At 58.6% G+C, this 60,948-nt stretch overlaps 3 protein-coding genes across 3 annotated transcripts; 2 read left to right on the top strand and 1 right to left on the bottom strand.

Annotated features, from left to right (window-relative positions):
• Positions 1-5,318: 5,318 nt before the first annotated feature.
• On the bottom strand, positions 5,319-13,390 carry GZMK (granzyme K). Its single transcript, XM_059691886.1, has 5 exons — positions 12,624-13,390; positions 11,386-11,533; positions 8,159-8,309; positions 7,195-7,464; positions 5,319-5,708 (listed from the first exon to the last, which is right to left on the bottom strand). Exons 1-5 carry the CDS (start codon positions 12,676-12,678, stop codon positions 5,547-5,549), a joined length of 786 nt encoding a protein of 261 aa, XP_059547869.1. The 5' UTR covers positions 12,679-13,390; the 3' UTR covers positions 5,319-5,546.
• Positions 13,391-25,135: 11,745 nt separating this feature from the next.
• Positions 25,136-31,714, top strand: ESM1 (endothelial cell specific molecule 1). Its single transcript, XM_059691885.1, has 3 exons — positions 25,136-25,831; positions 28,220-28,369; positions 31,327-31,714. The coding sequence occupies exons 1-3, from the start codon at positions 25,249-25,251 to the stop codon at positions 31,425-31,427; spliced, it is 834 nt and encodes a 277-aa protein (XP_059547868.1). The 5' UTR covers positions 25,136-25,248; the 3' UTR covers positions 31,428-31,714.
• A 16,241-nt stretch (positions 31,715-47,955) lies between these two features.
• Positions 47,956-48,984, top strand: LOC132233876 (melanoma-associated antigen B2-like). Its single transcript, XM_059695099.1, has one exon. It carries the CDS (start codon positions 48,004-48,006, stop codon positions 48,982-48,984), a length of 981 nt encoding a protein of 326 aa, XP_059551082.1. The 5' UTR covers positions 47,956-48,003.
• The last annotated feature ends 11,964 nt before the right edge of the window (positions 48,985-60,948 follow it).

Below are 60,948 nucleotides of genomic sequence, written 5' to 3'. Positions count from 1 at the left end.
GGCGGGGGGCGGGGGAGGGAGAGGGAGGGGAAGCGAGGAGACAGGTTGGCCATGAGCGGAGCATTGTGGAGCCAGTGATGGTGCGTGGAGACGCCCTGTAGCATGTTCTCTGTGTGTGCAGACATTGGACATTCCACGGTAAGAGCGTCATTGCAGAGGCGGCGGTCTGTGCGATACAGGCTCCCTCTGGACTCACTGGCGCTCGGTCCCGTTCCCTTAGACACCAACAAATATTATTACAGGAGGAAAGCGGCTCCGCTGAGAAGCTTTTTCCATCGGCTCCCATCATGTCAGAAAAATGGGGCTGCCAAACCCGTGAAACTGAGCCCGGAGTGGGGGCCGCGAGCGGCTGCCGACTTGCTCTCTGGGCTCTGCTGCTCCCCTTTGGTCGCTGACACTGGTCCCGGCAGCGACTGTGGCTGTGGTCGGGCGTGACGCGGCGTTTGACCGGAGGCGCGCCCCCCGGGGCTGCGTTCCTGGCTCAGAAATGAACAGAAGAGCTGCCTCCCAGCGTAGCCCACGCCTCCGGCCCGGGTCTCTCGGGCCATCAGGACCCACGGCTCGTCCGGTCCAGATCCCTGCGGCAGATGAAGACCCGGACGTCCACAGGCAGAGGGGCCTGGGCCCGGGCACGGCCCCTGGGAGAGGTGGGCTCAGGGCACGGCCCCGGGAGAGGTGGGCTCGGGGCACGGCCCTGGGAGAGGTGGGCGCGGAGCCCGTTCTTCACCAGTTTCCAGATTCAGAACCCCCCCTCCCCCCCATCTGGTGGAGGGGTCGTTGGCTTTGGTCCCATGTGCAGCAGTGACCAGCACACGTGGGGCTAGCGTGCAGTAAGTGCGGCAGCGTACATTCTAGTGAGATTTCTGCGAGTGCGCCATCTCTATCTAAAACGTTTTTGAAGTATATTTTTCCTAATTAAGATTCAGACAGTTCATCTGAGGCCTAATGCTTTAAACAACCTGGATGTCAAGGTCAGAGAGCTGGAAGGAAAACGCAGGCCCGTGTAATAGAGTGTGGGCCCGTGTAATAGGGCGCAGACCCGTGTAATAGAGTGTGGGCCCGTGTAATAGAGTGTGGGCCCGTGTAATAGGGCTCAGACCCGTGTAATAGAGCTCAGACCCGTGTAATAGGGCTCAGACCCATGTAATAGAGCCCAGGCCTGTGTAATAGAACCTGGGCCTGTGTAATAGAACCCGGGCCTGTGTAATAGAGCACAGCCCAGCATGTGCAGCCCGCAGCCTGAGCAGGCAGTGTGGCATTTTTGGGTGCCGTCCCTGCTCAGCAAGGCAGGGTGGAGCCTTTCAGTTTAAATGCTGTTTTGCTGGGTCCTTTTTCCTTTTTTTAATGATTAAGAGAATGATAGCTGCAGGGAGACCCATTTTGGGTGAGGATATCCTAGAACTCCCATGTCAAGTTGGGGTTCCCAATTTCTTCTGGCCCCTGGTCCCCAAAGCTGCTAAAAGGGCAGATGAAGGCTCGCTCTCGATGCATGGGTCGGGCTGCGCCATCTCTCGCTGGGAGAAGTGGGCCGTTTCCTCCGAGGGGTCGGCCGCCCACGTTGCCCGTCTCGGTGTCTCTGTGGAGGGGGTCGTGGTGACAGCCAAGCCCTCCCAGGGGCGCACGTGGGCAGCCACGTGGACACGCTGCGCTCCAGCGATTGCTGTCCTCCTCCTCTCTGTGGTCAGAGATGCAAGAGCAAACCTGGGGCCCAGCTCTCTCTCCCTTGGGGCACGGGGGCCCACCCACCGGTGGAGCAGGCCCATCGGAACGGGCCAGGTGCCCCGCAAGCGGTCCCGCAGGAATCCGGACGCCTCACCCTGGAATGAGCTTTCTGTCCTCATGTAGCAGTGTCTGGATCATAGTGTCATTGTTTGTGCATGTCTCCGTGCTGATGGTTTGATACACGCCACCTTTATAACAGTTTCGGGGCCAGAGTGTATTTATTTATTAGCCGGTCCGTGTTTGCTCCCCAGACTCTGCGTTCCTGCAGGGCCCGAACTGCGTCTCGTCTTCTTGGTGTCTCCCGTGACCAGCACAGGGCCCGGTGCTCAATAGTGTTTGTTGATCGACTGATGGGCTGACTGAGTGAGTGAGTGAGTGAGTGAATGAATGAATGAGGCAATCTCTCTGAGTGCTCAGCACTGACCATGCCGGGGTCCATCTGGATTGGCTGTTGACCCCGTCACTCTTTGCACCGTGGGTGGTCGGGGGCCTGCTTTGCTTTCGACAACACGGCTCCTATCCGGGGCATTACTATGTCAACCGCCTTCCGGTGGAGCTGCGTTCGCCGTTTGGATGGAAAAACTGCGATGTTATTTTAAACGATTGTGAAATAATAAAACAAGAAATAGCCTCAAGTGCCAGAAAACATTATTTTCATGGAGCTTTGCACAAAGCAGCTCGACAAGATCGACTTACAAAATACACTCAGAAGGAGAGACTAGCGTTACCGACGACAGAGTGCCAAGGGGTGTTTCTGTAAGAGGGACAGGAATGCGTGCCCCAGCCGTGTGTGGTGAGGACAGAAACCGCTCCGCGAGCGAGCGAGCCAGGCGTCTTCTCCACTGCGATCGGAGCCGCGAGGGGGAAATGGTGGACTGGTGACATTTAGACGTTCCTTTTCTGGATCAACTCTTAGCTACACAGGGTGAGGTGGAAAGCTAAAGCCATGGGGATTTTGGAGGATTGGGGCAGACGGATGTGAAGACACAGGCTTGCCATAGTTTGGAGCAGGAAGTCAGGGTTCTGGTGGGGTGAGGATGTGCACAACAAAGACGCCACGTGACAGTGGCTCACACGTACGTGTGTGTTCTCTTTGGTGTAAGGAGCCCCGGGGAGTGCAGGACGGCAGGGCTCCTTGCGGCTTCACCCTCACTAACCCCTGGCCCTGCTTGTGTTGCCTCATGGCTCCAGTGGGGTTGCTGGAGCTCCAGCCATCGCATCTGCAGCCCAGGCAGCAGAAAGGGGCAGGGGAGGGTCACTCCTTCCTGCTGGCTCACTTCTCTTTAAAGGAACCTCCTGGAAGCCCCCATCGGTGATCCACTTCACCTCCTCGGCCACGTTCGCGGAGGGAGCCTGACGCCGTCGCTGAGCTGGCACATGGGTGGCGCCCGGGAAAGGTGAGCTCTGTTCGCAGGGAGGAGAGGTGGTGGCTGCTGAGTAGTGCGCCCTAGTCCTCGCTACGAGCGGACGGCCAGCTCAGTCAAACCATTCACACGCCCTGGACTGCGAATACGGCACATCCCATGCCTGGAGGCGGGGGCGCCGGGGTCCTGCCTGGGGGCAGGCGGGCGGCCCACCTGCCGTGAAGCCCCCGGGGTCAGCACTCGGTGGACGGGCAACTGTCCAGGGTCGTGGGTTCGACCGTCACTGACGGGGGGAGCCCATGCTTTCGGCCCCAGCAGTGACTCTCCGTCTCAGGGAATTCAAAGGCCCCAGCGCGAGTCTGAAAGTAACAGACGTAGAAAAGCAAACGCCGTGATCTGGCGCAGGGAGCAGCCGCTCCCAGAAGCGCTTGGTGAGCGGGAGCAGGTAAGATCAGCCGAGCCCAGTGCTCAGCGCTCCCAGGCCCAGGCCCAGGCCCAGGCGAGGAGCGGCTGGGGGACCCGGGCAGGTGAGGGCGCGCCTCCCCTCCCGCCGCTCCTGTTGGCGCCTCCTTTCCCCGCAACCACGGCTGAACCCCCTCTCTGACCCGGACCTCAGAGCTGTTCGCAGCAGATGCAGCCAACCTCGGGGCCTGGGCCCCCACTGCCCTTCCCGCGGACCCTGTGACTCTGCTCTGACTCAGGGATTTACCTCTCCCCTTCCCGGCCTCAGGACCAGCTCAGCTCCCTGTGCACATGCGCTGCCCTCCGCGGGCCTGGGCCAATGGCTCAGCCCAGGAAGCGAGCAGCACCCCTTTGCGGGGGGTGGGGGAAGTGGGGGGGGGGTGGGGGGGTGGGGGGTGGGGGGGGTGGGGAGGAGGAGGATGCGAGGCGACGGGCGGGGCTGTCAGGCTAGAGGGGCTGATATGACTCAGCAAACGACCCAAGAAGCTCACGTCTGTCAACAGGAAGCCGCGTGTGGCCGCGTGAAGTGGGGCTGAATCGGCCAGGACGCGGGCGCCCAGTGCCGGCCTGCGTGTGGCCTGGACCTCACAGGGCCGCATGCGATGGCTTTCCAGGTGGGAATCCCGAGACACTGGAGGCCTCCGGACAGGCTGAGCCTTCGCCCTCTCCTCCCTCTCCCTCTCCCTCGTCACGCGTGCCGCGTCCCACACGGAGAGCGCAGGCAGAGGAGGGCCTGGCGCACCGAGAGCCCGTCTCCGTGGATGAGACCTTCCTGAGAAGGTCAGGCTCCGGCCCGGCGGGTGGCTCAGTGGGTGAGCGTCCACCTATGACCCAGGAGGTCAGGGTTGATTCCGGGTCAGGGCACAGGCCCGGGTTGCAGGCTCCATCCCCAGTGGGGGGCGTGCAGGAGGCAGCCGATCAGTGATTCTCTCTCATCACTGATGTGTCTCTCTCTCCCTCTCCCTTCCTCTCTGACATCAATAAAAATATACATATTTTTAAAAAAAGGTCAGGGCCCGGGGTCTGCTCTTCACCCACCACCTCTGTCAACCACCAATCTGCTCTCTGTACCGATGAGCTGGTCTTTTTTGTCTTATTTATTTAAGATTCCACATAGGAGCGAGATCCTGAGATAGTCGCCTTTTCCTGTCTGGCTCATCTCACTTAGCATAATGCCCTCGAGGTCCACTCACGCTGTTGCAAACGGCACCATTTCATTCTGCTTCATGTCTGAATAATATTCCTCTGTGTGTGTGTGTATGTGTGTGTGTGTGTGTGTGTGTTCATCGCAATTTCCTCACCCATGAATCCAGCAATGGACACACATGCTGTCCCGTGTCTTGGCTGTTAACGAACCCTGCGATGAACTTGGGGTGCACAGATCTTTTCGAGGTCGTGCTTTCGTATTCTTTAGACAAACACCCAGGAGCGGAATTGCTGGGTCAGGTTCCGGGGAAAAGGTATTTAAGTTTCACATTTCGTTAAACGGCAGATGTTCTCGTTCGTTGCTCTAAGTCCCGTTTGGAAGAGGGTATGAGTAAGTGCGCGGCGAGTCCTACCCTCGGCACCCGTATCCACTCTGATCGTTCTCCCTTCCCGCCTGGTGTGTGGGATTTGCCCTTCACTCTGAGAGCCCAGCTCCGGGCCCTGCAGCGCAGGCCTGGTCGGAGGCCGAGCCGCCCTGTTCCCTCACCTTTGCGCTGTGGGTTCGGGGCTACGGGGACATGCCATTGGCTGGGCTTGTTCCCATGACAGACAAGCAGAGCGGCGTCTACCCTTTATTCAGACTGAAACCAGCAGCGTAGGCACCCACCAGCGAGACGTGGGACAGAGGACTCGGTTCCATGACCAAGGCGGTCCTAAGGGGCCGGGGCCCTCCCCGAGCCCCAAGGTAACCGCATCCAGTGACATCGGACGATCAAGCTGGCCCGTAGAACAGATTCTGGGGGGAAACAAACACAGAAACAAGCAGCAGGCCGGCCGAGCGCGGGGTGCAGCTCATTCTGCAGGAGGGCGGGGGAGCTTGCGTTGGATCCAGGCCTGGACCTTCCGGGTGAGGAGGGTGTAGACCCCGGGTTTCTTGGCGTCGCCGCACTTAAGGCCTCCAGAGACCAGGCCGGAGAAGGCGCCCCCGCAGACCAGGGGGCCCCCGGAATCGCCCTGTGGGGGGAAGGGACACACGCGGGTGAGAGGCTCTCCATCGCCCCCTGCCGCGGACGGTGGCTGACTCATCGGGGTCCTCTGGGTCCCGAAGACACCCCCTCACCCATGCAGGGCGCGTGTGTCTGTGTCTCTGTCCAGGCCCACGGTTCTGTCTGTCTGTCTGTCTGTCCATGTCCCTGTCTACATCCGTTGGTAATCACTGGCTGTTGAACCTTATTCATCAAGGAATGGGCGGATGTAGAGTCTGAAATGCTCACTGACACGAAAGGGGTTTTTAAACTGAGTGTCCCTGTGGTGCCCCGGCCTGAAACCAAGCTGCAGAGAGGAGGGTGTCGTGCCTGTGCTGGGCAGGGCTCTGCCTTCCGTCCTGGTTTCCCGCCTCCCATGGCTGAACAGAGGGCTCTGCGCACGCACAGCACGCAGGGAGGACTTGCTCAGGGGGCTGATGCTCGAGACTCGCTCTGACAACAACACCTGTCCCTCAGATCTGTCAAGGCAAGTGACAGGCCCAGGCTGCCTCGGCCCTGCTGCCCCGCCCCCGCCGCCCGCGGCCCATGGCGCTCTGGTCGCTGCGAACACGTGCTTAGGACAGCGATCTTCCAGCCGTGTGCCGTGGAACAGGCGTGCCGCGAGAATGCTTACAACACGCGACACCCGACTCCTGACCGGGCACTGTCCTCCCGCCCCCCGAGGTCAGTCGTCAAATAAGAAACGACAACAGCCCACGCAGCAATAGCCGTTGGTGCTGTGAATGAATCAGAATTACGCCTATGTTTTTTGTCAGATCAGAAAAATAAAATATTTTTTGGGTGTGGGCCAGAATTTAGTCATTAGTCTGTGTGTGCCAGGGTGAAGGACGTTGAAAGTTGCTGGGTGGGGGCAATGGGGGTCTTGGGGCGCCACACACACATGATCTTGGAGTCATCACAGCCTCCGTCCCGCAACCACACGTATGTAAAGTCTGATGTGAGCAGTGTGCCACCGCCTTGTCGCCTGCCGCCGTGCACGCCTATTCCTTAACTCCCCCCGGAAACAAGATTGGGAAACGTGTGACCGCAGTGCCTCTTGGCGAGTCGGTCGGATGATTCCAGAAACGCACTACAGCGTGGCTTCTGCACGTGAGCGCGGTGAGACCGCTCTTCTCCAATGTGAGGGGCCCGTGCTGGGAGAGGTGCCCTTCTAACCCCGCTAGAGGCCTCCCAGCTGGGACGCTGCCCGGGGATGGAGGCCCGAGGACGCCCGGGAGAGGCACCAGGTGAGGCCTGGTGTCCTGGCACACAGGGGGGAGCACGCATCCCGCGTGGGGGCGTCCTTAGGATTCGTTCACACGGAAGAGGGAAAGGGCTGAGGGCGCTGTGCGGGGACGAGAGCGGCTGCAGGACGAGGCTCTGTGCTCTCCGTGCCCTCGGCGCGGTGCGGGCGAGCAGACCTCCCCTCCGAGGGGCACAGCGCCGGCCCAGGCCCTCCGAGGGGCGGCTCTCACCTGGCAGGAGTCCCTCTGGCCCTTGGCGTCGCCGGCACACACCAGGCCTTTCGTGATGACGGGCCGGTGGTTGTAGTAACTCGGGCTGTTGCAGAGCTTCCGGCTGATGACGGTCACGGTGACTTCGCGCAGGGCGTCCGAGGGGCTCAGCACGTCTGGGTCGGTGGCGCCCCAGCCGGTGACCCGGCATTTCGTTCCCGCTCGGAGGTCGTCCCGGGGGCGCGGCTGGAGCAGCTGGACCTGCTTGCCGAGCTTCGCGGGTGCGTGAAGCTGCCGGAGGAGGGAGACGGAACGTCACCGTCCGCCGCGGGAGTCTGCTAGCGCCGGGCGGGCGTGTGGTCCCGTCTGGGGCGCCCCCCCCCCAGTCTGCGAGTCTGCGTTGGTGGTCGCTGCAGCTGCATTGGGGGGGCCGCGCCCCCTGGAGCTGGGATGCTCGGGAGGGGCTCTGGAGCGGCCGGCCCGGCCCAGGCTCAGGCTGGCCTCCGCTCCACGGATGGTTCTCTGGGGACAGCACCGGCCGTGCCTGGGCGGGCTGGGCTGCTTCCCGCCGGCGGGGCCTGGAGCACGGTCTAGCCTGCGTGTGGGCCAGACGAAGGAGGCCGAGGCCACGCGTGACTCGCTGCGCTCCCTGAAGGCCCTGCTGGCTCTGTGGGGTGAGCGACTGGTGATTCTCACTCGCTCGTGGTCAGGGCACCTGGAGGAGGCCGTCAGTGAGGGCCCGGCCTATGGCGGCTCCCTCCCCGCCTGCGGGCACCAGGGCTGCTCTGTCTCCGGGGAGCCGGCCCTGGTGCGTTGGCCATAGATTCCCGCTTCTTTAGGGCAGCGTGTGCAGTGCATGGGCTCCATAAACCATGTGGGTCGCCGCAGATCCGCTGGGTGTGCTGACGCCACGCCTCCGGATGGAGGGTGAACATGGGGATCGGTTGTGTCGGGACCGGGAGAAGGCAGGCGGCCCACCACGTACCTTCACCAGCATGATGTCATGCGACTCGGGGTCCGAGGTGAATCCTGAGAACGGAATGAGCTTTGTGACCCCAAATGTTTGCTTGGAGGCCTCATCCTTCGAGAGAGAGTGGGCGCCCAGAACCACGTGGGAAGACTGGCCTCGGGCAAACCTGACAAACACAGGGAACAGAAGCCACACGATGACCCCTGCCCCCAGGGGAGCAGAGAGGGTGGAGAAGGTCACCTGCTGGGATTTGGAGGACAGGGGACCCCGGCCTGAATGAAGGCTGTGACGGGCATCTAACCGCCTCCAGCCGCCCACCCCCCATCCCCAGCATTGCAGGGGCGGCAGAGCTGTTACTGACGGGGAGACCTGGCTTGCCGGAAGCCGGTCCATCCTTGCTGCTTGACACAGTCGCTGCAGGAAAGAAACATCTGCACAGCATATGTTTCAAGGGACCTGGCGTATATAGCATACTGTTCTGAATATGTTTGCTCCCCTTAGCGCTGTGTGTTTTAACCAAGGTCACCTCTCTGAGAAAGGTTGTTTCCCCAGGTAGGGATTTTTCCCTGAAGTCAGGGAGGGGATAAAACTCCTTAACTAAGTGCCAGGCAGGTAGTTAATCACTTTAACTACAAACAATCACGCTTAAGCTACATAATCTTTACTTCCTGGAGTGGAGATAAGAAACGCCCTAACCTTTGGAATCGAAATTGACAGGATTAAAATCAACTGGTATAAATACGGATGTAACAAGACAATAAACACCAGAACTTCGCTGGAGATCCAGACCAGAACTTGGCTGGAGATCCTGGCTGGAGATCCTGGCTAGGCTGCTGATCAACTGAACGCTGTCTCCCTGTCATTCCTTCTTAGCCGACTCCATCCACACCTTTGGGGACCCCTGGACCTGCTGGGGTTGGACCCCAGCACTGGCTGTGCCCTCACTGACCCGGCGTGGAGGCCCAGCTCAGGAAGGTGGAGACGGGGCCCAGGCAGGTGGAGACGGGGCCCAGGCAGGTGGGGATGCGGCCCAGGCAGGTGGGGATGCGGCCCAGGCAGGTGGGGACGGGGCTCAGGCAGGTGGGGACGGGGCCCAGGCAGGTGGGGATGCGGCCCAGGCAGGTGGGGACAGGGCCCAGGCAGGTGGGGATGCGGCTCAGGCAGGTGGGGATGCAGCCCAGGCAGGTGGGGATGCGGCCCAGGCAGGTGGGGATGCGGCCCAGGCAGGTGGGGATGTGGCCCAGGCAGGTGGGGACAGGGCCCAGGCAGGTGGGGACAGGGCTCAGGCAGGTGGGGATGCGGCTCAGGCAGGTGGGGACGTGGCTCAGGCAGGTGGGAACAGGGCCCAGGCAGGTGGGGACTGGGCCCAGGCAGGTGGGGATGCGGCTCAGGCAGGTGGGGACGCGGCTCAGGCAGGTGGGGATGTGGCTCAGGCAGGTGGGAACGGGGCCCAGGCAGGTGGGGATGTGGCTCAGGCAGGTGGGGATGTGGCTCAGGCAGGTGGGAACGGGGCCCAGGAAGGTGGGGATGTGGCTCAGGCAGGTGGAGACAGGGCTCAGGCAGGTGGGGATGTGGCTCAGGCAGGTGGGGATGTGGCTCAGGCAGGCGGGAACGGGGCCCAGGCAGGTGGAGACAGGGCTCAGGCAGGTGGGGATGCAGCTCAGGCAGGTGGGGACGGGGCCCAGGCAGGTGGGGATGCGGCTCAGGCAGGTGGGGATGCGGCCCAGGCAGGTGGGGATGCGGCCCAGGCAGATGGGGATGCGGCTCAGGCAGGTGGAGAGGGAAGGCCATGGGGCTGTCAGGTATGCCCGGGTCCTGCCCCTCCGTTAGAAGGTGACTGGACAGGAAGGGAAGCTGTCCTCCAGGTGAGACCCTGCTCATTGGGAACCAGGACCCTTGAGGGTGAGGCAGGAAACCCCCTGTGGAGAGGTAGGGGTGACCCTGGCCGTTTCCTAGAACTCCAGCACCTCTCGCCCTTGTTTGTCAACCCGCCACCACCCCGGCCGAGTCAGGCCTCCCGACGGCATTGAAAACGCGACTCCGTGAGTTCAGCCAGGCAGGTGGCTCGGGAGGCCTCGGCGGCTGTGGGTCCAGCTGAGCAACAAGACCCCCCGGTGCCCCCCTCCGGCCCCGCGCCTCCCGGACGCGTGCAGGAAGGAAGTGTGGGTCCGTCTGGGTGAGCAGCTCTCGCGGTGCCCGTCCCGGATTGAACGGGCATTTACTGAGCGCAACCCTCTGCCTGGCGGTCCCCGGGGGCCGAGGGGTGAGAGGGCGGCCCTGATGGGACACGGTGGTTTCCATGGCAGCGACAGCCTCAGGGAAGTGCAGAAGCCACAGTAGCCGGAAGGGGGCAGCGACTCAGACACAGAGCAGAAATGCCCACAGCTTCCTGGCTGCACAGCCTCTAGTTGTGTGCAGCCCCGCCGATGGGCCATGAACCCACACCTGCAGCGCGGAGGAGCCCGCCCGGGCCGCGCTCTAAGGGGCGCTGGGCAGGGGGAGCCCCAGTGAGTGGCGCTGTGTCCGTCGGGCCGGACGCCCAGAGAACATACGCGAACAAAAGCCCCCTCCCCACCCCACCCAGCAAGCAGACTCCTTCCTGCTGCTCTTGGGGGGCAGAGCCCCACAAGGGGGGTTCCAGCTGGTGTCAGGGAGCCAAGGGCTGAGGGGGTCGGAGAGGTGCAGTCAGGGGCAGAGAGAGAGAGAGAGAGAGAGAGAGAGAGAGAGAGAGAAAGGGAGGGAGGGAGGGAGGAAGAAAGAAAGACTCTGTACCGTCTTCCTTTCCCCTGGGAAGGGGTTGCCCTTACAGCTGTGATTCCCAAAGGGGGGGCCTGGCCTCTGGGGGGTCAGGGGCGGGGAGTTCCTGTGAAGGATCTAAAACTCGTTAGCAAAGCGGCTCCTCGCCACTAAGTGCCACTCACGTGTGCTTACGACCTGCTGGCCGGCTCGGGCACGTCACATATCATTCCAGGCCCTTCCCCCATGACCCCACCGGTGCAGGGAGTCAGGACACCGCGGGCCCCACCGTTTCTGGGGCCGCCTCCCGGCGCCACACGCAGGCATGGGCCGACCCGCTGTCCTCAGGAAGGAGCCCCAGGCAGGGACCGTGGGTGCACGAGGGTAAACCAACCCTGCCCAGCGGTCAGCACCCATGGGAGCCCCGCCCCCCCCCCCCCCCCCCCGGAAAGGCAGCTCTGTCCTCAGGACTCAGGGACCCTCCCCGACGGGAGGGCGGGACTCACCGGTGGTGGCAGTGGGCCGAGGTCAGCACCCACTGCGGGTGGATCAGGACCCCCCCGCACACGTGCTCCCCGTGGTACTGCAGCGAGGCCATGAACGGCCTGGAGTGAGGGGCCACTTCTCTCCCGCCGATGACCTCCTCGCTGGAGCCTGCAAGAGAAAACGCGCCGTCGGCCACCAAGGACCTGAGCAGCAGACTCCCGTTTCTTCTCTCCCGGGCACTGCAGCGTCTGCAGAGACGGAGCAACCCCGGCCGCCTCGGAGCTGTAACCGCATGAACCGCTGCATGTGATTGTGTGTGAGCAGTGGTATAACACATGCAAGCTCAGAGGCCCATGCCGGGAGCCGGTCCATCCTTGCTGTTTCAAGGGACCTGGCATATATGGCATACTGTTCTTAAAATGTTTGCTCACCTTCTTGGCACTATGTGTTTTAACCAAGGTCACCTCTCTGAGAAAGGTTGTTTCCCCAGGTAGGGATTTTCCCCTGAAGTTAGGGAGGGAATAAAACCCCTTAACTAAGTGCCAGGCGGGTAGTTAATCACTTTAACTACGAACAATCATGCTTAAGCTACATAATCTTTACTCCCTGGAATGGAGATAAACTCCCTAACCTTTGGAATAGAGATTGATAGGATTGGAATCAACTGGTATAAGTACAGATGTAACAAGACAACAGGACACAGAACCTAGACACAGAACCTACACAGAACCTAGAGACAGAAGAACTTCGCTGGAGAGACCATGGCAAAAGATCCTGGACAGAAACTGGCCACAGAACCTGGAAACAGAACCTAGCGAGAGAACCTGGCTGAAGATCCTAGAGACAGAACCTGGCTACAGAACCTGGATAGAACATGGCAAGAGAACCTAGCGAGGGAACATGGCTACAGAACCTGGATAGAACATGGCAAGAGAACCTGACTAGAACCTGGTGACTCAACCTGGCTGGAGAACCTGGACAGAACCTGGCTGGAGAACCTAGCAAGAGAACATGGACACAGAACCTGGCTGGAGATCCTAACCAGAACTTCGCTGGAGATCCTGACCAGAACTTGGCTAGAGATCCTGGCTAGGCTGCTGATCAACTGGACGTTCTCTCTGTTTAATTCCTTCTTCGCCGACTCCGTCCACACCTTTGGGGACCCCTGGACCTGCTGGGGTGGACCAGACGTGTGAGGAGTCGTGGTCATTTATGATGTAGCCGCACAGTCGCTGGTGCGGGCAGGGGAGATACTTACACGCAGGCGTCAGACAAGCCGCGGCGACCAGGAAGAGCAGGGAGGAGGCCGTCATTTTAACGGCGAAGAAGCCGGTGAGCTCTCGGCCTGTCGGCGAAGGAAGCCGGTCTGAAGACGAGTTTGGGTCTTGCGAGTGTTAAGCTGCTCCCCACAGCGTCTCGGGGGCAGGGTTTTCACACCTACGTGGGGAGCCCGTTTCAGTCTGGGCGGTTCCGATCTCTGCCTGTCTCACTTGCTACGTGTGAGGCAGAGAACTCGCACCTGGACGAGCCGCCTTCGCCGCGGGTGCGAGCTCTCGGGTTTAAATGGTGAGAGAATCAGAGGCGTCCACGCCAGGGAACTTAATGAAGACAGAGTTCAGAGACGGGGGCCCCGCTCTGCCGCGCTGCTTGCTGTCTTTCCCGCAGAGAGGGGCCCGTGGCACGGCCGCGCCTCCCTGGCTCGCACTGGGACATGGGCCAGTTCCGGAGCGAGACGCGGACCCTTTGCCGACCGCGGGTGCTCCAGCCAGGCCTAGCTCAGGCCGGGCGTCGTCTGGAGAAACCCACACGCCTGCAGCACGCTCCCTCCGAGTCCTGCCGCCCCCTCTGAATTTGCCCGAATGCGGTGAAATTTTAGTTGCATTTTTGGAAGATTTCATAATGTGACCCGAGGGGAACATGGGCAGCGTGTGTGTTCTGAAATTCCGAGTCCCTTTTCCTCACTTTTAATAGGAAATGACCATGTGTTTACCCAGGGCCTTCGTCATCGTATTTGTCAGAGACTGAGGACTGTGCTTAATGGGCACGCTCGCCCGGCTTCCTCACGCCCTCACTGCGGAGGCGGCGGCCTCAGAGGCTGGGACCCTGCTTTTCCTGGGCGCCGGGCAAGCATGCAAATGCTGCTGGACTTCCAGCAGTCCAGCCGGCACCCAGCCCCATCACCCTCAGAAATGCTGACCAATTACCTTGAAGGAGCAGGACCTGCTTTCTTTTCTCTGACACAGAAGCATCCTGCCCGCCAGCGTAACCCGGTGAACCAGGAGGTCAGGGCTCGAGTCCCAGTCAAGGCACAGGCCTGGGGTGCAGGCTCGATCCCCAGTGTGGGGTGTGCAGGAGGCAGTGATCAGTGGTTCTCTCTCATCACTGATGCTTCTCTCTCTATCTCTCTCTCCTTTCCTCTCTGAAATCAATAAAAATATATATTTTTTAAAAGCTATACACATCCTATTTTCTTCTTCTTTTTGTGTGTGTGCTGGAGAATTGAAATCCAGGAGAACTGAAATGTTATACTTGCCAGATTGCAACAGACTCCTACCCGATCATTGTCTTCTAGCATAAGACAGTGGGGATCATCAATATGATAGTTACACATCGTACATTAACATTTAATAATACAAGCGCCTGACATTATTTCCAAAATTCTTCTCACTTGATCATTTATAAACTGTCAGGTCTGACGTCTGCGAGGCAGGAGGGACACGCTTGTGCTTGTGCTACAGAAGGGAGAAGCCCAGCGGCCTGCACAGCGTGGCCTGCACCGAGCCCCCTGCCCGACCTGGAGTAACTTCTACGCTAATAAATACAGACACGGCCAGAGCACAGCGTTTGCAAAAATATCCTGTTTTCACGTTACGGGGCCGTGGCCACAGCAGAGCGTTCCTGCATATTAATTAAATAGCAGACTCAGCGAGACTTCCTGTCGCAGCGCCTGTGGGCGAGGCGCGGAGGGACCCGAGTGAGAAAAGCCACAGAATTCACGAGCCAAACCTGCCAGCTGCAGCCAGATGTCCCGCGAAGGTTCCAGCACCTGTCAGGGCCGGGGTGCCGCTCCCCGCGCTGGGAGCCCACAGGAAGCGGCCGTCCCGCAGCCCGTGATGCTGGGGACGCGAGGAAGGCGGTGCGACACGTGGAGGCGACAGGGCGGTGAGGAGGGAGTGGAGGGTGTGAGAGAAACGCTGCGTTTCTGGGGGGGACGGGCGGGCGGGGCTGAAAGCCGCTCAGCGCTTCGTTTTGAGTGACAAGGCCTGACACCCACACGGCTTTTCTCAAGTCCCTGAGCGCCTTCAGCTCCGGGCAGTGGCTGTCGCTCACCCTGCTCTGTGGGTGGAGCTCGCTGGAGACTCCCGAGCTGGCAGGTGGCAGCCAGGCTGGGGCCCTGTGTGCCGCTCCAGGCTCCTGCCTCCAACCCCTGTGCCCGCCGCGCTCCGAGCCGCCCAAGAGGCAGCCGGCGGTGCCCGGGGGAGGCGGTGCCCGGGGGAGGACGTCCGTGTGCACTGCAGGCAGACACGGAGGGATGTAGCTCACAGGGAAGGACATCTCCTCTCTCCAGTGCGGCTGGCCTGGAAAGTTCCAGAGAACCCGCGGGTCTATCGCACCGAGCTCTCTGGTTTGGGCTGTGGCGGGCGCGGTGAATGGCATCACGTGTTATGACGCTGAGGGTCCTGGTGGAGAGCAGGGGCCGAGGGACGTGCCGAGCTGGGCGGTCCCACGTGTTGCTGTCGGGTCTGCTGCGTGCTTGCTTTGGACGGCTCCGCGGCGTCCTGCTGGGCCGAGCGGGCTGGGCGGCGGCTGGCTTCGTGTCCGGGCCTGCGGCTCTCGGCCGCGAGCTGCTCCGTGTCCTCAGTGGCTGCTCTCAGAGACGCTGCCTGGCGGCTTGGCTTCCATCCCTCCTCCCGGGACCCTCCTGTGTGTCAGGAGCCCGTGGAGCAGCGGCCTGGGAGCCCGAGGGCCACATTGGCTCTCTCCCTGGGGCGGCCTCTCTCTCCAGCCCAGACTCCTGCCCTGGACAGCCACGCCCACCACAGCCCTGTCCTTCCGGTGGCCCCAGACCCGTGCCTGCCCGTGACCTGCTCATGACCGCTGGGGCAAGACGAGGGCTGGGAGTCGGAGTTTAGAAGAAGTTATACAGCTCTACACGGATTAATTTTACTGAATGGAATGCGATTCAAGGTCTGTTCAATCTGGCCATGAGATAGGGATGTGCTTTGCCTGCCTGTGTGTTCAATGGAGCGCTTCTGCGCACTGTGTTGTGTGGTGTAACTGTATCAGCCCCCGGGACGGGAACTAGAACCAAACCCACTGACAAGCAAACAAACCCCCAGTCACGCCCGGCTCCCCCACAGCGCGTCTGCGCACAGCTCTGTGGGCTCGACGGCAAGGCAGCGGTCTTCCGAGCCCTCGTCTCTCCCTCTCGGCCGCCTTTGAGAAAGTCTCCTGACACCAACGTTTCCCAGACCTCGGGGCTGCCCAGCCCCCCCCAGCCCGGCCTGTGAGATCGGGATCTGGCAGAATTCCCCCAGGCCCCGCCTGCATGGCCACAACCTTCGCCTTGCCTTCTGTCCATTAATGATTTAGCAGATTTGATAAATGTCTCTGCTGACAATTATGGTGAGACTGAGGCAGCTTTGAGCATTGGAGTGGGGAGGGCTGCTGGGCTGCTGTGTGGTGACATTATGTCGGAAGGGACCAGGAAAATGCAAGTCCTGCTTCAGATGGCAGCCGTCCTCCCTCCCTGGGGACGCCTTAAGGTGGTGAGCCTGAGAGCAGATGGCAGGAAAGCGCGTGCCCTTGACTCGGACCGCGGCTTTGAACTTGACCTCGATGCAGGACGCTGGGTTGGGGCCTATGGCACATTGGCTATGTACGTTTTTAAGAAATATGTTTTTATTGATTCCAGAGAGGAAGGGAGAAGGAGGGAGAGATAGAAACATCAGTGATGAGAGAGAGTCATGGATGGGCTGCCTCCTGCACGCCCCGCACTGGGGACCGAGCCCGCAGCCTGGGCCTGTGCCCTGAACCATGGCCTCCTGGTTCATAGGTTGGCGCTCAACCACTGAGCCCCGCCGGCCGGGCTGGCTACGTACCGTTAAATACCTCGGAGAAGCTCTAGGCCAGTGGGTCGCAACCTCCTGGCCCTTTAAATACAGTTCCTCAATTTGTGACCCAACCGTAACATTATTGTCATGGCTACTTCATCACTGTACTGTTGCTACTGTTATGAATCGTCATGTAAATATCTGATATGCAGGATGGTCTTCGGCGACCCCTGTGAAAGGGCCGTTCGACCGCCAAAGGGGCCGCGACCCACAAGTTGAGAACCGCTGCTCTATGCCCTCCCCGTGGTGGAATGATGGTGGTGAGGACGGAGTGGAGGGAAATTAGTTTTATCTTCGTCCACGTAACTTTAATCAGAACACACTTTGCATGTTCACTGTCTTCCGGTTACACAGGCATGTTCCCTCCCCACCACCTCTGGGTTTACAGGAGCGAGTCCTGTACTCCTCCCCAAGCGAACATGGAGTGACCGCGGTGGGTGGGAGGGTAGCGGGTGAGCACAGGGTCTTGCATAGTGGGTGGCCGCAGGAGAGCACCCCGAGAGGTCGGCACACGGGTGTCTCCCATGCTCCTGGAGCGGCCGCTACTCAACACTCTCCTCTCTCAGCCTCTCCTCTCTCAGCCTCTCCTTGCTCAGCCTCCCCTCTCTCAGCCTCTCCTCTCCAGCCTCTCCTCTCCAGTCTCTCCTCTCCAGCCTCTCCTCTCTCAGCCTCTCCTCTCTCAGCCTCTCCTTGCTCAGCCTCCCCTCTCTCAGCCTCTCCTTGCTCAGCCTCCCCTCTCTCAGCCTCTCCTCTCCAGCCTCTCCTCTCCAGTCTCTCCTCTCCAGCCTCTCCTCTCTCAGCCTCTCCTCTCCAGCCTCTCCTCTCCAGCCTCTCCTCTCTCAGCCTCTCCTCTCCAGCCTCTCCTCTCTCAGCCTCTCCTCTCCAGTCTCTCCTCTCCAGCCTCTCCTCTCCAGCCTCTCCTCTCTCAGCCTCTCCTCTCTCAGCCTCTCCTTGCTCAGCCTCCCCTCTCTCAGCCTCTCCTCTCCAGCCTCTCCTCTCTCAGCCTCTCCTCTCCAGCCTCTCCTCTCTCAGCCTCTCCTCTCCAGCCTCTCCTCTCCAGTCTCTCCTCTCCAGCCTCCCCTCTCTCAGCCTCTCCTCTCCAGCCTCTCCTCTCCAGCCTCTCCTCTCTCAGCCTCTCCTCTCCAGCCTCTCCTCTCCAGTCTCTCCTCTCCAGCCTCTCCTCTCCAGCCTCTCCTCTCTCAGCCTCTCCTCTCTCAGCCTCTCCTTGCTCAGCCTCCCCTCTCTCAGCCTCTCCTCTCCAGCCTCTCCTCTCCAGCCTCTCCTCTCTCAGCCTCTCCTCTCCAGCCTCCCCTCTGCAGCCTCTTCTCTCTCAGCCTCCCCTCTCTCAGCCTCTCCTCTCCAGCCTCTCCTCTCCAGCCTCTCCTCTCTCAGCCTCTCCTCTCCAGTCTCTCCTCTCCAGCCTCTCCTCTCCAGCCTCCCCTCTCTCAGCCTCTCCTCTCCAGCCTCTCCTCTCCAGCCTCTCCTCTCTCAGCCTCCCCTCTCTCAGCCTCCCCTCTCTCAGCCTCTCCTCTCTCAGCCTCTCCTCTCCAGTCTCTCCTCTCCAGCCTCCCCTCTGCAGCCTCTTCTCTCTCAGCCTCCCCTCTCTCAGCCTCTCCTCTCCAGCCTCCCCTCTCTCAGCCTCTCCTTGCTCAGCCTCTTCTCTCTCAGCCTCCCCTCTCCAGCCTCTCCTCTCCAGCCTCTCCTCTGCAGCCTCTCCTCTCAGCTGCCCTCCGTGGCCTCTGGTCTTTCTCTTCTCCTTCAGGGTGGCTTTCGGTGCTCACTGTCCCTGCGTGGGAGTGCTGGGGGGGAGGGGAAGTTCCACAGGGGGTGGTCCCTGTGACGTCACTGGCCCAGGCGATGATCACACTGTCTGCATATTTGTCCTGAAAGGTTTACGCAGGTGGAGGTCCTTCCAGAGGGATGGCCGCCAGCGGAGGGCTTGCACCCCGGCCTCCCTCGCAGGCCACAGGCTGTGGGGACAGTGGCCTCACACAGAGGAAGCGAGGACGTGGATGAGCCGCGTGGGGTTTTAGGGAGAAAACCGGGGTCGATCTGGAGGTCAAGGGAAAGTGCGGGGGGGGGGGGGGCCCAGCGAGGACCCAGCAGAAAGGTGCAGGGGGTGGGGGGAGGGGACAAAGTGCTGCAGAGGACCCACCCGTCGAGGCTGGAGGCCTGGGGAGGGAACGCTGCCGTGTACGTGTGAGCATCTCGGATGCCGGGATGTGTCCCGGGCCAACCAGACACATCGTCTCTTCACAACAGGAACAGATCTGTGGGATGGAATAATCTTGAAAGCAATTCCGTTGTTTAAACGAATCAGAATGTCCTCGCACAACCAAGTCCCCGAAGCAAAATAGTAGGTGTTTCAAGGGGGTGGCTCCCCAGGTTGTTGAGTGCGGGAAGCAGTGAGAGCCATGGCAAAGCCGGAACTCAATACACCAACCGACAGCACTTCTCAGTGTCTCATCTGCAGGGAATTCACGTTGGAATTGTGACACAGCTCTAAGTAGGATAGAAACGATTTTTCCAAAGGCTGATGACTGAGAAAATATCTGTCTCCCTCCCCGCCCCCACAAACCCACTGATTCCCGAATCCCTATCCTATTTTTTTTAAATTCACAAATAAATTCAAGGTGGATCAAAGGTTTTCTATGAAAGTATGAAATCACTATAAACACTAAATGAAACCGTAAATTGACAATAATGTTTGGGAGAGGAAGGCATAAGCCGTCCAATACATTAGCGTCTATAAAACTCTGACTTCTGTAAGGCAAGGAACCCCGCAGGCAGTAGCCAAAGACATGTGACGAAATGTTTGTCCTTTGCATTGAAAAACACTTCCCCCAAAAGATGTCTTTACTATCTGAAGGGCCCTTACAGATCGGTCACAAAGATAAGAATAATAAGTAGGCGTGATGGTGAACAAATCAATGTAAGCGTAAACAAAACAATAATTTGGCTACATTTCCTTCTTAGGAACCCAGCATACAAATAAACAATCTTGGTGATTATAGCGTAAAAAACAAAGCACATTTCACATTTTTGTGAGTCTTGTGGAGCTTAAGGCGACACGCTAAGATCACAGGCCTAGCGGATGCTGATAAACAGACCACCACGCTCACGCGCCTTCCGAGGCCGACCCCAGCGAGGCTGCCCCGGGGGTGGCCGGGACACGCCTCCACCCTGGGTGTGACTGTTTTCTACGAGGAACAGAGACCTGAACCCAACAGGGGCCCTGTCAGCAGGTGGAACCGGTGGGTGTGGGTTTATGAGTGACTCTCCTGCCCAGCTCCCCACCGTGCCCTGCACCCCAAGGAACTGCTAAGCGAGTAAAGGGCTGGATGGGGTGGTTTAGTCAAGATGTCACGCCGCCTGGCCCACGTGCTCCCTCTCCTGACATCCAGGGGGAAGGGTCGAATGTCACTGTGAGAAAGGAGATGCGCAGGGGACATTCACGGCGGCTAATTCTGTATTTGAAATGTCACTGCTCCCCCCACCCCCCAACTCTGTGTGCCCGCCCGTGATAAGTGCCAGGAGCCGGGATAGAACAGAGCCCCGTTGAGTAAACGCCTCCAAGGGAATTCACAGCAATAACATCAAAACAACATAAAACGGGTTCTAATTTAAGGCTTTCATTGTTTTCACCAGCAGCATCGCCGTGTTGGGAAGCTCCTTTCCTTTGCCCTCGCATTCAAGGCAGCAGTCCTGGCTCATCAGCGGCGGCGACTGAGGCCGAAGGCTGAGTCAGTCCGCACTTTAATTTAGGGTTTCCTCCAGGCATTCTCGGAGCGTGTGTCAACAGGAAGGAACACGTTCCAGAGCCCACTTCTGCCCCTTCTCCCTTAATAAACAAAATGCAGTTTCACTGTGTCTGTTGGTTCTCCCCGTGCTTTCTGATTTGCTGAACAAAACCACCCTGAACCATCAGGCCGTTCAAGACCAAATTCTGAAGCAGGTGAAGCGGACGGCGGGACCCTGTCATGTCACCCTCACTCTTCCCGCCTTTCGACCGTCCTCGCCTGCGAAGCAAGCACCCACGATGCTCATGGCTCGGGGACATATGAGGGGGTTGCTCTTTACAGCGGACGCTCATGCCAATTAGATAATAAGAAACTAAGGTCCAGAGGACGGGTCTCTAAGCTGAGCCCTCAGGGATGGGCACGGGAGGGGCTGGTTCCGGTAAAGCCTATTCCTTGTTCTGGGCACCTCACACCCGAGAGCACCACCCACTCCGAGCCGTCTGGCCTGGCTCTTTGATTGATGTTTCATTTTGCATTTTGTTGGGTAACTGACAGCCCTCTCCCCCCCCCCCCCCCGACGGCTGCCAGCGGTGTGTAAGCTGCCACACGGGAGGTGTGGAGGCTCATGGATTTCTCCCTCACCTGTGTGCCGAGGTGGCCAGAGGAATCGGTTAAAGCCGGGGCCAGAGGCAGCGGAGAGGGTGGTGGAGGGGTGGGCGGGAGGCGCAGGCAGAAAGGAAATTGATCTGATGACTCCCCTGCTGGCTGACGGCTTTGATGTAGCGCAGGCTGCTGCTGGTGTTGAATGTAGAAGTGGGGGAGGGGTGGGGTGGGGTGGGGAGTGTTTGGGGTATGTGTGGGTGAGAGTGGGGGGTTGGGGGGAGGGAGGTGAGAGAGCTCTCTCCCCTGACCAGGCCCCCTCCCTCCCCCAGACCTGGGCAGGAGGCCTCATCGGAGCCCTTCTTGTGGGTGGGCAGGTGGGAGGGGCTGGGGGCCATCACTGTCCCCTGCAGGGCTGGGTGGAGAGGCTGCCTCTAAGGAAGCTGGCTTATTTCTCCTGGGTCACATGCCACCTGGAGCCTCAGCTGTGCAGGCCGGAGCCGAGCCCGTGAGGACCACGTCAGTGACCATGAGTGGTCCCTGGGCCGGGAGTCAGGGGTGCGTGGTGCACGCTGGCCAGGGACGACTCCGGCAGGGGGGGCACCGGCGAGGGCATCACGAAGCCCCTGGCATTCAGCCTTGAGGGTGAAGAAGGGAGCTGAAGCCGGTGGGCAGACAGGCAGACGCAGACCGAGGCCACGGCTGTGATCAATGGCAGCCCCGTTGGCCTACATCTGGTCCGTGTTGGTTCTCTATGACGAGAAATATTTAGTAAGTTACCAAACTGTCAATACTCACGTTGTATAACTACTCCAAGGCAAGCTTTAACAAATAAAACTTTTAAAAAGTTAACTGATAACATTCCAGCTGATCAAACATTTCTTCCCTCTGGTGTCTTTGGCTGTTGAATGAACAACTTTGGCCATCGAATGAATACCTTTCCCGGAGCCGCTGCTGAAGTCCGACTCTTCCTAGCTCTACACTCGGGGCGCCAGTGTAGTGGGGGCTCGGGGGGCTGTCTGGGGCGCATCCATTACTTCCCCCCTCCCCTTTCCAGGTGCGAAGGTCCCTGATGACCTGCTCACTCTGGCTGCTGGGAGGGGCTGTGCAAGAAGAAAGGCCGTCTTCGCGGTGAAGGCCTGGACTCCGTGACTGGACGGGAGGCTCTCACGGTGCACCTCGCTCTGAGAGGCGTGTCTTCCTGCCACGGTGGGCGTGGCTTTGCGGTGGCAGGTGCATGGTTTCGGAGGCTCGCTGTGCACGATTGGCGGGCAGGGTGCAACCCTCACAGCGTTTGGGTGAGGTCATCCTGGCAAACATGCCCCCCCCCCCCCATGTCATCTATCAAATAGCTTTCCTCGGTGGTTCCTCTCATCCCTTCAGAGCAGCCATCGGACACCCTGGATCAGACAGCCTCCCTTCTCCTGGGCTCAGCGTGGGCCCTTGTCCGGGTGCGGGTGGGTGGAGGGCTCTTTCACGCCCTGCTTGAGTCCCGTTCTTCTACGTCGGTAACACGAGGCATTGATACTTACGGAGCAGCCTGGGCCCACACTCATCAGACGATCCTCTTGTAATAACTGCGGACCCCTCGTCGAGACTGGCCACGTGAAGGCTGACGTTTCTATTTCCCGTGCTGAGGACACTTTGAATACAGGAAGCCAGCAGGTTGGATTCCTTTCATTCCTGGTGGCATTGTTTGGTGTTTGATTCAGGGAGTACTTCCTAGATATATTTACACAGGAGACAGGCTCAGCGTGTTGTCTGGAGGGGTGGTGTGTGCACAGCTCACGGTCCAGGGTCAGGACTGTAAGCTGGGGGTGTATGTGCATGTGTGTGTGCATGTGTGCGCACATGTGTGTGACATGTGTGTGCACGCGCCTTGGAGCTGGCTGTGGATATAAACTCGGGCTCTACAGCTCTTAGACATCTCACCCTAAACACCTCTAGTCAGGTGGGTTGGGGTGGCGGCAGGCAGCCGGCAGAGGGAAGCCGTCGATTTCATCCTGGAAAGTTCTCGTAGCAAACGAAGGACTGGCAAGCAACCCCTGGTCCCGCTTAGCAAACTGTCGACGATGAGTCAACAAAAATAAAAGCAGGTCTGCCCTGGCCGGGTTGCTCAGTGGTTAGAGCACTGGCCCATGGACTGAAGGGTTGGGGGTTTGATTCTGGTCAAGGGCACGCACCTCGGTTGTAGGCTTGATCCTGGCCCAGGTCGGGGCATGTGCAGGAGGCAACCAATCCGCATGCCTCTCTCACATCGATGTTTCTCTCCGTCTCTACCCCTTCCTTCCAACTCTCTCTAAACATCAGTCGGGGGGAAATACCTTTGGTTGAGGCTTAACAAATAAATAAGCAAAAGCAGCTCTATGTCTTCAGGCAGCCCCTACGTTTCTCTGACTCTAACATGCTATCGGTGTAGTTTGTGCCGTTATCATATATATCATTAGGGAGGAAAAATCATTCTCATCACTACGCTCTGATGTCATACTTCTTAATCACTAGCGTCTGTACTTATCCCATTGACAGCACTCTCGTAGGGTTATTGGGCTACCGGTTTCTATAACTTAGAACTTTTGAGCATTCATAGGAAGGAGAATAGAAATTCACTAAATTTGGTAAAATGTTCCTAAATGACCCCATTCACCTCTGACCCTTCTGAGCCGCATGCCGAGGCCAGGCTCCATCACGGAGCAGGGACCCCTGTCATCCGGGTTCTGAGCCGGGCACGCTGCTCCGAGGCTCGCTCCACTGTGGTCTCTGAGCCTCCGTCCCGGTCCGGCTCAGGCAGCCCTGAGCCAGCACTGGAGCCCCCCCGAGTCTTCAGAACCAGCACACCTGGTGGCCCGTTCAAGACCACAGCAGAGCACCCCCGGTCAGCCCCACAGGCAGCACCCCCTAAGGGCGGCCTCACGGGCCCCGGGCCCCACTGGGGTCAGCCTGCTCCGTGGGCTCAGCCCCTGCACGGCAGCTCATAGGTGATGGTCACGGCCGATGCTCACAGCCACTGTCTATGGGTCAATCCCGGCCACACACATGCCAACAGCAACCAAGGTTCACCCACAACAGGAGGGAGCACACGACCCACTGGGGGCACTCCTGCCTGCCTGGCTCAGGGGGGCAGGGAGACGGCACCCCTGGCTTCACGGGAAACCTACCCCCTGTACCCCCTGTGCCCCTGTACCCCCTGTGCCCACGATCAGAAACAACAAAGCAGTGTGCCACCTGCTAAGCACGTGTTTGCTTCTGGGGAGATAAAGGCAGGCCATTTGGATTCGGATGGTCACGGACCTCTGGGAGATCTGGAAGCTGAAACGCGCGGCTTCATGTGTCAAGCGGAGGGACTCGGCCCCCTGCGGCCCGATCCCGCCCCCCGTCCTCCTGAAACCGCACTTTCCCTGCCCACGACGTCCCTCCAGGAGTCTCTGCTCCATCCAGGGGACGAGGACTCTGCGAAGCCACCAGCCTGACGCACGACTCTCTGCAGAGGGGGAGCCTGTGTCCGCCACAGCGAGCCCGTGACCACCAAGCCCCCAGCTGACGGGGCTGCACAGTCACTGACTGCCAGTGGGGGTGTTTCTGTTCCGACAGGGGGGTGTGGGGTGCAGCTCTTGGAACCCACATGTGGCTGGGCTAGCAGTCTCCTCTCTCCTCTTCAACCTTCCTTTTCTGCCCCACGAATCTCGCTGAGCAGTATCCTAAGAGGCCGCTCCCCCCCACCCCCACCCCCACCCCCGGGTGGACCAGGCCCTGGGGCCCAGGCGGCAATGTTTTCCCTGACACTCGCCTCTCCTGCCGCAGGGGGCCGTTCCCGCCGGCTGGGCTGTTTCCCTGGGCCCGCTGCCCCGTTTGGTGGTTTCCTGAGGCTCTGAGGACGCCAGGAGGTGAGGGAAGGGCTCGGATGGGCTCAGCCACCGGCCAGGCAGGCGGTGATGGATGAGCCCTCTCGCGGGGCTGCGGTCCCAGGCGGCAGCTGCTAAGTGTTTCCAGCGTGAACAGCGCGGGACTGCCCAGCGGGCTCCCACTCCTCTGCGCTCTCTGCACTGATCTTAAGGGACATTCCCCGCTGCAACGCCCCCTCTTTCTAGAAATCCAGCTACGCCCGTGACAAACCCAGACGTGTGCGGTGCGAACTGCCTTAGGGAAGCGTCAGAGGAGAGGGTGGGGAAGGGGGGTCTTTGAAAACATCCCTTTCGAGCTGTTTCCCGCGGGAGCACTGGAAGGCAGTGTGGGCCTTTCTCTTCCCCAGTGGCCTCCTGGCCGCTGGCCGTGGGGAAGCACCGCGCATGGCTTCCTCCTGGAAGGAGCGGCCGACAGCCCTGCGCTGAGGAGGCCGGGCGGCTCGGTCCCCCTGCAGACGTCCTTGAGCCCCGGAGACGGAAGTGAGCGGGGTTTTCACTCCTCATGCAAAACAACCGTCTAAACATAATAGATGACATCAGCGAGGGCTTTTCAATTCCTGGATGGCAGCGGCGAGCTAACCCGGCTTCATCCTGGGTTTCCAAACCGAAACGACAGCCTGGCAGGGACGCAGCGGCTGCTGCCTGAGGGGACCTGCCGGGGGCCGGGGCGACCGGCGCACCTAAAACCCGCACGTGGGCACGGGCTCGGCTCGGCTCAGCTCCCCTGGGCGCCAGCCGGGACCCCACCAGGAGGAGGAGGAGGAGGAGGAGCCCAGCCCCCGGGAAGCATGCGGGCCTGCCTGCTGCTGCTGGCCACCCTCCTGGTCCCCGCGCCCCTGGTGCCCGCGCCCCTGGTGCCCGCACCCCCGGCCCGGAGCAGCGGGTATGCGGTGGACTGCCCGCAGCGCTGCGACGCCCCGTGCGCCAGCGGCCGGCGCTGCCCGAGGACGGTGCTGGACGACTGCGGCTGCTGCCGCGTCTGCGCGGCCGAGCGCGGGCACACCTGCTACCGCACCGTCGTGGGCATGGACGGCGCCAAGTGCGGCCCGGGGCTGAGGTGCCAGTTCTACAGCGAGGAGGATGCGTTCGGCGACGAGTACGGCATCTGCAAAGGTAAAGGGGCCCCGGCTGCTCCCCGCCCGGGGTGCACGGGGCGACGCCAGCTGGGAGGGGGGGCTCTCCGCCCGAGGACCCGAGGGGACAGGTGGGTGAGGGCCGGGCCAGGCAGGCGTGTCACAGGGACAGGGAGCGGAGGACGGTGCTGCCTTCCTGGTGGGACCCTCGGGAGCCGGCAGGTGACCTCGCTGGGCGCCGGGTGCGCTCTCCTGCGGGCAGTGACTGCCGGGTGGCATGGGTGCCCTCGGGGAGGGCTGCCCGGCCCCGCTTTAGGGATTCTGTGATTCTGAAAGGTCCCGGGGTGAGGGCATCTCTCAAGATGAGTGTTTCCCAGGAACCCGATGCCCTGTGAGCCGGGGGCTTCCTCCCCTGACAGCACAGCTCCCCTTGGGGGAGGGTGTCCCCGGTTAGGGGCTCCGGTCGTCTGGGGAAACGGCAGGTGGAGTAAAACAGGCAGACATAACACCGGGAAAGAGAAGGCGGGCTTCTGTAAGGACGAGGCTGACAGCCTCACAGCCTGACAGTAAGTGGTCAGGTTACCACGGCCGCTAAGGACAGGGCCACGCATTTGCAGAATTCTCCTCAAACGTCATGGTTATGGCTTAAAATGGCTAACATGTTGAGAATCGGAAGAATGACCTACGGGTCCCTCGTGTTCGCACCATTAAGAGCTATTATTAAGATGCACCAGGTGCTGGCGCCCAGCCATCAGTGTTATAACACCAGGGAGCCTTAACGTTACTAAGGGGACGGGGAAATGGGCTGGGAACGCTGACATTTCATGTATTGGGTACAACTGTGTGCTTTTACGACTGATAACCAGGCATCAGAACTGAGTCATTAATTCTCCTACCTCGTGGACAAATACTTTACAGACGAACCCCCGTTTAATCCGTAAAACATGCGACAGGCCAGGAAACTGCTCGGACTGTCGGGGGCGTTTTATTTGGGGCTTAGTCTAGGTGAAAGGTAGACGGGCGAGGACATCTTTTCTCAGCCACAGACAGTCCTCGCCGCAGGACGCTTGGGAGGCAGCGGCCAGCAGCCCTGCCCGGGCGTTGGGGGGCAGATGGCGCCCGCCTTTCTCCTGGCAGCAGCCTCCTGTGCAGACGGTGTAGACACGCCCTCGGACGGGCAGGGACTCAGACTGCCAGGCACCGGGCCTCCAGCGCTCTCATGCCCCCGAGTGACCGAGTCGCTGTGGACGCGGTGCGTCTTAAAGAGACGGGGGGATGGCTCTTCGGCATCGCCCTCCAGGCGCAGGCCTGTGTCGCTGGAGCCAGAGCCGGAGCCGGAGCCTGTGAGCCCCCCAGGCTGGAGAGAGGCCCTCCGTGCGCTTGGCTGCAGGCAGCCCCGCCTCAGCCTCTTAGGGGCCAGCGCTCACACGGACACTGCACGCACAGCGGCCTGCCAGATCCTTCTGAACGCCCGTGTGCTTGGCGCTGTGTTGCCAGGTAACAGGCAGCCGCCGACACATGTCTGTTGAACGCCCAGGACCTCTGGCGGGGTTACACAGACGCGCCCGGGGCTGTGGCTCAGGTTTCAGTTCCCGGAGTCACCGAGACCGCTGAGCCCAGCGGCGCTTCCCTGGGCGGCGTCTCAGCGCCCCCTGGAGGGCTCTCCGCGACCGGCTTGCAGCAGGGTCCCCGCACCTGATGGGCTGTGCGAGCCCTGCCTCTCCCACCTGCATCTCCCCCAGATCCATCCTGACACCTCCCTGCCCCTCCTTCGGGCGCAGCCTCCCTGTCTCTGCCGGGTGGGTGTGCGCTGACCAGGGGTCCCTGCGCCAGGAGGCAGGCTCTGCCTGTCACGCGTGGCTGTGCTGGGGCCTTTGTCCCGTCAGAGCCACACGCCTTTCACACGGGAACTCGGCCTCCCCGGCTCAGCCCCACGAGGGCCAGCGCCCGAGGCGCCCCTCTCCGCCTGCAGTCCGGGGTTTCACGTTTGCTTATGGCTCTGTTTATTGGGTGGCGTTGTTCATGACAGTGTCCAGCTCCCAGGGTACAGCTCTACAACCCATCCCTGTACATTGTGGTGTGTGTTCACCCCCAATCTCATCCCCTGCCATCACCATCCGCCCGCCTCGCCCTCCCCTCGCCCTCCCCCTCGCCCTTTCCTCTGCCCGCTGTTGCCTGTGGAGCTTTGGGTAGCTTTTTGCTGACTCCCTTCGCTCTTTCCCCCCCCAGCGCCCTCCCCACAGCCGCTAGGCTGTTCTGTTTCTCGGAGTCTGGGTCTGCTCTGTTGGGTGGTTTATTTTGCTCACTGGCTCCGAGGACGGGCTTTTACCCGGCAGCCCCGACTCCCGCGGTTTGCTCGGCTCCCAGGCGGTGCCCGCAGGCGTGGGGCGGGTGGCGCGGGAGCCCCTAACCTGCTCTCTGCCCGCAGACTGCCCCTTCGGCACCTTCGGGATGGACTGCAGGGAGACCTGCCACTGCCCGCTGGGCGTGTGCGACAGGGTGACCGGCCGGTGTCTGCAGCACCCCTTCCTCCAACAGGCGGCCGCCAGGTCCCCCGACAGAGGCGCTCCCCGCGCAGGTGAGCCTGGGCCGGGGACGCGGGCGGGCGTTGCGCTGAGGGTCCGTGTTACCGAGGGGGAGTGGGTTGCTGCTGCTGTTTTTTAAGAAAGATCTTATTAATAATTTAGAAGATTATATAATTTCTCATAAAGTTTACCCAGCTTTTATGGAGGATAAACAAGATCAGTTACACCCCCCCCAAAAAAAACGCCCCAAAACACGCCCCCAGACACGCCTGTAATAAAAAGAAAAACCAACGAAGACAAGAAAGTTCTTGAAACTCTTCAGTGCCTGTCTGATGGACGTGCTACCCGTGGTCGGCAAACTGCGGCTCGCGAGCCACACGCGGCTCTTTGGCCCCTTGAGTGTGGCTCTTCCACAAAATACCACGTGCGGGCGCGCACGTACGGTGCGATTGAAACTTCGTGGCCCATGCGCAGAAGTCGGTATTTGGTGGAAGAGCCACACTCAAGGGGCCAAAGAGCCGCGTGTGGCTCTCAGTTTGCCGAGCCACAGTTTGCCGACCACTCTGCTAGACAAGGACTCAGGAAGTCAGGGGATACGGTCTAAGCCGAGAGGGAGCCCAGAAAACACGGTTTAGCCAAATGGAAGCATTTAGTGGCGTAACTCCAAGCGTGTTTTCTGTGGACCTTGGAGAGGAGCAGAGAGGCGCCTGTGGCTGGAACTTGGGGGTCGTCTCTGACCCTCGGCGCGGGGGAGGCGGTCCTCACAGGCCGCTCGCCAGCCCACGGCGTCTCTTACCGGGTCGTGGGAACACAGCCTGGGCCGCGCCCGCACGGCTTGGTTTTCTTGTTGAATAAATGTCCGGTCCTGTCCAGCTTCGATGGAAAGTAGCTCATTTAAAACCACATGTAGCCAGAGAACTAGTATCAGTAAACCACCCCCCACCCCTTGTATTTAAATACTTGGCAACCCAAAGCCTCTTTATTTAGGGTTTTTTCCTGGCCCTTTGCAACTCAAATGAATTAGGATTAGAAATCGCTGGCAAATTGGCCGTTCCCCAGCTCCCCCTCCTTACACATGGGTGCAATTCAGCGCCTTACGATTAAGGGGAAATAATGAGCTTTTACACGAATGACTATTTTTAAGTATGGCTATGCCCTTAAATATTAATTTAAAATAAAAACCCTTCTTAACCTATTTGCTGAGTAACGGTGTGACTATCTGATGTGGAAATTTAGATCATTATTAACGTTTCAGCTACTTGTGAATTGTCCCTATGGTCCTTGAAAAGCAAAAAGGAAATTAAGACCTACATTTTTTTGTGTTGAGGTGGTGTTCACATCACATAAATTAACCGTTTTAAAGTGACGAGTTCCGTGGCATTTGGTGTATTCACAACGCCGAGTGGCCACCACCTCGAAATGGTCCCAGAACATTGTTCTCAGCCCCCAATACCCCCCCCCCCCCACGTTCTCCGTCCACAGCCGCGGCTCTGCGCCCGAGAGGGGGTTTGGGAGGTCTGATGCGTTTACTGCGGGGCTCGCACCCGCTGTGTGCGGCTCGCTGCCGAGCTTGCGCAGTTTATCTATTTGCTTTCTGAGAACCAGAGGCCAGAGAACCGGGGACACAGCATCACACCCCTCTGCAGCGTGTAAGGTCGCACCTAAGCTTTTCCACCGAGAGAAACGCACCCCTGTGGTTGGGGATGGGCGTGGGGGATGCCGACGAGGCGCCCCTCCCGGCACCCACCTGCGTCTGCCCCGCACAGCGCGTCCCCCCACAGGGCGCGGGCAGGCTCCTCCCGCAGCCTCGCGAGTGTGGACACGGGGGCCGCGGTACCGACAGGCGCCTCCGGAGCATTCTGCAGGACGGAAGCGACATGACAGCCACACACTCTCCCCACAGCCGCTACCAGCTTCTCAGGAGACATCTACGAAGGAAGCATGTTCTGAGCCAAGGAGTTTCCTTGCAGAATTAGCTAAGGGGCTGGCCAGCGTGTAAGCTCCGGCGCCTCAGGCAGCTCAGGGCCGAGAAGGGGTCCCCTAACCGCCTGTGACTGGACGCCCGGAGCCTGCAAGCAGCTGTGCGTTTCCTCGCGGGGCTTTCGGGGGCTCCCACGCTGCGGTTCCCAGGAGGGGGTTTGGGGCCAGGGTCCTGTCCGGGCTTCACGTCGCCTCTGCACAGGCTGTGTGGGCTCCGAGGGTCACCCGCACAGGGGCCCCCCTCATTCCACCAGGTCGTCGCCTCGACTTCCTACCTGTTGGGTATAACACCCTTGGCAAGCGAGCTTCCTGGCTTCCTCTCCATCTCTCTCTCTCTCTCTCTCTCTCTGTCTCTCTCTCTCTCTTTCTCTCTCTCTTTCTCCCCCTTCTCCCCCCCCAGACTGGAAATTCACAGCAACTTTTTGGGGTGCGGGAGGGGTGGCAGCATCTGAGCTGGTCCGTGGCTCACACACGGCGCCTCCAGCTGCAGGAACCTTCCAGCCTCCCGCTTCGCGCGTGCGCTGCTGCTGCCAACACCTGGCTCCCCTCAGAAGCAGGAAACCCCCATCCGAGCGCATTCTAAGCACGACACGCTTTTCTCCCGGAGAGGAGAGAGGCCTGTCTGTAGACGTCCGCCCTTCCGTCCGCCGGGAGCCACACCAAGGGCCTCCTCCTCCTCCAGGCCAGGAGCGCGAGCGTCTCGCCGAGAGCGCTGTTCGCACAGCCCTTGCCAACACGCACGTGTTCATGAAGCACCTGCTATGCTCCAGGCACTGGTGTGGCAACAGGCAGAGCGCAGCCCTTGCCGTGGCGCTGGTGGTCTGGTGGTGGAGTGAGGGGACACGGGAAAGAAGGAGAAAAGACGCGGGCAGTGCACTGTGAGACGATGTCTCGGTGCCAGGTGGGAGGAGAGGCAGCTCAGGGGGAGGCGCGGGTCACAGGGAGCGGAGGGCACAGAGCGCAGCCCTGCACGTGCTCAGGGTGTCACTCCGGACCCTGGAGGCCTAACGGTGCGTTTCTCCCGTTTCAGAGCCTGACGCCGGGTCTGGCGACGGCGACGCCGTGACGCAGGACCTCCGGAGCCAGCCCGCCGCCCGCTCTCCCGGCACCAAGCGGTTAGAGCCCCGCTGACCCCGCGGGCGCTCCGAGCGAAGCCTGTTTGAAGGAGCATCCGACCCCCAGCCGACACTTAGGAACCTCCGCTTGTAGCATAGGCCGCGTACCTTCTGGAGACCAAGCAGGACTCAGGGCGGCCCAGAAGGAAGAGCAGGCTACTCACACCCGCGCAGCGCCGCCGGAACCCTTAGGCTTCGCCACGTATTCGAACGCATGCAGCCGTGTCACATTCGCGTGTAGAGTAGTGCCGAAGGACCGCAACGCAGCCAGGCCACGCGGGCGGGTCAGCCGAGGAGACAGCCGCGGCCACGTCCCTCGCCCGGACGCACGTGAACTCTGGGATGCACACCGACGTGTGTCGGGCGGAGGAAGGGCTCGGAGCAAGAGAAGATGGGGGTGGGGGGTGGGGGTAGGACAGGCGGGTCCCCCTTGTCAGTGTATCCGTAGAATGTCATTGAGCTTTTTTTCACTTTTGGAAAAACCGAAGCAGAACAGTCCCGAGGCCGGGGCGGCTGCAGCGGGTGGAGGGGGCGTGGCAGCCTCGGACGGGGCGCTGCGCTGGCAGAACCGAGGGGGCTGGGAAGTATGTGGCCCACTTGGGGGAGGTGTGATGGTCAATATTTATATGTTTTTGTACACGGTTGTTAGTGCGAGACATCCCCCACGCCGATATTTATCGCCCTCTTGGGAAAATGAACCTAATATTGTTTAAAATGCTTAGAACAAAGATCCAAGGCACGGGAAATTTTTTATTAATAATTATAGTAATATTGTAGTGAGAAAGCATAATAGGAACCTAGAAAATCGAGTCACTGGATTTACAAAATGTCACAAAATGAGCAACAGAGAGAATTTATTTAAAAGTAAGTGCAGGGACTCTGACAAGTTTTAAACTTAAAGTAGAAAATAGCTTTAAGGGAGGTTTGGAAAGGAGCCAGTTTCACAGGGAATGCCAGCTGTAAAGTCTAGTTCCCTTCGTGCTTTTCACCTTTAAAGGCAGTTGATGCACGGAATTATGAGCGCCCCCGGGAGGACCTGTGCGCCAACAGCGCTGTTTGCTGGAGTTTGTGGGGAAACTTTTGCAGAAGCGTTTCACTTGGAGTAAAGACTTATTTAAGAACGATTTCAATATTTACCCATGTTTTATTCTCAAAGTTTGCCAACAAAGCCGTGAGTGTGTGTGTCGGACGGTCTTTGAATGTAAACGGAATAAGCTGTTAGAATTTGTTTTTTAAGGGACACGTTTATGATTGTTCAATAAAAAAGCAAGACGGTGTTCTGAGTCCATTTGTGATTTTGTTAAATCGTTGGAAGTTATTTAAATGGTTCGTCCAATGAACCAGAACTCTTTCATACACATGGAAGGGCGAGTTCCTCACCGGAACTTTCTGCTCCAGATAAGCATCCGGGGTCAAAACCAGCGTATCTACTTCTTTGCCTCCCACGTTTTGTCTGCTTGTGCCTCACAGCTTCCTACCAACGATGTCCCGATGCACGAGCCCATTCTGCAGAGGGGAACACAAAGGCGAAGGAGACTCTGCCGGTGCTGGGAAGTGGGACGCTCCGAGGTAGGCGACCCTCGGTGCGCGTAAAGGACAGGCGGGCGCTGTTGAGGCTCGAGGGCTGCGCAGCGAGGAGCGCGGAGGTCCCCTCAGCCTGGCGGGCAAGCGAGGGACGCGCTTTCAGGGAACTGACACAGCACGCAGACACTTTTTTCCGTATTAGGGGAAACACCCAGTTTGCCTGAATTAATCTCCCCCCGCCCTTTTTAAAAAAATCCTCCCCTGAGGACACTTTTCCCATTGATTTTTAGACAGTGGAAGAGAGAGGGAAAGACAGAAACATCGATGTGAGAGAGACATATGGGTGGGTTGCCTCCTGCATGCGCCCGACCAGGGCCGGGCAGGGGAGGAGCCCGCAACCGAGGTACATGCCCTTGACGGGAATCGAACCGGGGTCGGGACTCTTCCGTCCGCAGGCCGACGCTCTATCCACTGAGCCCGACAGGCAGGGCTCTCTGTCCTTTTTCTTGAGGTGGGAGAACGATGTGAGTGAGCGACGTCACACTCAGGCCATAGGCAGTTATCCCCAACAGGAGCGGAAAGCACTGGAAGCCTTGGCCTGCAGGCTGGGCAGCGACGTCGCAGGATGTGCTCTCAAGGAGTGAGGCCACTGACAGATCTGCTGCCCTGACCAGAGGCCTGGCCTCAGCCCAGTGCCCTGAGGGGTGGCGGGGACCGCGGGGCAGGAGCCAGACGAGGAGGGGTTGGCTTCTGCCCCCCGCACGGCACCCGCCACCTGTGAGACCTCGGGCAGTAAAGTCAAACCAAGGCGGGCTCACCTGCTCTCAGGGGCCGAGGAGCCTCCAGCTGCCCAGCTGCATGCCCGGGGCCCCTGTGCCCTTCCCTCCGGGTGCTGGTGTCAGTCCGTCCCGAACGGCTCTGCAGTCTCCCCACCATTCCTCACAGCAGTGGTCTCCACATGTTTGGATTCTGCACGCTTTGATGGCAATCTTTTTGAGCATGTGATTTTAAACTAGATACACAGCATAGTCTTAACACAATATCTATAATAATAATAAAAGCACAATATGCTAATTAGACCAGACAGCCGAACGACCTTCTGGACATCCTTCCAGACGACCTTCCAGACGAAGCTGGGGCTACGAGGGCTGAGGCAGCCACTGCAGCTGTGAGGGCCGAGCCCCTTGCACGAATTTTGTGCACCGGGCCTCTAGTGCTCATCATAAAACACTCAAGCTAGGAACTTTTAAAAGCCATACAAAATAAATGTAAACAGTAGTTCTGAAATTTTTTTTCCTGAACCCCATGGACCAGTCTTGGAAACACCAGAGAAGCAAAAGAAAATGCCAAGGTCAGTGGTCTCCAACGAGGCCCAACTTCATTGATACTGAAGAGAAAGCAAGTTGGCATATATTCCATGTAATAAATACTTCTGCAATGAATGGGTGGATGCATGAGAGGAAGGATAAATGGGTAGATAGGTAGGTAAAGGGATGAATGAGAAGAGGGATGGACAGATGGGAAGAGGAATGGAGGGATAGATGGATGGATGGACAGATGGACAGATGGATGGATGGGAAGAGGATGGATGGATGGGAAGAGGATGGATAGATGGATGGACGGACAGATGGACGGACGGATGGATGGATGGGCAGAGGATGGATGGATGGAGGGATGAAACAGGTGACAGGCCTCTGTCTCCCACAGAACAGCAGCTACTAAGGGGTCTTTCACCTGCCAGCTCCCCTGACGGCTGCTTGTCCTGCCTCCTGGGACATGAGTGACTGAACACTGTGAGCATACGATCCAGTCAGTAAAGTGGACCAGTAGGTTGGCCAGGGGAGCTCTGCTCCCTCAGGCACTGGGGACACCCTCCCTTCCCCACCATCAAGGTGCAGACACCTCGCTTTACATGACTCCCTTCCCCCCAGGTGGAGAGCAGCTGTTTCCTAAAGTGACACCTTCATTGGGTTTCCCCCCAAACATTCACCTTCGTGTCCATGGAAACAACAATGGCCTCTTCGCACGGCCGGTCACTGAGAGGCCTTGGTGAGCTTCTCCTGCCGCCGCTGGCCACGCAGGTGCACCCAGGGGCTCCTCGCGCGTCTCCAGGGGCATCCGGAGGCAGCGGTACCAGGGCACGGAGACGCACCGTGATTTCCGCAGACGGTCACGCGGAGGCTGCCTGCGCGTCTCCACTGTATGGTGAGTGGCAAAGCCTGCTGCAATGCCCTCTGAATAATCTTCTTTTGGGAAAAAATACATAAATATAGAGATATTCATATTGGTGCTTATCTTGTTCTTTATAGTTTTAGCTAGTTCCTGAAAACTTCAGTGAGTGTGACAATTGGGAAAAAGAATCAAGCTCCCTCCATTTTTGAGCATTTACGTTGAAACAAACGAAAACAAAGCAGTGGTTTGCTACATTCATAGTGACGTGGGAACAGAGCCCTGTATTTCAGTCGTTTTGAGATGGCCTTTGTCATCTGGGCACTTTGGTAGATATCGAAATAGGGTTCCAAACCAAGTAAACGTAGAGAATCGTGGTTTCCTTATAACCCCCAGGAAGGCTGCCAGGCAGGGAGCACGCGTGGCACCTCTTCTGGAACAAATGCTTGGTCCCACGGAAGCCAGGCCAGGGAGTCCTCGGAAGGGAGGGAGGACGGTCCCTGCGTCTAAGCTCACGCCTTACAATGCAGTGACCTCTGCTCCTGCCCAGGTGTGGAGCCCGAGCGGGCGGCCAGGCCTCCAGGGCGTTGGATTTTTAAAAAATATATGGTTATTGATTTCAGAGAGGAAGGGAGAGGGAGAGAGAGAAAGAGAAACATCCATGATGAGAGAGAATCATGGATCGGCTGCCTCCTGCACACCCCACACTGGGCATCGAGCCCGCAACCCGGGCAAGTGCCCTGACCGGGAATGGAACCGCGACCCCCTGGCTCCTAGGTGGACGCCCAGTGGCTGGCCACCAGGGTTTTAAGGCATTTCCTGACACCTGGGGAGTTGGCAAACATTTCCTGTGTTTGTTGTGTCTCGAGAAAACAGGAATGCACAGCGTGGAAGTGATTATCAAACACACGTCGGGGTGACCCCCACGTCGGCAGTCCCCAGGGTGAGGTTAATGCTCTTAAACCCGATCATCCTGTTTCTCTGAAGGGAAGGGGTCGTCGGCATAGGGATCCGGCCGCCGACCGAGCGGTGGGAGGGACCCCGCGGCCGGGCTGCACAGCGCGGTCAGGACGGTACCAGAAGCCCAAGGGCTGTGACCCTGAACAGCAGCTCGGAGACAGGGAGCCTGTGGACGGCTCTGTGCTCACGGCAGAGCTCCCCGCGTGAAAGACCCTCTGCTGACCTCAGGTCCCGGGGAGGCCCGCGAGCCCGTGTCGGTGGAGCCGGATGCGCTCCCACGAGCTCGCTGGGCGGTGGCTCGGGGCGTCCCCTGTGCCAGGTGGGCGGCGGCTCCCGTGCGGAGCGGAAGGGCCTTTGCCCATGTTCTGTGTTGGGCATTCTGTGTTGTCACTGAGTCTGACGTACGTATGCTCAGCTTTCCAACGATGGCAGGCAACGGAGGTGGTACCACGTGAGCAGCCTCACGCTTTTGGGATTTCAGGTGTCCGTCATGTGCCTCCAGGCTGGACCAGGGGAGCCCTGAACGTGTCCCGTTAAAGACGAATTCTTAAGGGCACCGGAGAGCGCCCCTGGCTCCTGGACGGGGCTGAGGCTGCCGTGAGAGGGACCGAGTGACCAGTGACAGTCAGTGAGCATCATCTGTCACCTCCCGCGCCCACCACAGAGATGACCGTTCTTACAGGACAAACAATGTTCTATTTCAGTCGGCAGCAGCCTGAGCCTGCGCTGGACACAGCACAATGCCGCCGGGCCGGGGCCTGCGGGGCGGGGGGCGGGGGGCAGACGGGCACTTCCCCGCTATTTTTAGTGGCCGATTCCTGCCTTTTATTTTGGGACGCGGCCCGCTTCCTTCGCGGCTTCCCCTCTGGCGCGTACCTCTCTTCCTTACATGGGGCCTGCGCCGCCTTTTCCCACCTTCGCAGGAAGCCCTGGAATGCGGCTCCGGAAGCGCCGCCGGCCTTGGCACCGCGGAGCCCGGGCTCGAAAACAACCGAGAGACTCGGGGTCGCGGACGACTTTCTAGTATTTAGTGAATCGGACCCTCGGCCGGTCCCAGGCCAGCGGTCGGCAGGCGCTGATCACCTTCCTCACGAACTCGTCTCGTGCCTGCAGACGCCGAGGGATTTGAACATGGACCGTGTCGTGGATAGATTTAGACGGGAGCAAAGCCCGGAGTAGAAAGTGGGAAGGAATCCAGCAGGTCCATTTGGGGCGAGTTCACCGTTGTCTCCATCAGTTAGGGGTCCCCAGGGGCAGAGCGGGGGGTGCGAGGGTACGTGTCTTTATACCGGCCGGCGTGGCTCCGTGGTTGAGCGGCGGCCTAAGAACCAGGAGGTCAGGGTTCGATTCCCGGTCAGGGCACAGGCCGGGTTGTGGGCTCGATCCCCAGGAGGGGCGGGCAGGAGGCAGCCGATCCATGATTCTCTCCCATCATTGATGTTTCTATCTCTCTCTCCCTCTCCCTTCCTCTCTGAAATCAGTAAAAATATATTTAAAAAGTGAAAAAACACAAAGAGCCCAGAGAGACAGTGGGATGGACACAAACCTGAACCCACAGGTGCACGTGAACCATGTGCGCAAGTTTGTGCTTCTTTGGTTGCAAACAAAACAGTGAAAAACTTCCACCAGATGTAGCTTATTAGTGGAATATGGGGGGCGGGGGGCCTCACAAAATGGAAAACAAAACCCTGCAGGAGTCCTTGGTTGGAGGTGTGGGAGCTGGGAGGTGCAGGCAGGGGGTGGGGGGCACCTTGCTGGGAGGTGCAGGTGGTGGGCCAGGGGCGGGCACTGTGCTGGGGGGTGCGGCTGGTGGAGGCGGCGGTTGTTTGCTCCCAGCTCCCCATCTCCACGCCTCTGAACCCCTTCTCTGGGGGCTCCTCTCCTCTGACATTGCAGCCCATTCCAGCAAACAGCTTAGCTGCGACAAGGCCTTCCTTTGTGGGAGGGTCACCTTCGGATGCAGCCACAGCCACCAGGGCCACCAGAGCCACCAGAGCCGGGTCTGGCCACTGGGAGGCTGGTCCCCGCAGGCGGCACCGCTTTGGGAAGAGCCGGGCCGGGTGAGATGACAGGCCAGACAACCGGGGGGCAGGGGCTGGGCCAGAAGGAGGGCCTTGGGGAAGCAAGACCCCCAAGCGAGGTAGGAAGTGGGGTCCACTCTGCCGCCTGTGTCCTTGGTGCTGTGGGAAGAAGTGAGCTCCACGCTCCCAGGTTGTGGGAAAAGTTTTCCCCCAGTGACTCGAAAACACGGGCTTGTTATTCTGAAAAAGCCGGCACTTCCTCATTCCACACAAACAATGTGACAGGCCTGGGCCCCGCCAAGGTTTTCTAAGAATAGAACTCACTCAGCGGAGGGGAGCGTTGGAAACCCTGGGTTCGCAGGGCAATCCCGCTGCGGCTCCCACAAAGGAAAACACTGCCTGCTCCTCCGGGGGAGCGGGGGGGCCCGTCCTGCACGGCCTGGACCTGGGCATCGCGGTGGCACGACTGGCTGTCCCGCACCTGAAGGGGCGCTGGCCCGGGCCGCGGAAGGGCGTTTGCTGTGGAGCTGACTTGGCAGAAATAAGACAGACAGCACACGTGGCCGCGATGCCAGGGCAGGCACTGTGGGCACACGTGGCCGCGATGCCCGGGCAGGCTCTGTGGGCACACGTGGCCGCGATGCCCGGGCAGGCGCTGTGGGCACACGTGGCCGCGATGCCCGGGCAGGCTCTGTGGGCACACGTGGCCGCGATGCCCGGGCAGGCTCTGTGGGCACACGTGGCCGCGATGCCTGGGCGGCGCTGTGGCTGGACGGGCTGGGCCTCCAGTCTGGCCGGCACAGGACTCTGCAGACTCCAGGCTCCTGCTAAGCTTGCTTGAGGACAAGGGACAGTGTGGAGGGCGGCTACCGCGTTTGGGCAGGTTCAAGCCTGGGGCTGATGGGAGGGCACGGTCCTCTTGTGGCAAAGCCACGTGCAGGTCCCAGCACCGTTACAGCCAACGGCTCTGGCTGTGAGCTTGACCTGATGGTCCGCACCTGTGGGCCCACGTGGCTGAGTGATGTGGGCTGCGGAGGGGCAGCAAGGAAACAAAGCTCGATCAGGTGCATGTGATTGAGTGGATTCGAAACCCGAGGGAACGTTGTAACCATCTTGACCTGCCCTCGCTTTGCCGCGTGGGATCGGCTATGAAATAAAGACGCGGCTTGCAGGCCGTGGCGCTGTTGCTAGCTCTCCATCAGTGAGGACAGCGTCCCACCCAGCCCCAGCTTCCTTCTCTTGTCTGTCTTTTCTCATCCTTCACTGCCCCCCCCCCCCCGCCTCAGGCTCACCCATGGCCGTGCGGGCCCCCGCACAGGACAGAAGCCAGTCAAAGGGGCTTAGGTTAAAAGAAGAGGCGGTGGCTGAGCTGAGGGTATAAAACTCCCCCGTGGGCCTGGCCCCGGGGAGGTGGGAGGCCTCTGGACAGAGACAGTGCTCCTCTTCCCGCTGTGGTCGGTGGTCCTGTGACTTTGCTTCTCATCTCATTTGACTTTTTTTAAAGAAATATATTTTTATTGATTTCAGAGAGGAAGGGAGAGGGAGAGAGAGCCACCAATGACGAGAGGGAATCATGGACCGGCTGCCTCCTGCACGCCCCAATGAGGATCGAGCCCGCAACCCAGGCAGGTGCCCTGATTGGAAATCGGACCTTGACCTCCTGGTTCATAGGTCGACACTCAACAACGAGCCACACCGGCCGGGCTTGTTGACTCCACGCCGAGGCCACTCTCGCGCTGCCGCTGGCTTCTCCGGCTTAACGATGATTCTGTGATTGGTGATGAGCACATAATGCCAAGAGCAGCGGGCCCCGAGCGAGTGTTTGTTCTGCACCGGCGCTGCTCTGAGAGCTGTACCTGCGGTAGCTTGTTTGGTCCTCATGCAGCCCCACGAGGCGCCCCGGCTGCGCACCCATTTTCCAGGTGAGCCCACGGAGGACCACACAGCTCGTGGTGGCAGAGCCGGGCCTCACACGCAGGCAGGGGCTTTGGGCTCCTCCATCGCTTTGGCCGACACGAGGCATTGCCACCTGTGGGCAGTGATTCCTCCCCCAGCTCTGCTGAGCCTCTGTTCCTCGAGTCCCACCCACCACGTGAGCCGACGACGACACCGTCTCTGGAGGTCGGTGTCAGTGCTGGAGAGAAGAGCCCGGATCGGTCGCAGGCCAACCAGCTCCTCCTCCGTAGACAATGTGTCTGTCCCAGCTGGCTCCCCGTGCAGCCAGGTTCTGCGGTGGCGAGTGACAGGGACCCAGGAGGACACCACGCGGTGAGAAAGGGCGCACTGGCTCTCCTCACTGTGGGCCTTGCTGGCTTCAGGTCTGGCTTACTCCAGGGGCTACACGTACATCACCAGGGTCTCCCTCCCTCCCCTCGTCTCGGGAGCAGGGGTTGGGGCTGCCCCTCGGGCCCTGTGACAGCACAACTTTCTCTGCAGCTACGGCCGAAAAGTCCCCGGCAGGGCCCTGGCCAATGGGAGACAGGACCTTCCCAAGGAAAGAAAGATTTGGGCGCCAAAGGAAGACGGAAAAGTGGTGGCATGCAGCCCCCATTCCTTCCGACCCCAGACCCCGGCTCCACAGGGCCCCCCCCCCCTCTCTGCTGGGCTCTCCCAGCACCGAGTGCCCTGCGGCCTCTGAGGCAGCAATTCCCACCCGCTAGGCGCGCAGCGGCTGCTCCGTGGCCCTGTGAACACGGGGGCTGAGCTCACTCTCCGTCGCCATCGCCTCCGGGGAGCAGGCCGTGCTCGGCACAGCCAGGAGCCCAGTGAGCACCGGGCATTCAGGGCTCAGGGCTTCTTGCTCCGTCGGGGAAACTGGGCGTGGCCAAGTGTCTTCTCTCCTCAGGGTCAGGGGATGCGGGTCTGACCCCAGCGCTGGCCATCTGCAGACAGTCGTCCTGGAGGTGGGGGTAGGTGAGGAGCCTGCTGATGCCAGAGCACCGACAGGTGACAGGGTGCTCGAGGAGGGGGTCAGGCAGATGGACCGGCCCGGGGAGCCCCCTGCGTGCTGCCCAGAGGCCCCACAGGAAGGAGGACTCGCGGGCCCACAGCTGAGAGCTCTCGGCAGGCAAATGCCCTCATCTGTCAGGGCCGCCTCCGCCACAGACAGGCTCTCAGGGGGTCGCCTGCGTCCATAGACTCACCACTTGGGGACCCAAAGGCCCAGGCCCCTCGCCGCATTGTGGGGCAGCTCTGCCAGCTCCCAAACTCCCGGGGACACTGCTTCTCTTTCTTGTCTGATCCTGCCCCCTCCCCTCCCCCTTACCCTCTCCCCCTCCCCTCCCCTCCCCTGCCCTCCCCTCCCTCCCACAGGGGCTGCCCAGGAGCCTCCCCAGTGAGCCCCCTGCAGTTCATCTCCATCTCCCATCGGCTTCTCGGGGAACTCCAGCCGTGACAAGCACCCAGCTAGGGGCTCATGGGGCTCCCACAGCCCAGGTTTGCTCCCCAAACTGTAGCCAGAGGGGCTGCCACGGCTGCGGGTTTCTGATCTGTTGCCACGAGTGGGTGTCCTTTTCGGGGCTCCTCTGCCTGGAGGGAGCCTGTGGGTGACTCCCCAGCTGGGAGGGATTACCTGGTCCCTCAGCTGCCTGTCAACCCAGCTCCATAGGGCCAGGGTGCAGGCCTGTGACTTAATCTGGATAAACTATAAAAAAGACAAAAATATTTCTGGAAAAAAATCAAGGAGGAAGTGAAATAGTGTGTCTTGAATTTGAGGAAAAAAATAACCTCAAAGGAAATTCCACGGTGGTGCATCAGAGCCTGGGGCCTGGGACCTCATTAATCTTCAGGAAAAAATGCAAAACGGAAGTCGCTGCTCGGATTGAGGGCAGCTCCGCGGGCCGAGGGTCCGTGGCTGTTTGCTGTTTAGGCACAAACCAAACCTCCGGGCGTGGCGTGTGCCCGGGCACTGCGACCGCTCACCCCTGTCCCCACGGAGGAGCAGGACTCCAGCAGGAGCGTCCACACAGCCCACACGGGAGAGAGAAGCCTTTGCGGGAGGACTCCGGGCCGGGAGAGCGGCTCGAAGAGTCGCCCTGAGTAGCTTGGCTGCATCACCGTCCTGCACAGAACGGAGCCCCACACGGACAGGAGAGGGCATCCTGTGTCCCTGATAAGCCGGGTCCCCCCTTTCACAGACGTTAGAAGAGCAATAAGGGCTTCGTCATGAATGAATGAACGAATGAATGAACGAGCGAATGAATGAACCCAGCCCTACTGATCAACCCAGGTCCTATTGTAACTGGACAATCAATGGGTCTGGGCTGCTGTCCCTCCCTGGGCCAATGAAGCAGAGACAGGGCTGAGTCCTGTGTGAGCGTTTATTCCAGTCCTGCCGGGAGCAGGGAGAGCAGCAGGCCACCCACACACGTCTGCTCTGCGCCCATCAGCCGGCTGCTTGTATTGGGCAGAAGGACAGAGACTCCATGGGAAGTGGGCAAAGGGTGTGCCAAACGGGCAGTTCACAGGCAATGGGGGCTGGAGACCTGCAAACAGCTGCAGGTATGCAAAGGCGGGGGGTCTTCAAAGCGCTGGCGATATGCAAAGAGCTGGCGGCTCTGGTTTCTGCAACAGGTTGCTCATCTCTCCATGGTAACAGGCAGCTCCCGGATGGGGAGGACGGGCTGCATTCCCAGGCGAGCTCCCAGGCCCCACGTGCACTCCCAGGCCCCACGTGCACCTCCCAGCCAGGTGAGAACGTGCCTTCACGGTTAACAGCATTTAACATCTGTTACAATCATTGCTGGTCCCCTCTCTTCTACCTCTACCCCATCAATTTCACAAAGTGCCCCCCTCAACCCCCCAACTTATTCACCCCACACACTTACCAGCTGCCTTCAGACACCAGAGCCTGATGCGCACGCAAGCTCCCGGGAGAAGGACCAGCTGTTGGCAGAGAGGGCGACACGGCAGCCCAGCTCTGAAGTGAGGTGCGTCCACGGCGCGGAGGGACTCGGGAGGCCTCTCACAGGAGAAGGAGGTGGGTCAGAGTGTCATCAGGAACAACGCAGGTCCAGGCGTCTGAGGCGTGGAGGTATGTGCAACCAGGGCCCCTGCGGGCAGTTTTAAATAAATCTACATGACACTCGGCCAGGGAGGGCGGGATTGGAGAAGCTGCAGAGGCAGCCCCAGCCGGCTGTGCGGGTCCTCAGTGCGGTGCCCAGGGGCTGGCTTCCTCCCGCGGACAAGCGGGAGCCACGCACGGTTCTGTGCCCGAGTGCAGGGCATGGACCCCACTCTGCGTGCGTGCACTGGCGTGCTGGACTCGGTGAGCCGGGGAAGGGCCCTCTTAGCTTTCCAGGGAGAGAAAGCCGGATGAACCGAGCAGCAGGAGGAGTGCTCTGGGCGCGACATGCGAGCGGCCAGGCTGCGTGTTCGTGGTGGGCCGACCTCACAGCCGCACCTGGACACACACAATACCCTTACCTTCCGTACAGAGACCTCTCAGCCCTCCAGGCTCTGACTACCACCCGGTGCGGGTCCTCACCCAGGCTGAGATGGGCCGGGGCAGCGATGTCCCCAGCTTCTCGGTGGAGAGTTCAAGGGCACATCTAACACTGAGAAACGAACCCACAGGGATGTGCAGGGCCTGGAGGTGTGTGTCGGGGGAGTGTGGTGATGGCAGATTTGCCTGTTGCTCACACTCGGGCTGGTCACTGCAGCCCGTGTCATCTTTTACTCCATGTGGTCAGAGCGGTGCCCAGGCGCCTGTAGCAGGTCCCAGGAGGGGGGAGGGGGGCGATGCCTCATGGGCTGCAGGGAGGGAAGCGGGGATCCTGGGAAGACACATTCTTCACGAGGAAGAAACCCGTGCCAGGGGCTCCCACGTCTGCCGGGAGATTAGAGTTTGCTGTGTTGGCACGTGGTGCGGTGCAAGCGCGAGGGCAAGCAAAGTGGAAAGAACGTGAACTTGTAGATATGGTTGGGATGAGACATTAGGACAGACTCTCATGTGACTGTGAGAACTTTTTTAAAAAAACCCAGATGGAGTGTTTGCCAGTGAAATGATTGCGTGGAGATAGACGTGCTTGAATGTCCTTCCCTGCGGGTGGAACGGAGGCTGCGGCAACCCGTGTTCACTTCGCACGGAGCCCAGCCCAGCGTTAGCCCGTACGGAGGGCTTCGCCAGGACACGGTTTTATTGTATTTTATGTCGGATATTTATTTGAAAATGAAACATATTTATAACTTAATATTCAAGAAGCAAAATTGTTGTAAGACCACATTGTCACCAACATTTTCAGTATGTGTCCAGAGATAGACTTTCACAAAAGAAAGAAAAACAAATTAGAAATTTAAATTTCAAAGTTATTGTTTACAAGGTAAAGAGTTCTTGTTTTTTTTGCAGTGGAGCTAAGATTTAAAAGGGATGTCACTCTAAAAAGAGAAATACATTTTTATTTTCATTCTTGAATATAAAATAAAAGACTTCTGTCCCAACGGCTCAACCAGTTCATGTGGGAGGAAGGCGTCCTGTGCAAACACCAACACTGAGGAGCTCAGGAAGGCACGGCCAGACTGAAAGCAGGACCAGCCCCTCAGGACCCGCCGCATAAACGGGGCCCCTGCACGTGGGGGGCCCGGCGGGAGCCAGGAGCCTGCTGAGCCGGACCAGAGCTGGGGCGGCGCTGGAGGGTCAGCTGCTGTGAGGACCGAAGTGCACAAACGCATTGTGGACCCGGGGGCAGGCACCAGCCCCACTGAAATGAAGAGTAAGGTGGGGCTTGCAGATGGGAAAGGAGGCTGAACCCTCGGCCAGAACCCCTGGTTTCAGGACCGTCTGCAGCAGGATGACCTGCATGTACCCTTGGCTGGTGCGCATCTCTCCCAGCGCCAGCCCGGCCTCCAGCTTCTGGCAGGGCCAGCAGCACCTGCGGAGTCAAATTCAAAGGGGTTTATAGGGAAGGGAGCATGGAGGAGGGAGACATAGAGACCTCCTCCGCAAATATCCAACGAAAGCCCTAAAACATCCCACTCAAAAGTGCGCCTGCAACCAGCAGTCCAAGATGCATGCTGCGAAAGACATCCAATAAAATCCATGATGGGATATCAATTTTCTAAAAATGAGATGGTTTTTATAAAACCTGAGGACCTAAACAGGACCTAAAATTTAAATTTTACACAGAAATACACACATGCAAACAGAACAGGAAGAAATGTGTTAAGAATAAAAGGTTAAGAGAACCAGCTAGGAATTTTGGAAATGTAGGATGCAATTACGAAGTAAAACATCCAGTAAGTGAAGTAAACCCGGGCTGGATGTGAAGACAGTTATGAACTCGTGCAAGGTCCGGAGCAACCCGGCCGTAATGAAACGGAGGGAGACCCACAGAGCCCTCTCTGAGCCGTGAAGAGCTCTCGTCGGAGGCCCTGGCTTGCCCTCCTTTGCCTTCTAGAGGGAGAGGTCCAGGAGAACTGCCAGAAACAGTAACTAAAGAGACAAACGCTGAATCCGAGAACAGGAGCTCTCCGATTGAAAACGCGCTTCAACGGGTGAAAATAAAAATCAGTAAGTCTACCCTGAGCTACAGCGCCGTCCAACTGTAGAACAGTAGCAATGAGGAGAGAAAATATTTACCGTTTCCAGAGTGAAAAGGAAGAAGAGCAGTTGGTACAGTCCTTGGTCTCTTACTGCAACGATAGGTGCTTCTAGAAACGGGACTACGGTGATCCGTGTTGCGGAGAAAACGACGGCCAACAGGAATGTTTATATTCAGATAAACTCTCACTCAGGGAGGAGGGCGAAAGAATGGCAGCTTCTGACGTGCAGGACTACAGAGCTTCACCATCCACAGGTCTTCAGGGATGCTGTACTTACTCCATCAAAAAGAAAATGAACCCCCCATACAATCTATACATGGAATTAAAGACACGATGAGCACAGAAATAGATTTTTTTAAAAGTTGGCAAATTTGATTAAAAATAGACACGGACATGATCAGTGGGTGTACGTGTGTTCTTAAAAAGCTAAAGTTAATGTTGGCGCTATTGCAATAGGAGGTAGTTAACGCGTAGTTAAAACATGCTCAGATATTTGCTTCAGAAGGAGGACAGAAAACGCCAGACTTGGTAAGAAAATCCAATTCGTTTTAAAAACATGCATTCCTAAGAGTAACCAAAAAACAAATACAAAAGTAGAGCCGGTAACTTCAAAACTGGCTGAGATAAAAAGAGAATGAATAGAGGAAATACAGCATTCTCTTTTAAGTTGTTTCTGACTTCTGTTGAATTTATGAGAACAAAAAAAATTTTTTTTAAATAGTGGAAGAAATAAATTCAAATATATTAGTAAGATTAATAAATATAAACGGATTCCCTGCTCCAGGATGAAAAAATGGAGGTGATGACACTGGGTGAGAAAAAGCCAGAATCGATCAGCTCTAAATCATACTCTAAACCAAAAGGACGGGAAAAGCTTGAAAGTAAAGGAACGAAAAAACCGCCTAAAGCGACCGTGGACAGGGACACTGCCTACCGCCCACTTGGGTGATTTCACACTTTAAAGCAGGGGTTCTCAACCTTCCTAATGCTGCGGCCCCTTAATACGTTCCTCATGTGGTGGTGACCCCCAACCATAACATTACTTTCGTTGCTACTTCATCACTGTAATTTTGCTGGTTATGAATCGTCATGTAAATATCTGATATGCAGGTTGTATTTTCATTGTTACAAATTGAACATTAAAGCATAGTGATTAATCACAAAAACAATATGTAATTATATATGTGTTTTCTGATGGTCTTAGGCGACCCCTGTGAAAGGGTCGTTCGACCCCCAAAGGGGTCGCGACCCACAGGTTGAGAACCGCTGCTTTAAGGAGCCGAAGGCGCCTCCGCAGTCCCCTCTGCTCCGCGGGGGGTAGTTGCGTCCACCTGGGGCTGGTCTGCACATGCGCGGAGCCAGCACACCCACGCGGTGTGGAGGCCGGGGTGCGGGGAGGCCGGGGTGCGGGGAGGCCGGGGTGCGGGGAGGCCGGGGTGCGGGGAGGCCGGGGTGCGGGGAGGCCGGGGTGCGGGGAGGCCGGGGTGCGGCCTGCTGCGTGGTGGGCGCGGGGATGGGGCGTCTGCAATACTGTCACCATAAGAAAAAACTTAAAAAAGGAGGAAATGAGCTATGACAAGTCCCGTATACGGTCGTGTGTGTGTGTGTGTGTGTGCACAGCCACCTTTTTGTACAGAAGCGCTTGCACACACGTAACGCCCTCACTGCGTGCGGCTGCTGAACGTTCACCGACAGGCTTTCTGGGTGAGGGGAAAGGCTCCGCTGCGGTGCCCGCTGATGCCGCGGCCTAAATGCTCCCGGATCTCAGGCTGGAAACCCGTGTCGCCGGGCAGCGGCGGGAGGTACGGATCCCTTTCCTGAGCCCATGGGCGCTGCCGGCGGCACACAGTCACATATGCACATACGCACGCATACATGTGTGCGACTGTATTTTTATCACTGTATTCATATACTATTTTAAATAATGTGACAACTCATGTTCATGCTTTTCCCAGCACTTCAAGGGCACTGGATATGACCTTTAACCTTTACGACCGCACAATGACCCTGGAGGACCCACCCACTTCCGCTTGGACTTCCGACTTCCGCTCAGGACCGTTCCTGGCGCATGTGCAGCAGCGGCCCGTCCCGGAGGTGGGGGGCGGCAGGTGGCTGGCGCATGCGCAGAGACTGTCCTGCCTGGGCGCTGAGGGCAGCGGGTTCCGGCGCGTGCGCAGCGGCTCTGCCGTCCGGTGGTGAGAGCGGCAGGTCCGGCGACGGCGAGGGCGAGGGCGGCGGATCCGCAGGCTTGGCCTGGAGTCGAGGTGAGGACCCCGAGCAGACCAGCCACCACCCGGTCCTGTAACTGTCCCGAAGGCGCCGCCGCCCGTCCCGTCCCGCCCGCGGCCCACGCCGGTCCCTGCGCCGAAGGCCGCCGCCATGCCTCGCGGTCGGAAGAGTAAGCTTCGCGCGCGCGAGAGGCGCCAACGCGCCCGCGCCGAGGCCCGAGCCCGGGACGCCCAGGCTGCCGAGGGGGCGGCCGCGGGCGCCGTGTCCGTGTTGGGGAACGCGCCCCCGGGACCCCCGAGCGGCGCGGCGGCGGCGAGAGCCCGAGGCCCGGCCCCGAAGAGCAAGACGTACCCGTGGGCGGCGGCGGCCGAGGGCGCGGGCCCCGACCTGCTGGCGCAGAAGGCGGCGCTGCTGGTGGAGTTCCTGCTGTACCAGTACAAGACGAAGGAGCCCATCCGCCGCGGCGACATGCTGCGCGTGGTGCACAAGCGCTACCGCAAGGACTTCCCCGACATCCTGGCGCGCGCGCAGGAGCGCCTGCAGCTGCTGTTCGGCCTGGAGCTGCAGGAGGCCAAGCCGCACGGCAGCGCCTACCTCCTGGTGGACCCGCGTGGCGGCGGCGGCGGCGCGGGCGGCGCGGGCCCGGGCCCGGGCGGCGCGGGCGGCGGGCGCTTCCCGCGCAGGGGCATCCTCATGCCGCTGCTGAGCGTCATCTTCCTGAACGGCAACTGCGCGTCCGAGGAGGAGATCTGGGCCTTCCTGGGCACCATGGGCGTCTACGACGGCAAGAGCGACTTCGTGTTCGGGGAGCCGCGCCAGCTCATCACGCGGGACCTGGTGCAGGAGCGCTACCTGGTGTACCGGCAGGTGCCGCTCAGCGAGCCCCCGCGCTTCGAGTTCCTGTGGGGCCCGCGCGCGCAGGCCGAGACGAGCAAGATGAAGGTGCTGGAGTTCCTGGCGCGGCTCAACGACACGGTGCCCGCCGCCTTCGTGCCGCACTACGAGGAGGCCCTGCGCGAGGAGGAGGAGCGCATCCACCGCCCGCTCCGGGCGCCCCGCGCCCCCCGGGCCGCGCTCCCGGCCGCCAAGCGCCAGGGGGCCGCCCCCTGCCGGTACCCGCACCCCGAGTGACCCGCCCCAAGGCCCGCTGGCCGAGCGATGGCGGCCGAGGCTCTGGTTGGCGTTGAAGAAGGAGATGGCGTCGCCCACGTAGGACTTTAGCTCCCTCCCCTCCAGTGAGAGACAGACCGGCGGCGGTGTCATCCCCCGCGCTGGTTCTCTCTCGGTGTTGACACGTTTTAATTTGGTTTTCACCGTCTTTGTTAAAGGTCACATGTAGACGAAAATAAAAGTTAACTGCCTGTTTCATGTGCCGTGTCTGGCTCCTTAGATGTGAGTGTGGGGTCCGACCCAAAGGCGGGGCGGGGTGGCTGCTGTTCGCAGGCAGTGCCGGGAACGCTCTGACCGGCCTCGCCAGACAGAGCTAAAGAGGTGTTTGTCTTAAAAAAGAAAGAAAGCAAAGCTTGAACATTCTAGGCTTTTGTAACTTGCAGTTTTGTGTACACATTTAAAGTTCCCCTAAAGGGAAGTGTCAGGGGAACAGAATGCATCTTACAGCCAAAGAACCAAACTGAAGCGGTCAGGGTTGAGCCGGGAAAAGCAGCGACCGACTTTATTTCTGTAACAGCCTGTTCCAGGGGGCGGATGTGCTGACTTAGGCCATTGAGGCAGGAACATGTTTTAATTTCATGGCTGCTTCCCATCAAGAAGCTGGACATAATGGTGCTTGTATGTATGAGGTCAGGCACCCTTATTTAAACAATTGGCTTTTCAGATATAAAAGCTAAACAGAAGTGCAATGTAGAACGATTTCTTTTCCCTGCAGACGTTCACCACGTTTTGGACTTCAGCCCTGACGTAGGTGCTTACGGCGTGGGATGGTGACCATTTAACAGGAAGGGGTGGTGCCGTAATATCCCTGTTCAGAACGACTCCCTCCGCCCCCCTGCTTAGAGCAGAGGGTCCCCTGCCCCCTGCCTGCCCATGTGCCGTGGGAGCCAGCGGGGCCACAAATGAATTGTAGATGTGCTGAGCTATCGGTCCCCTGGCCTTTGGGGAGCTCCAGGCTAAGGCAACCCCATCCATTCACTCCAGTCTGCTTACAAACATGGCTGTGTTCTGTGTATGCCATGACCTGAGAGGCAGGCCCTGGCCCTGATGACATGGTCTAAATCAGGGGCGGGCAAACTTTTTTACTTGAGGGCCACAACGGGTTCTTAAACCGGACCGGAGGGCCGGAACAAAAGCATGGATGGAGTGTTTGTGTGAACTAATATAAATTCAAAGTAAACATCATTACATAAAAGGGTACGGTCTTTTTTTTTAGTTTTATTCATTTCAAACGGGCCGAATCTGGCCCGCGGGCTGTAGTTTGCCCACGGCTGATCTAAACTCTGCATGGTTTCAAGTCCTTACAGTCTTGCCCAGGCTCTTTCAGTCTGGCCTCTCACCTCCCTCCACGCACAGCCCTTCTTACACTCCCCGCCGTTCCTAAAACCCTCCACTGCTGCCCCCCAAGCTGTGCCCCACTGAGCATGCCCTTCTCCTCGTGTGCCCAGGGGATCTCACGATCCTTTAAAAGCTGGAGCCAATGCCGCCTTCATGAGCGCCAAGACACCTCTGCAGCGGGGGTCACTTTCCCTTCCTCTTGCTTCCTGCGGAGGCTGCTCACTGCCCTCCTTTGCGCTGAGCCTATTCTTGTAACTGTGTGCTTGTCTGAGCTCCTCTTGGAGTGCAAACAGCTGAAGAACGGAGACCATTTGCTTGGTTGCGTCCCACCCCGTGCTCACTGGGCCTTGCAAATGCTTGTTCAGTTGAACTGAGGGTGCAGATACATGAAAGAGGAGAAGATGAGCTTGTGTTTATTGCCTGTCAGTTATGTGCCCAGCACTGTGCTGGCATGCGAGATGGGACAGTGTGTGTGGTCTTCCCAATAGCCCCTGTCAGGCAGGCGATCTGCAGATGGAGAGTGAGGAACAGCAAGGCTCATGGCCTGCCCGTGATACATTCTCCACTAGGAAACAGGAATTGGGCCTGCAGAGCAATGCCCTCTCAGGCGCTCAACAGGAACTTGGCCCTATGAGGGTTTCCGGGGTTTGCCCACACCCTGACGGTGCGAATCCCCGGACGGTGTGGAGAAACAGCAGGGCCTTGCTGGACGCCAGGTCAGAGGTTTGTCCCATGAACTGCCTCAGCTGGTCGAGTCCTGGCAAGAATTCCATTTCATGAACTTAAAAATCATTCTTTTGTCAACAAGGAAATCCTTCTCCCTAGTATCAAATCTGAGACGGCCAGGGACAAAAGCCATAGAACAAAAGTTATTTTTCTCCTCGCTTGGAAAAGGACCGTCCAGTGATGCTCACGTGGGAAACGGGACCAGCAGCGGGTCAGTTACACACTGTATTTGGATTGAGGGTTCCCACTGGTTCTTTCTCATTACGCTGGGATTTTGTTTACTCTGTTATGCTTACACTTACATGACCTGTAAGAGTTTTGAAAACAACACCCAGATTCGATGAGCTACATGACCGGGTTACAGAGATTAGATGACCTTTGTTTCGGATAAGGAACATCAGTGTACCGTGTTCGGTGGCCCTGACTGGCCACGACTTGTGCGGTCCTGGACCGCGTTTTAATGTTGATTTTCCCATCTCTTAAACAAGGTGGAAAATGCTACTGTAGGGTCCTAGAGTTAACAGTGAGGCGACAAGTCCGGTTTTCCTTGAGCTTCCTGTACGTCGGAAGAGGCGGTGATCTGTGTCTCCTTCCGGGTGCTGTGTCCTTCAGGGCCACCATAGGGCCATGATGTAAAATAACTGGCGCTGACAGCGCCCGCAGTTGTGTTGGTGTCACCGCTCACAGGGTGCTGCCATCTGTCCCCGCGGCGACTCCACGGCGGCCTGAGGAGCAGGGATTCTCGGGAGCCTCCCCGCTCTGTGAGGAATGAGACGGTACTGCTCAGACGGCAGTGGCTGTCCAAGGTCACAGGCTCAGGGTAAGTGTGGCAGGTCCAGGACTCAAATCCCAGCTGGACACTTCTCCCCGGTCCTGCTTCTTCCCATATTTCAGGCGTCGATAGGCTGGAGGGGCGTCCGGCATGGGAGACAAGTAAGTTCTGAGAGACTCGCGAAGGAAGTAGCTTGGTCATGAAGGGGATTTCAAACAGCCGACCTTTCTGTATGTACACGCTTTGGTGTCCACCTCACCCTGCACTTCAGACCCCCCTGTGAAGGAGGAGGAGGGAGACGGCTGCCATGAGGCGCGTTGTCCGTTGGCTGCAGTCGCACGACCGCCCCAGCACGGCGTTGCTTCAGAGTCTGTCTGATATTCGGACTCATTTTCCAGGTTTACCAGACCATACACTTCCTCGCCTTCTGAACTGAGCAAAACCGAGGGGCCCGGAAAACGTCGACGGGGCATGTTGGGGTTAAGAAGGTCACTTTCCCTGTAGGGAAAATAAAGTGGGAAGTTTTCAAACCGCAGGAGAATTTAGCTGCGGTTTATATTAGTGAAGGTTCACCTCGAAAGGTATTGACTTTCTGTTGGATTTGAATGCAAGTCGAATCTCGTCTTAGGTGGCTGGCCAGTAGGGCTTTGTTTCATGGTGGAAATGGTCAGTAATCCATGTCCGCACGGGAGCCTCCAGCTCCATGTGGCTGTTGAGAACGTGAGATGTGGCTAAAGACAGAGAAACGGAATTTTCACGGTTGTTGGGTTCCAATGGGTTTAAGTTTAAGCAGCCGCACGTGGCCCTGACCGTTGTATTGCACAGTCGGGCCCGCTGGCTGATGGCAGTCTGCCGCTCACGCTTTGTGTGCATATTGAGATGGAAAAGAGGATCTATAAAAACAGCTGTGTTCCCGAATGCTTTTGAGGATAAGGGTTCTCCTATTCCAGCGTCGGCAAACTGCGGCTCGCGAGCCACAGGCGGCTCTTTGGCCCCTTGAGTGTGGCTCTTCCTAAGCCTTAGGAGCACCCTAATTAAGTTAATAACAACGTACCTACCTATATAGTTTCAGTTTCAAAAATTTGGCTCTCAAAAGAAATTTCAGTCATCATACTGTTGATATTTGGCTCTGTTGACTAATGAGTTTGCCGACCACTGTCCTATTCAATTAAAATGGACACTGAAATTACATGTGTATTTAAGTAACTACACAAGGGGAACACTTGGGTACCTGTCTTTTCTTTCCCAAGTCAGTAATTGATACAGTTTTCTACTTGAATTGGCATGAGCACTTCTGCTCATGAGAGCTGTGATCTGTATTGATTAGCCTTTGTTATTCGGCAGATGAAAAATCAAACTTTGGATTCCTGTGTTTCAGAGCCCGGAGAGATCAATTACTTCTCGTCGATAAATCTCGTTTTCTATTTTAGTGCAGGCTCTTCCGAGACTGGAATTTCCTCCACACAATGTAACACACATCCCCCGGGATAGCTCTGAAGCGCGTGGGAAAACCGAGAAACAGATGAGCGATGACCAATTGTCTGCCTGCACAATCCCTGGCCGGAGCGCGGGCCTGAAGAAAACACGTCTGCGAGCGAGGCCCCAGATGATAGCCGTGGCTGTGCTCACTGTCACGCGCCTGTTTATTTTTCCCTTGAGAAACTGAACGAGAAAAAAAAAAAAAAGATCGCAACCAAACAAAAGCATATCAACAACAGGAAGCTGTTGGTGAGAAATACCCGATGTTCCTCTAAATCCACGTCACCGGCGTCCCCGGGGACAGGTGCACGAGCTGCACGGGTAAATAGCTGTGATTTAATACAGGCCTGGCACTGCTGTTTATAGTAAAACAACAAAAAGAATTGTTCCTGGAGGCACCAGTAAGCAGATAATAGAAACACACGCCAACGTAATCAGGAAGCGCCGATGTTGTGTCTCGGTCAGCTACCGAAAACACCGGCCCAGCCGGCAGCTCCTTCGCAGCGCAGGCGGCGCAGGCAGAACCGCCGGGAGGGCTCTCACCCACAGGGAGACTGGGAATAGCGGAGGAAATGGACGTTCACCCTGGAGAGTTTCTGAAAAGGTTCCTGCAGCGGGACCCCTGTCTGCCTGCAGGGTTTCATTCCCACAGACGATGAGAGAATAATAGCAGCGCCGCCCTCCTGCTCTGAAAGATTTCCAGCTGCAGAGGGCGCCAGACTGAATGCCTGTCCACAGGTGCCTGTGTGCCCACGGTGCCTGCATGCCCACGGTGCCTGCGTGCCCACGGTGCCTGCATGCCCACGGTGCCTGTGTGCCCACGGTGCCTGTGCGTCCACGGGTGCCTGCATGCCCACGGTGCCTGCGTGCCCACGGTGCCTGCGTGCCCACGGTGCCTGCGTGCCCACGGGTGCCTGCGTGTCCACGGTGCCTGCGTGCCCACGGTGCCTGCGTGCCCACGGTGCCTGCGTGCCCACAGTGCCTGCATGTCCACAGGTGCCTGTGCGTGTCCACGGTGCCTGCATGTCCACAGGTACCTTTACACGCATGGCCGTTATGCTGTCTCATTATTGACTCAGGACAAATGAGGAAAACGAGACCTAGGACGGCGACTGACTGGAACTAGGTCATCGTGCGGGCGTGATGCGGCACTGGGCTCCCTCGCGGGCTCCTTGCCAGGTAGCCCCTTCTCTACCCCAATGCGGGAGCTGTCGTGCGGAGTCCTGATGCCTCCGGGCCTATGCCCACTCCCTGGTGGTCTCATCCAGCCACGTGACTTCAAATACCATCCTCGGGCAACAAAAGGGTGCTTCTAACCCAGACAGCGTTCCTAAGACAAGGGCAGCCTCACCTGCAGGGTCTACACCCGACTGCCTGCCTGGGACCGATGACTGGGTTTCCAGTAGATTTCCTGACTCTCCATCTCCCAGTCTCATCCTGGTCTCCCCAGCATCAGTCAGGCCCAGGCAGGGAAACAAACATTTCACAGGAGCAGGACGGTCTGGGGGCAGTGAAGGAAGAGGGGTGATTGTAGCCGTCAGGAGCCGCCTGCTACCCCATTCCAGGGTGCGCGAGCCTGCTCTGTCGAAGATGCTGTGTTAGGGCCACTGGGCCAGTGCTGGCCCTGCCAGCGATCTGCGCCCCCTGGCCCACCACCCACTCTCGCTTCTCAGCCAGCAGCTGTCACACTCCCACCTCTGGTCCCCACCAGTGCCCCCCAACAGGAAGCTCAATAGCTGAGCCTGGAGCAAGTCCTTCCAGCCCCAGAACCACAGGTGGCCAGTGTGGGGCTGGGAGACAAGCCAGTCACCAACACCCTCCCAATGCTCCAGGCCCGATTGGCCCGCTTCAGGCGAGGGTGACTCCACGCTCTCACACCCCACACGCTGGTGATGCCCTCGACTACGTTCTCAAACACACTGCACCCGACCCCTCAGGGACTTGTTGGTCCCACCTGTGAGGTGTATCCACATCTGGTCGCTTCTCGCCTCCTGCCTGCCTCCTGCCTGGGTCGGGGCGCCGGTCCCTCTGCTTCTCCCGACCCCACCCTCCCCTCACCGCGGCAGACACACATGCAGCCCTGCTCCGCCCCAGACCTTCTGGGGTCTCCCTCCCTCTCCCAATAGCAGCCAACGTTTTAGAAATGGCCATCAGGTTCCATCGCCCGCGCCTCCGCCTCACCCCGTGTTCCTCTCATCGCAGAGTGGACGCTTGGCTTACATTTCCAGCCTGCTCCCCCGCCACCCCATTCCTCTTTTCCTACAGCATCACCGTTTGTGACAAGCCATGGAGGTCACTCACTCATGCTTATTGATGGCTGGATACAGCCTCCTGGTGGAAGGTCAGGGCCACATGGAAGGGCTTTGGTTTATTTTTTTCGTGGACGTCTGACAAGCACAGGAATGGCTCCTGGCACACACAGGAGGCGCGACTCCTCTCTGGGGGCCTGGCCTTGCGTCTGTAACGCGGTCCCTGCTCAGTGTACGCACAGCGCACTCCCTTCAAGATCTGACGGGGCCTGAGCACCCAGGAGGCGCAAACCTGATGGAACATGCAGGCATATCAGTTTTTTGTTTTATTTTTATTTTTTATATATTTCATTGATTTGTTACAGAGAGGAAGGGAGAAGGATAGAGAGTTAGAAACATCGATGAGAGAGAGACATCGATCAGCTGCCTCTTGCACATCCCCTACTGGGGATGTGCCCGCAACCCAGGTACATGCCCTTGACCGGAATCGAACCCGGGACCCTTCAGTCCGCAGGCCGCCGCTCTATCCACTGAGCCAAACCGTTAGGGCGCAGGGATATCAGTTTACGCAGAGAAGCGACACCCTGGCCCACGCCCTGACCGTTGCGGTGCCTTCATCCTCTGCTCTGCGCATGATGCATTTTAAATGTCGTCGTAGTTTATGTCCACATTCACCTCGCGTTTCTCTACAGGAGCGCAAGGGGACTGCAGGATGGTTTGGGCTTGGAAAGTTTTCCGTTGGAATTGAGTGACGGGGCTATGCTGAATGCTGCCCGGCCACTTGGGTCAGCAAGGGCTGTGGTTAGTGGTGCCAATGTGACTCCATCAGCCTTGACCACACACATCTCAGCAGGTCAAAGCGACCTCACGGTGAAAACGTAGTTTATTCTTTCTCTACGGAACGGAGCAGGCTGTGCAGGCGTTTGCTGATCGTGGTCTGACTGTGAGTACAGGAGGGCATGTCCCTCTTCATGTGGGCGAAACCCACAAGCATGGGGCTGGGGGCGGTGATACTGGAACGTGTGAAGGTGCCATGTGCCTCAGCGTGTCCTCTCTGTGGTCTCCACCTGAGCCCCGGTCCCACCTCTCCCATCGCTTCTTCATGTTAAGGGATCCTTTCTTTCTCTAGAGATGGCGTCTGCAGGCTACTCACGCATCATCTGAGAAGGGTGACCTCGTAACACCATGGCTGTGGACAGATAGACTGGGTAACGTCTCTTCTGGGTTTCCCCCAAGGCACACCCGAGACAAGGACGCAGGCAGGTTGGGGAGTGACTCTGGGAAGGCGGGACGGGGAGGAGCAAGTCCGGCAGGCAGGGGAGGGCCGTAGAGGCGGGTTAGAGACGGGGTCACTGCTGTGGCCACGGGCCCTCCAGCTGAGACACTCTAAGGAGGCATGAGAATCACACACGGCCCTCGTGGCTGAGGATTGCCCCCCAGGGTGTTTGATCCTCGGACCACCCAGGACACTTGTGTGGGGGCTGAGCAAGCCCCTATGGCACAGGAGGAAGTCCCGGCAGAGGGCAGCGGGAGGGTGTGCGGATGTGGGCCTAGGGACAGGCCCGCCCTGCGGTGCAGGTGAACGGAGAGGTGGGGCGAGAGTACAGGGTGGGCATTGGCGGTCATCCTGGAGTCTAGAACAGAAGCAGGAAAGAACAGAGCAACGATCAGATGTGAATTGTTTGGGGGAGAGAGGGCAGGATGAGGAAGAGAAAAGTGAACAAAGGCTGAGATGCCAGCTCTTGACGACAGAGTTGAGGTGAGGTTTCGGTGTCGGAAGCTCTGGGTCTGAGAACCGTGGGGGCTAGAAAGAAGCTGGAGGACATACCATGGCTGGTCTGGCCCCTGCCCTGACCCTTTCGGTCCTCCTGGATTGGGAGGTTCTGGCGACATATGAGAGAGGAGGGCTGTGCGTGAGGCAGAGTGTCACCAAGCCCCCGCCCCGCCCCAGCGTGACGCATTCTCCCCGAGATGGGTCTCTCTGCCGGACTCACCACTCATCATCGGGCTTTTGGTACGTGTGGGTGTGGGGTCAAGTGCATGAGACCCACATTTCCACCCCGTGGCTGGGCAGGCCACAGCTCTCAGGCTGGTGAGCACTCACGCCTCGCTTTCCCCTCACTCAGCTCTTGAACTGTCAGGGTGACGTGGGCGCTAGGAACGGCTTGGCTTTCCCATGGGGTTGGAGTGTTTTATTTGTACTGATTCGTCTACGTGTCATTGTGTCTCCCTTCTACTGCGCCCATTTAAGGTTCCTCCCAAACCTCCCCCAGGCCTCACGAACTCCTGCCTGAAACAGAGCTCCACCCCCGTAAGTTATCCGCTGCCTTCCTCGCCCCCAGCGTCCCCGCCTGTCCTCTGCTCCGTCGCCAGATCACGCTCTCTCCAGTAGAGCCCACGCTATTCCACTTCCTGCTCAAAACCAGGCAGTGGTTTTCCAGTGGAAACCAAGTGAAGCACAAATTTCCAAGCCCAGAGATCAAAGCTTGGCTTAGCATACGGCCCCAGCCCGACCTCAGCCAACGTTTCCCTTCATGCCCCACTGTTCCGTCACGATGGCGGCTGCAGCCAGGCTGAGCGCGATCTATCCCCAGCGGGTAGTCTTCACTCAGTTCGCAGACGGCTTTTCTCAAACCCTTGACTAGTTGTTTGCATTTAGACTAAATGAGGGCTGTGCTGGGTAGAGTAATCTTGGTTGTAGGTCCTCACTATTCATCACTTTGACTATTTCTTGCCACTGCCTCTGACCTGCAAAGTTTCTGGTGAGAAATCAGCTGACAGTCGTAGGGGTGCTCCCTTGTGGGTAGGTAACTGCTTTTCTCTTGCTGCTTTTAAGATTCTCTCTCTTTCTTTGGCCCTTGGCATTTTAATTATGATGTGTCTTGGTTTGGGCCTATTTGCTTTCCTCTTGTTTGGGACTCTCTGCGCTTCCTGGACGTGTAAGTCTACTTCTTTCATCAGGTAGGGGAGGGTGTCTGTCACTATTTCTTCAAATAGGTTTTAAATTTCTCCTCCCTCTCTTCTCCTTCTGGAACCCCCATAATGTAAATGTTCATACGCTTGAAGGTGTCCCAGAGACTCCTTACACTATCCTCATATTATTGGGTTCTTTTTCTTGTTGCTCTTCTGATTGGGTTTTTTTTGTTTCCTCATATTCCAAGTCATTGATTTGATTCTTGGAATCCTCTAGTCTACCGTTGAGTCCCTGTAAATTATTCTTTCTTTCAGCTCGTGTATGCTTAATTCCTGACTAGTCCTTTTTCATGTCATTGATGTTCTCACTAAGATCCTTGAAAGTCTCACTAAGTCCCTTGAGCAACCATATCATCATCGTCTTGAAGCCTGTATCTAGTAGTCTGCTTGCTTCCATTTAATTTCGTGTGGGTTTTTTCCGGAGATTCCTTCTGCTCTTTCATTTGTGACATGTTTCTTCGTTTCTGCATTTTGGCTGCTCCCCTGAGTTTGTTTCTATGTATTGGGTAGAGCTGCTATGTCTCCTGGAGTTGGGAGAGTGGCCTTCTATGGTAGGTGTCCTGTAGGGCCTAGTGGCCCAGCCTCCCCAGTCACCTGAGCTGGGCCCTCCAGGTGTGACCCTGTGTGGGCTGGGTGCACAGTCTTACAGCTGAGCCTTGACTGGCGTTGGTGTCACTGGGAGGGATTGACCTCTAGCCAATTGGCTGTGAGACCAGCTGGGACAGTGGTCAGCAAACTCATTATTCGACAGAGCCAAATATCAACAGGACACCGACTGAAATTTCTTTTGAGAGCCAAATTTTTTAAACTTAAACTATATAGGTTGGTACATTGTTATTAACTTAATTAGGGGGCTCCTAAACTGGCCTTTGCTAAAAACGTCCTCAATCTGATTGAGGTACGTCCGCTGAGGTCGACCCCTTCCAACTCTCCCATCCACACTCGTCTTGTATACTTGTTTCAGATAGAGGAGTGTGGATGGGAGAGTTGGAAGGGGTCGACCTCAGCGAACGTACCTCAAAACAATGTACCTCCCCCGCGCTGCGTATCCCGTGGCCCGCCTGCACTGCGTCTCCCGTCACCCACCCGACCAACACCCCCCACTTCTTCTAACGCCACTTCTTCAAAATAGACTCGCCCAGGCCGAAAACCGACTTCTGCGCATGGGCCACGAAGTTTCAATCGCACTGTACGTGTGCCCGCACGTGGTATTTTGTGGAAGAGCCACACTCAAGGGGCCAAAGAGCCGCATGTGGCTCGCCAGCCGCGGTTTTCTGACCACTGAGCTGGGACTACAGTGGGAGAGCTGCTGTACAGGACACACCCCTATGGAGCAGGACTTGCTTCAGTGAGGCTTTGGTGCTCACTGAGTCTGCCCCCGAGTGCGTTGCTCATGGATGTGAGGAGTTGTAATCTGATGTGGTCTGAAGCTGCCCACCGGGTGCACTGGCTCTGGGGCCACCCGTTAGGAGCTGCAGAGTGGGCTGCAGACGGCTGCTACTTGTGCTAGGCTTGGAAGTGCCCAGGCGAGGCCCAGCTGTGAAGCAAGGCCGGCTGCTGCTCGTGCCAGGTCTTGCTGACACCAGCTGCTGGTTGAGAGATTTTAGGAAAGTCTGAAGCCTGAGCCAGGACAGGCTATTCATACAGAAAAGCCACGGCAAACAACTTGCGTACTGGATGGGGCAAGGTCTCGGGGACTCACCGGGGTGAAGCAGACAGTGTGAGCCAAGCTGATGGAGACTCAGATATGGCTGACAGTCAGCTCTGCAACAAGGGAGGTGTCGGCATAGGAACCATGGCCCTGCGAGCATCCGCGTCCAGGCGGAAACCTCCCTTAGTTCCCGCCCCAATGCCAGAGTCAGTTCCTCCCGGTGTGTCCCTGGATGACCCCCTGGCTGCTGCCCCAGCGCTGGAACCCAGTCTGAGTCAGTCTGTGGGCCGGCCCTGGAAGAGGAACTGCCTGAGTCTCCAGCAGCCCCATGTGCCTCAGCCACAACCCCTGCCGGACTTTACAGCCCGAGGTTACGGGAACTTCTCTTCCCCGCTGCGACATCTGGGCTGGGGGTCTGGTGTGGGGTTGGGCCTCTTGCTCCTCACAGGAGGCCTCCGCAGCCGCGACATCCCTCCTGATTAAAAAAAAGCCACGCGTGGGCGTTGGGCCTGCCGGGTCCACGCCTCCCGCCCTCCTGCCTACGAGGACCCCCCGAGAGTGGGACCTGCTTGAGATAAACAAACCCGGGTACGGGAGCTGGGGTCCCGGCCAGCTCTTCTTTCCTCTGGGGGTTTTCAAACACCCACGCGAGCGAAGGTCTCCCCACGGGACCCAGGCAGCTCGGCCTGAAGCCAGGCGGTTCCTGGGATGCGATTTGTTCCCACGAATTTTCTCAC

Source organism: Myotis daubentonii, chromosome 4 (assembly GCF_963259705.1).
Source record: "Myotis daubentonii chromosome 4, mMyoDau2.1, whole genome shotgun sequence".
Lineage (NCBI taxonomy): Eukaryota > Metazoa > Chordata > Mammalia > Chiroptera > Vespertilionidae > Myotis > Myotis daubentonii.
The sequence above is the reverse complement of the archived record's forward strand: the minus strand, read 5'-3'. Positions and strand labels throughout refer to the sequence as shown.

Coding starts and splice junctions, on each gene's coding strand:
- LOC132233876 (XM_059695099.1), top strand. CDS start 48,004: ATGCCTCGCGGTCGGAAGAGTAAGCTTCGCGCGCGCGAGAGGCGCCAA.
- ESM1 (XM_059691885.1), top strand. CDS start 25,249: ATGACATCAGCGAGGGCTTTTCAATTCCTGGATGGCAGCGGCGAGCTA. Junction 25,832..28,219: donor CGAGTACGGCATCTGCAAAG/GTAAAGGGGCCC, acceptor CTCTGCCCGCAG/ACTGCCCCTTCGGCACCTTC. Junction 28,370..31,326: donor CAGAGGCGCTCCCCGCGCAG/GTGAGCCTGGGC, acceptor CTCCCGTTTCAG/AGCCTGACGCCGGGTCTGGC.
- GZMK (XM_059691886.1), bottom strand. CDS start 12,678: ATGACGGCCTCCTCCCTGCTCTTCCTGGTCGCCGCGGCTTGTCTGACG. Junction 8,310..11,385: donor TCGGCCCACTGCCACCACCG/GTGAGTCCCGCC, acceptor TGTGTTTGTCAG/GTTTGCCCGAGGCCAGTCTT. Junction 7,465..8,158: donor ATGACATCATGCTGGTGAAG/GTACGTGGTGGG, acceptor CTCCTCCGGCAG/CTTCACGCACCCGCGAAGCT.